This window comes from Ranitomeya variabilis, chromosome 3 (assembly GCF_051348905.1).
Source record: "Ranitomeya variabilis isolate aRanVar5 chromosome 3, aRanVar5.hap1, whole genome shotgun sequence".
Classification (NCBI taxonomy): Eukaryota; Metazoa; Chordata; class Amphibia; order Anura; family Dendrobatidae; genus Ranitomeya; species Ranitomeya variabilis.
This window is the reverse complement of record NC_135234.1, coordinates 89143110-89204057: the sequence shown is the minus strand read 5'-3', so window position 1 is coordinate 89204057 and position 60948 is coordinate 89143110. Positions and strand designations below refer to the sequence as shown.

General features: G+C 44.7%; 1 protein-coding gene across 1 annotated transcript; it reads right to left on the bottom strand.

Moving 5' to 3' along the window:
* Positions 1 to 10421: 10421 nt before the first annotated feature.
* On the bottom strand, positions 10422 to 39483 carry SLC46A1 (solute carrier family 46 member 1). The gene is made up of 5 exons (XM_077294371.1): positions 38866 to 39483; positions 22188 to 23040; positions 19100 to 19183; positions 17961 to 18117; positions 10422 to 11470 (listed from the first exon to the last, which is right to left on the bottom strand). The coding sequence occupies exons 1-5, from the start codon at positions 39112 to 39114 to the stop codon at positions 11413 to 11415; spliced, it is 1401 nt and encodes a 466-aa protein (XP_077150486.1). The 5' UTR covers positions 39115 to 39483; the 3' UTR covers positions 10422 to 11412.
* Between the last annotated feature and the right edge of the window lie 21465 nt (positions 39484 to 60948).

Sequence of the window (60948 nt, the reverse complement as noted above, 5' to 3'; positions counted from 1 at the left end):
CTTTAGATCGAAAAATAAAGTTCTGCATTCACAACATCAAACGGGCCCCATAATAAGTATTAGGCCCCCTCCCCGCACCCTCTTGCACAACTGATCACTTATTTAATTTAACTGGTCCTAAACCAGAAATAAACAATGTAATGTCCGAGCGTCCATGTGAACAGAGCCATAAACTCTCCAAATCTCAGCTTTCTGGGCACCAATGAGCATGACCTAAGGGGAAGCGCTTGGTTAATTGTTTTTGTAATTTCAGACTTTAAATGGAGTTTTTATGGGGCATTTCTAAAAAGAAACTTATTGAAAAAATGGCGAGTGCTGCCCCCATAGACAGCAGTGAGAATATTTCCACCTTGGTGTGTGACTCTCTCTGTAAATTTCCACCTTGACCACATTGATGAGGAGAGTGGAAATCATAATTGGCAGACACAGGCTTGGATTGCATTTCTTTTCCTGCAATCATGGCAAAAAATGCAGTTTAGAAAAAAAAAAAAAAAAAAATCGCAGAAAAATCATTGCAGAAATAATATAAAAAAAAACACAGCCCAGTGTGAACGCAGCCTTAGGCCGGAGTCACACTACAGTGAGATACGGCCGAGTCTCGCAGGTTAAAACCCAGCTCTGGCACCGGCACTCCAGAGCGGATCGTGCGGCTCCATGTATTGCTGTGCGGCTGCACGCTCCGCTCCGGAGTGCCGGTGCCAGAGCTTGGTTTTAACCTGCGAGACTCGGCCGTATCTCGCTGTGTGTGAGCCCGGCCTTACACAGGTTTAGATACAGTTGATGTTCTGATTCGTACATAGCATGCTGCTTGCAGGCTCGCTGTCATGAGTGCAGATGTGTAATTCATGCGTCCTGATAAATCTGCGTGGTGCAAGAAGACATAAGATGATGAGCGCTGATCATACCTGCCATGAATTGAGAAGCGCAGGTTCTCCTGATCCGCGGCTCTGTAATGGAGCGGCTGCCGACCATCAGTCTTCGCTCCGCTGAGCCTTTCATAGCTTTCAGTCTCCTTCAGTATAATTACATTGTACCAGTAAATCTACTATACCATTTTTATAGTTAAATAAAAATGAATGTACTTCTCAGAAAACGACAGAAATGGATTAAATATATTTCCCAAGATGTCTTCATTGTCATTATTTATCAGAACCCAGTTCTAGTTGGACCTTCACATTCCGGAGGATCCTTCGCTCCAGTACAAATATGATGGATACCGGATCGTCTCTGCCTTTCTGGCGGATCGGCTGCTTGTTCTGGGTTATATTGACTAGTCACCTACCTGTCCACAGATTTCCTCCTGAGCAGCCGATCCAAGGAGCAAGGTGGACAAAGCAGCCACACACCTGTATGAAATACACACCTGTATTTTGCCTTTTTTCTTTTCAGCAGCAAAACCTGCTCTCTTGGCAGTAAGGAAGCTGCAGAAGAAAAGCAGGTTTTGCATAGTTTTCCTTGGTTCTTCTTGTGTTTTTGTTATGGTACATTTGTCTCTTGTACATGCTGATAAAGTTTAGGGCCAAAAAAGTAAATCTGATTTTATTTCATCAGGTTTGGGCACAAAAAACACAGCAACACCTGATACCTGCATTTTTTCAGTGTTTTTTCACCACCATTACTTTCAATGGGTGAAAACCGCTGAAAGAAGTGACATGTTCTATTCTGCAAAAGCCAAGCAAAGGCACAAAATACTGAGGATAAAAAAAACAATATGTGTGCAGGAGATTTCTGAAATTTCATAGACTTTCCCGGTACTGTAAAACGCAGCTGAAAATTTGCATAAAAAAACGCTGCGTGTGGACATACCATTATTTATTTTTTTCAACCTTGCTGGAAGATGCCTATAGACATCATTTAGGGGTCCTAGAGCGCCTGTTCTTTAGTTTTTTACTATTTTCTTTCCTTTCTTTTCATAAAAGACAGAAATTTTCCAAAGCTTATTATAAAGTATATGAACCTGCTAAATCAATTATTTTTATGATTGGAAACCATGGGATTAAAGGGAACAGGGTCTTGTGTCCATAACAAGTGGGATACCTAAGCTCTGCATTAGTAGTTTTCTCATATAGAGATGGAAACCAATCTCAATTATGCAAGTTATCAAGGTAGAAAATATCCAGGAAAAGAACGGCACCGTACTTGTGGGTTGCAGGGCCGATGTTAGGGGCAGGCAGACCAGGCAGCTGCCTAGGGCCTCCGCTCCTCCAGGGGCCCCTCAGCCAGTGTCGTGCACACCAAGCGGCCGTTATGGGGCCCGTGAGTAAGAGTGTCCAGGCACCACCCCTCCCGCATTGCACTTTCAACTTATTGGCATCATAGATGCCGGATACAGTCGAAAGCAGTGATGGAGGAGAGAGAATCAGATGGCACAGTAAGTATTGTGTGTGTGGGGGGACTGCATTGTACTGTGTGTGGGGGGACTGCACTATATAGTGTATAGTGTATTTGGGGGCTGCATTGTACTGTGTGTGTGTGGACTGCACTATACTGTGTATGTGGGGGGCTGCATTATACTGTGTGCACGTGTGGGCTGCATTATACTGTGTGGGGAGCTGCATTACACTGTGTGGAGGGCTACATTATACTTTGTGTGGGGGGCTGCATTATACTGTGCGTGTGTGGGGGACTGCACTGTACCGTGTATGTGGGGGGCTGCATTATACTGTGTGTGTGGGGGGACTGCACTATAGTGTATTTGGGGGGCTGCATTATCCTGTGGGTGGGGACTGCACTATATTGTGTATGTGGGGGGTTGCACTATACCGTGTGTGTGCACGTGTGAGCTGCATTATACTGTGTGTGGGGGCTGCATGATTGTGTGTGGGGGGCTGCATAATACTGTGTGTGGGGAAGCTGCACTATACTGTGTGGGGGGTTGCATTATACTCTGAGGGGGCTGCAATGTACTTTATGAGGGAGCCTGCAGTAAACTCTGAGAGGCTACATTATACTCTATCAATGACCATGGTCAGTGCATTATACTACATGGGACTTACATTACACTGTATCGAGGACTGTCTTTCCCCATCATTCTTCCTCAGCTGGAGTAAAAAGGCCAGGAAACAATCATCGAACGACTTCAATATTGTCGATAAGGCTAGGTTCACATTGCGTTAGCGCAATCCGCTAGCGCTAAACGGATTGCCCTAACGCAATGTATTTGTAGGGGCCGCGCTAACGTCCCCGATCTGCGAGAGCGGGGAACGGACCTCGGGCGCGCCGCGGACGCTGCAAGCAGCGTCCGAGGCGCGCTTCAAAAGAACGGCACATCGCTAGCGCGAGCCGAAAAAGGCACGCGCTAGCGATGCACTGCAGGCGAAATTTACATTGCTGTCAATGGGTGCGCTAACGGACCCGTTGCACGGCGTTAATTGCGACATTTTCGCCGTGCAACGCTCTCCGTTAGCGACCACCCACTAACGCAATGTGAACCTAGCCTAACACTCGTTTAATGGCCTGAACTCAGCACATGTAAATAAAACAAATGTTTCTGTGTGATGGTGCAATATGTTAGCATTTAAGGTCCCACTTTAAACTTTTGCCCAGGCCCCACTTTGCCTAAAACTGGCCCTGGTGGGCTGAGCACCACCATATCTAGCTGACGGCTACAAGATTTTGCTATATTTCACACGTGCAGTAGCAGTTCCAGTGTTTCTGCTCTATTTTACGTATTGACTATGAATTATACCATTAATTTTACTTTTGTAAAGTAAGTTTACAATGAAAAAGAAATAAATAAATTTCCGCAATGCCCCATATAATCCCATACAATGTGCTTTCTTGTGCAAAATTGTAAAACTGGAATTTCCATTCATCGTAGCTTGTCCTTTGCTGCCACCTAGTGGTCACACTTATGAAGTTCATTTTAAATGAATTACGCCAGTACATTGAGTAAACCAAGTGTGAGTAAATTAGACAGGTCATGCGGCCTAGCCCATTAAGTGCAGTTGTTGAAGAAAAGGTTGTTTCGTACATCTGTTAGAAAACAAATGGAAATTCTTAGTATCCTGTAACAGGGTCGGTGCCACAAAATTGGAAGATGGCTGACTCGGTACCGATATTTATGGGTAAGCAGTTGGATCTGTGCAACTATCATTCGGTATATACTGTGACAACCAGAAAGGATTAATGAAAGATAAGGGCCTATGAGGAGGTAAGTGTATGCAGTCATGGCGGAAAGTGTTGGCACCCTTCATATTGTTCCAGAAAATGAAGTATTTCTCCCAGATAATTATTGCAATTACTCATGTTTTGTTATACACATTTATTTCTTTTGTGTGTATTGAAATAACACAAAAAACAGAGAAAAAAAGGAAAATTGGACATCATTTCACACAAAACCCCCAAAATGGTCCAGACAAAATTGTTGGTAGCCTCAACTTAATATTTGGTTGCCCACCCTTCGGAATAAAAAACTGCAATCAATCGCTTCCTATAACCATCAACAAGCTTATTACACATCACAACTGGAATTTTGGACCACTCTTCTGAAAACTGCTCCAGGTCTCATATTTCAAGGCACCTTCTCACAAAATGGGATTTAGATCTCTCCAGCGCTTTGTTTCCATCCATTTTTGGGTGCTTCATGAATCCAGCTTTCTGACACTGGGTACAACATTGCGGTGCAAAATTTTTCAGATCTTCAGATTTCATGATGCCTTGCACACAGTCAAAGCACCCAGGACCAGAGGCAGCAAAGTAAGCCCAATACATCTTTGAACCTCCACCATATTTGACTGTAGGTACTGTGTTCATTTCTTTATAGGCCTCATTCTATTTTTGGTAAACAGTAGAATGATGTACTGTACCAAAAAGTTCCATCTTGTTCTCATTTGTCCAATAGACGCTTTCTCAGAAGGATTTGGGCTCACTGACATACATTTGGGTAAACTGCAGTCAAGCTATTTTTTGTCTGTGTCAGCAGTGGGGTCCCTCCTGGGTCTCCTACCAAAGCTTTTCATTTCATTAAAATGTTGACTGATAATGTGCGCCGACACTGATGCACCCTGAGCCTGCAGGACAGCTTTAATTTCTTTGGAACTTGATTAGGGCTGCTTATCCATCATCCGGACTGTCCTTCTATGCAACCTTTCATCAATTTTTCTCTGCTGTTCAGGACCAAGACCATTAGCTACAGTGCCATGGGTTGTAAATAGGGATGAGCGAATAGGTTTCGATAAGTCCTTATCTGAATAGCTATAGCGCTTACCAAATAGCTGCATCTGGAGCGCTCCCGCTAATCAGCTGTTTGGTGCCGCAGCCGTCTGACAGTCACAGCACATGCATGGAGAGCCCAGCCAACAGGCTCTGCTCAATATGGGATGTGTACCATCCAACAAATAGAGAGAAGCGATAACTATAGAAAATTAAATATATTCACAAATAAAATTGATGAAAGGAACCACACTGGCTCATATGATGTTACACACAAGGTAAGTTTCAGCGCCACAAGACATCTCCCCGCCTCTGACGATTCAAGCTGTCCAGTAGTTCTGCTTCTCAGGTAAGAGACACACATGCACCCAGTTGTCTACATGATGTAAAAGAAAACGGTAATTAGTCTTACCGGTAATTGCATTTCCAGGAATCCATCCTGACAGCACCATGGAGGACGTCCTTCTTATCCATAGTGGGACAGGAAACCACAAGAGTTTAAAAGGACCCTCCCCCTTGCACCCTTCAGTGTTTTTCCTGTCCCACTGTGGATGGGAACGACGAGAGTTCCGTCTGTGCCGTGCAGAGAGTGAGGATCGGGGGGGCTCGGCCTCTTCCTTCCCACTACATGGACTCTGCGTAGCTGACACCCGAGTAATAGGGTCCCTCAGCAGCACCAGTGTAGCGCTGCTCCTGGTTGAAAGGGTCGCTTCCCCCTGGGGGGGCTCTCGACCCGGGATGAAGCCCCAGATGTACCTGCTTTTGTCCGCTCCTGCAAGGTGCTCCCTTCACAAGCAGATCCGGTGAGGTTGTGGCCGCAGGCATCACAGAACACTGACCGGGTGTATCCGGGGTCCGTGGAGCTCTGCGGCAAGTCACTTCTGGTTTGCCGCTGCCGCGCACGTCCCTTCCGGGTCGCGGCCCGCAGCATGGGGCTGCATCCTCTTCACTCCTACGATTGGAGCTCCGGGACAGGTGGCGCCGACAGCTCCGGGATAAAGAGGTATTTGATGATAGGCTTGTCTTAAGACTTGATCCAGGTTTCCTTCCCAAGGCGGTCTCGGTTTCAAATATAAATCAGGAGGTAGTGCTCCCATCATTTTGCCAGTTCCCTAGAAACCAAAAGGAGATGTTCTTCCATAACATAGACGTCAGGGAAACTGTACTTAAGTACTTGGACATGACTAGGGCCTGGAGGCAGGATAGTAATCTCTTTGTCCTTTACGGAGGTCCTAATAAGGGGAAAAAAGCATCGAAATCCACCATTGCGAGATGGATTAGATCCACTATTAGCCTAGCTTATCAGGCACAGGGAAAAGATCCCCCAGATAGCCTTAAAGCTCATTCATCTAGGGCTATGGCCGCTTCATGGGCAGAAAAAGGGGGGGCCTCGGTAGATCAGATCTGCAGAGCTGCATCTTGTTCTAGTTTTCGCACCTTTTCTGAACATTACAAACTAGATGTAGTCTCTTCTCAGCTAGCGTTTGGCAGAAAAGTACTTCAGGCAGTAGTTCCACCCTAGGACCAAAAAGTCTCCTTTGGTACTTCTCCATGGTGCTGTCAGGTGGTGACCTGGAAAACGATGATTAGTCTTACCGGTAATTGTATTTCCAGGAATCCATCCTGACAGCATTGTTAGTTCCCTCCCTAGTACAAAACGTGGTATACTTATGTGAAGTAACATTTGTATTAAGATTATGTTCAAAATTAAATTCTCTTTTTGCATCCATCCAGAGGTGTTACTTTGGAAAATCACTGAAGGGTGGAAGGGGGAGGGTCCTTTTAAACTCTCGTGGTTTCCTGTCCCACTATGGATAAGAAGGACGTCCTCCATGGTGCTGTCAGGTGGTGACCTGGAAAATAAGATTAATAGGACCAGGCCTCATCTTCCATAGCTCAATGTTTCAGTTCTGACTCCCATGTGTCCATCACAGGCCCTTTGGCTGTGGCCATGGATCAGCAGTAACTTTTTCCGCAGTCTTCTGTGTACTCAGAGCATGTAAACGCCTCCGCTTCCCAGGTGCGACAGAGCATCAATGAGTCTTTGGTGCTCACGACTATGTTCTTTCTTGAATCACTTCTGGTGTGTACTAACCACTGCATATTGGGGGTACCCCACAAGACCTGCAGATTTGGAAATGCTCCGACATAGCTTGAGTACTATCACAATGTGCCCCTCTATCACAGTTGCACAGAATCTATTCCTGCCCACCTTCCATCACATTGGTGGCTGACTGTTCACTTGCTACCCAACATATGCCCTACCCTTTGATACATGACATTTTAATGAGATTCACACTGCTGCAGGCGGGCATTTATTTGCTGATTAACTCTTCGTCTGTTGTAAGAATAAACTGTAGCTCTTCGATTCCTGTGCGTATCACTCCCGGCTGTGTCTACTGGTGTACCCTGCAGTCCTGGTCCTTGATCTTCCAAGTTTCAGGTTTTATTGTTATGGCTTATCAGTGTCCCCTATAGTGCAGTGTTCCCCAACTCCGGTCCTCAAGAGCCACCAACAGGTCATGTATTCAGGATTTCCTTAGTATTGCACAGGTGATAATTGCATCACCTGGGCAATACGATGGAAATCCTGAAAACATGACCTGTTGGTTGCTGTTGAGGACCGGCATTGGGGAAAACTGTTCTAGAGACTTGTCAGTCTTTATAGCTATATATACAGTCATGGCCGAAAGTGTTGGCACCCTTAATATTGTTCCAGAAAATGAAGTATTTCTCCAAGAAAATTATTGCAATTACACATTTTGTTATACACGTTTATTCCCTTTGTCTGCATTGGAACAGAAAAAAGGCAAACTGAACATAATTTCGCATAAAACCTCCAAAAAATGGGCAGGACAAAATTGTTGGCACCCTCATCTTAATATTTCATTACACACCCGTTGCAATCAATTGCTTTTTATAACCATCAATAAGCTTCTTACACCTCTGAACTAGAATTTTGGACCACTCTTGTTTTGTAAACTCTCATATTTGAAGGGCGCCTTCTTCCAACAGCAATTTTGAGATCTCTCCACAGATGTTCAATAGAATTTAGATCCTGACTCATTGCTGGCTACATCAGAAAGCTGTTTCCATCCATTTCTGGGGGCTCCCTGAAGTATGCTTGGGGTCATTGTCCTGCTAGAAGACCCATAACCTACGACCCCAAATCAGTGTTCTGGCACTGGGCACTACATTGCGAGCCAAAATCCTTTGGTAATTTTCAGATTACATAATGCCTTGCACAGTGTCAAGACATCCAGTGCCAGAGGCAGCAAAACAACCCCAAAGGAAGTTTGAACTTCCACCATATTTGACTGGACGTACTTTTTTTTGTAGACCCCAGTCCATTTTTGGTAAACCATAGAATGATGTGCTTTACCAAAAAGCTCTGTCTTGGTCTCATCCATCCACAAGACACTTTCCCAGAAGGATTTTAGCTTACTCACATACAATTTGGCAAACTTCAGTCCAGCTTTTTTTAGGTCTCGGTGCAAGCAGCGGAGTCCTATTGTGTCGCCTGCCATACAAGTTCGTGCTGACACTGATGCACCCTGAGCCTGAGATGCAGCTCGAATTTATTTGAACTGAATTGGTGCTGCTTATTCACCATTCAAACTATCCTACGTTGTAACCTTTCATCAATTTTTCTCTGCCGTCCACATCCAGCGAGATTAGCTACAGTGCCAGGGTTGTAAACTTCTTGATTATGTCACACACTGTGGATAATGGAACATCAAGGTCTTTGGCGATGGACTCCTAACCTTAAGATTGTTGATATTTTTGAATTTTGATTCTCCAGTCCTTAGACCGTTATCTTCGCTTTCTGTTCTCCATGCTTAGTATGGCACACAGAGACACAATGCAAAGATGGAGTACCCTTCTCCCCTTTTTATATGGTTTCATGTCTGAATTTGACATTGCCCACACCTGTTACTTGCCACAGGTGAGTTTGAACAACCATCCCATGCTTGAAACAAAGTTGTTTACTCAAAATTTTGGAAAGGTGCCAACAATGTTGTCAGGTCCATTTTTGGGGTTTTGTGTGAAATTAAGTCCACTTTGCCTTTTTCCTTTTGGTATATTGGAACAACACGAAAAATAAAAGTGTATAACAAAACACAACTGCAATAATTTTCAGGGGAAATACTTCATTTTCTGGAACAATTTCAAGGGTGCCAACACACTTGGCCATGACTGTGTATGGGCACATCAGTCCAATTATTTTAGTCCTCGTGGCCAAGTTTTGAATACACAAGTCTTAAAGGGTTGGTCGAGTAGCTAAAATACCCTAAATTATTAATCGTAACCACTTTTGTAATTTGCATTATTATACAATACCCTACACTGCTCCCTAATCTAATAAATCTCTAAATGCATTTGTTTTTTTTACTGCACCTATTCTGAGAATACTTTCAAAAAAGAAAATCACATGTGGCGTTATTAAAAAGCTTTGGCTGCACTCACTTCCCTGCAACTGGACGTCACTGGGGGGCTGTGCTGCAGTTGACCTCTGAAGAAGTCCTGGCTCATGGATGATAGACGCTGTGGGAAATTTGAGTGCAGTTCTGGTACTCTGCTTCTGTCAGTAAGGGCACGTGCATACATTGAGTATTTGAGTTTTTTTACCTGAGTATTTGTAAGCCAAAACCAGAAGTAGAACAATCAAATCAAAAGTATAATAGAAACACCTCCCCACTTCTGCATTTTTCACCCTCTCCTGGTTTTAGCTTACAAATACTGCAGTAAAAAAAAAAAAAAATCACCAAATACTCAATGTGTGCATGTGGCCTTAGAAGCAGCAAAGGAGATAGAAGCAGAGTGCCGGCGCTGCACTCACTTCTCCCATAGTGTCCATCACCCAAGATTCAGGATGTCTTCAGAGGGCGGTGATGCAAGAAACTGTAGTAAGTGCACCACTGCACCCGAATGATGTCCTGTTCCAGGGGGGGCCGATTGACGCTGAGGGTAGCGAGTGCAGTCCCAGCCTCCTGTGATGTCCTGTGTGAGACACCTCAAATAAGACGTTTAAATGTTTGTTTGTTTTTAAGGATTAGCTAGAGAGGGAGAAGTGTAGGATAATGTGTAATAAAGCTAATTAAAAAAGTGGTTAGGGTGTAAAGATAGATATGTAGAAAGGATATTTTGTGTGTCAGTTCACCCCTTTAACATTAGTAACTTGAAACATGTCGACCCCAAGAGAATAGGGTTTCCTTCCTAAAACACTACAAGTCACAAGCACCGTCCATCACTACAAAGAGTCCATGCATGCTTAGCAGATGATTTAATGGGAGTGTTTATCACATACAGCGAGAGATGCACATACATCAGATTAAACCATATCTGAATGATTTCACAGATACCTTCACATTTTATTGCAGAAATGTGTCACACCGTGCCACGAAGTGTCAGAGTCACACTGGATGAGGCCACGTGGGCAGTGTAAGTGGCCATGCAGGGTAGTGGACGTGTGTGATTAGATGTAGTAGATTAGACCGTAGCAATTTCATTTATTACCACTTTTAGGATTCTTTGTTTTTCACAGTAAATAACGTCGGAGATAACAATAATGTAGGACAAACATACAGAAATAAATGTATTAAAAACAAAATTGTGATCACTTTAAGACACACAGCATTTTGCACACCACCATCACACTACAATATTAATATATCATTTGTGGTTAAACCACTGCAAATATGCCAAGTGCGTGACCCTATTTTAGAGACTGAATGACAAACTGAGCTCAGCTACATCGGTAAGGCTGTCATACATGGAGCGTGTCATTTCCATTCAAGTACATAAAGTGTGTTAGCAGCAGAAGGGATTCATGCACTTGGGTTGTCTGCACATACGTAGGACACATACAACCATGGCGGTGCACCCAGTACCACGAGGCGGGGATGGCTTCACTTAGCTCAGTCAAGCAACTCATTTTAGTTGCATCCGCAATGCCCTTCAGTCAGGTGCCAGACACCGAAATATGACTGCACAGGTTCACGCAGCATTTAACCAAACCCAATGGTGACGCACCGTTCCGGACCATAGATCTGGGAGCGTAACTTGACTTCTTAAATTGACCATCTGGTCTGAAGATGATTAAGTCTTTACGCATAAGAACTACATATAAGTCTTACGTGCCATAAAGGTTATTAGTAATGTCTACATTTGTCAGTTTTGTAAGGTCTTCAATTGCCCGTCCTCGGTGAGGAGTCATGGGATTCATCATCTTCAATAGTGCAATGTTCAATAAGGCCGTCAAGAAATTTCAGCAAACTGGCTGTACAGGGGTTTCTGCCCGTAAATCTCGATCAATCTACAAAGAAATAAGTGGATATAATTGTTAGTGACCAAACCTGGCAATAGAAGGGTTAGTAAACGTATATACGCTGTGCTGGGGAAAAAAAAAAAAAAGTTTAGAAGCCATCGACAGTGGGAGAGGTCAGAGATGGAGAAAGCCTGAGGAGCAAATGTCTATCACTTGCGGATGTTCCATAACAAGGTTAACAATTGAAGGGTTTAATTTCCAGAAATGTTATGCTTGTTCTGTAGATATACCATTTACTCTGCCGCCCTGTGTGAGAGTGAGAGTGCTGCTGACAGTCACCAGATGTGCGGTGAGTATGGACATTATATCAGCCGCACACCGACACCAGACTAGGATCTGGTATGTAGTGAAAGACATTTAGTTAAATAAACACTTTAACATTTTTTAAAGATAGTATGCACTGAGACATATATTCCACAGTGCTTCACAGACATCTTCATCTCTGTCCCCATAGGGAATTTAGATTGCAATCCCCTATCAGTATTGTCTTGAATGTGGGAGGAAACCGGTGAACCCGGAGAGAGCACATAAACTCTTTTATCAGATGTTCTTGGTGGGATTTGAACCTAGGACCGCAGCGCGGTAAGGTTAGTGCTAACCACTGAGCCACCCTACCGCTCCTTATATCACAATTACATCATTTATAGTGGCATGTAAAAGTCTGGGCAAGCAAGTTGAAGATAAAATGATTTCTAAAAAGGCCAGAAGTTAAAGATGACACATTTCCTTTGTATTTTAGGAAAAAAAAACTATTTTTTTACATTTTGAAAATTACAAAAAGGAAAAATGGGCCCATGAGATTTGTGTGCTCAGATAACTGACCAAGACTTCAGACCTTAATTAGCCTGTAAAAGTTATGGCTTTTTCACCATCATCGCTAGGAAAGGCCAGGTGATTCAAACTTCCATGCTTTATAAAAACCCAGCCTCCTCTAACCTTGTGCCATAAAACAACAAGCATGGATTCTTCTAAGCAACTGTCCAGCACTCTGAAAATGATGGCAGCCCACAAAGCAGGAGAAGGCTATAAGAAGTTAGCAAAGAGTTTTCAAGTTTTCCTTTCCTCAGTTCAAAATGTAATTAAAAAAATGGCAGTTAACAGGAACAGTGGAGGAAAAGATAAGGTCATGGAAGACCAAGCAAAGTTTCAATGAGCTGCTTGCATGATTGCTAGAGTGGCAAATCAGAACATTCACTTAACTGAAAAAAAAACTTTAGAAATATTTAGCAGATTAAAGTTGTGGTACATTGTTGTACTGTTCAGAGACACCTGCACAAATATGGCCTTCATGGAAGAGTCGTCAGAAGAAAACCCCTCCTGCGTCCTCACCATAAAATTCAGGGTCAAAAGAAAATAATATCTAAACAAGCCTGATGCATTTTGGAAACAAGTCCTGTGGACCAATGAGATTAAAATAGAACTCTTTGGCCACAATGATCAAAAGGTATGTGGGGAGAAAAAAGGCACAGGATTTCAGGAAAGAACATCTCACCAACTAATAAGCATGGGGCTGGATCAATCAAGCATTGGGGTTATGTTGCAGTCAATAGCATGGGGAACATTTCACGCGTAGCGGGAAGAATGGGTTCAATGAAATTTAGACAAGTTCTTGATGCAAACACAACATCTGTAAAAAAGCTGAAGTTGAATAGAGGGTAATGGATAATGATACTAAACACATGTCAAAATCCACAATAGACAACTTCAAAAGGCGCAAGCTGATGGTTTTACAATGGCCATCACAGTCCCCTGATCTGAACATCATTGAAAATCTGTGGCTAGACCTCAAACTAGCAGTGCATGCAAGAGGACCCAGGAATCTCATTAAACTGGAGGAATTTTCCAAGGAAAAATTTATGAAAATCCCTCAAACAAAAATTGAAAGACTTCTCTGGCTACAAAAAGCTTTTACAAGCTGTGATACTTTCAAAAGGGGGTGCTACTAGGTACTAACCATGCAGGGTGCCCAAACTTTTACATCGTCCAATTATTCTTTTTGTAATTTTTAAAATGAAAAAAAGAAAAAAAAAAAATAAATTATATATATATATAGGTCATTCCATATCAAGTGATCCAAATATGAATATTTTTTTTACCTGACGTCTTTAGATTTTTTTTAGTTTTTGTTTTTATGAAGTACAACTTTAGTTAATTACAAATTAAAAGTTTAGAATTATTTTCTTCATCAGTTAATTTTTTACAGATTTTTAAAGTTTAAAAAAAGCGCAGATTTTGGCCTGGTATGGCTTTACATTTTTTATCATATCTCGGGCTAGATTTAAGATAAAGAGTTGGGAGAGGCATCATTTTTCTCAGAATGGTACCGGCTTTCATTTGATATGTCACAAGACTATGTTTCTTTATATTTTGTTTTGGTGAAACCAAAATAAACATTTTGAAGCGCAATTCTGAAAAAAACGTATGTTTTAAAATTGTGAAAACATGCATGTGTGTTACTTGTGTCCTTGTTTATATTTGTACAGAGATTCAACTTGGGACCTATCAAATTTGTATTTTTTTTTAAGCCTTGAATCATCTGATTTTATGTTTGTGTGAGTTTCTTCCCTTTTTCTTTTCAAATTACAACTTATTGCATTCAACATTTATATGTAACAATAAAGAAACGCAAAAAACAAATACCAAAGTACCAGAATAAATACATCTTAATCATCATAACATAACTTGCTCAGCATTTTCAACCTGAATTCATTGAACAAGCCAAAAGAAAAAACATGATCATATCCTCAAGCGTGATTCTCTAAATAGTCTGATCCTAATTATATGTTAAAAACAAGATTCAAAGAACCAATATTTTTACCACCTATTTATACATGGAACATTTTTTTTTCTACTATATCACTAAACATATATCCTACAGAGAAACTGGAGTAGATATTAACCCAACAGCATATTGAGCTAAAAAATGGTAATTTTATTATAAATATGAAATACACAGGTACATCAACATAAAAATACAAGGTGCGCATAAAGTTCACATACATAGGACATAATCCACTGCAAGTAACACCATGGGATTAATAACAGACCGAAAAGATCCCTATCAGTGTAGGTCTCAGTAAGCTACGGATGACTATATCTAAGGATGTAGTCGCATTAAGTATAACCCCTTTAAAGTGAGTAAATCAGGGAAAGAAGCGAATACATCAAGGTCTGTCTTACCCATATTGTCTTGGTGCCAGTGTCTGTCCCAACTGCCCCGACGCGCGTTTCGCGTTGGGCTTCTTCGCCCCCCGCAGCTTACTGAGACCTACACTGATAGGGATCTTTTCGGTCTGTTATTAATCCCATGGTGTTACTTGCAGTGGATTATGTCCTATGTATGTGAACTTTATGCGCACCTTGTATTTTTATGTTGATGTACCTGTGTATTTCATATTTATAATAAAATTACCATTTTTTAGCTCAATATGCTGTTGGGTTAATATCTACTCCAGTTTCTCTGTAGGATATATATTAGCGGTGGAGTTGTACCCTATGATCTATGTCCAATTTAAGGGTGTTTCCCTATGATATATTGCACCTGATATGTATCAGTGGTATCTATATTTATATCACTAAACATGTCATTTATGAAGTGTTTAAGAAGAATAATCCAGTAGTTAAATCCTCGTTCTATAAAATATGAACTAATCAAACAATAGTAGGTTGTTACACTGGCCTGTTATCATCAATGTGTCCCTTCTGGAGGATGAAATGTGATCTTGTCCATAAGCGCTCACTACAATGGCCATTTCCTTCTGTGTCAGAGTATGTACAGCCTGTCCTGGTGCCCGGCTCCACCTGAGTTATATCTGATTTTTGTTCACTTTTACAATGTCTGATTTTCTTGGATACACAATGGACGGCGCTGGACCAGAAGGTGCAGAAAAGTCACTTCTACGTCTTCATTTTCACAATCTTTGGAGAGTCCAGTGGCCGCCACCAGCGCCGATCATATTCACAGGTCACATAGCCAGTTGTGTCATCCATGGCCGATCTTGTGCCGCCTTCTACCACGTCATGGACGTCACTGTCTTTATTTCCACTACATGGGATGACAGTCCGGTATTGCTGAGTCCCTGTGATGGGTTCTGCTTCCTGTAACCGATGTTATAACAAACTCTCCTCCTCCCCGTAGTCCTGGTTCGTACAATACATGAACTGGATGTCAAGAGTATTTTTCTCCCCCAATTTGAACAGTTGCCTGGGTGATAAGATTTGGTGTGAATACGGCCTCTGGAGGCCCGAGCTGCCGGCCGGTCATCTGCTCTGCAGTCACCGTCTACCCCTGCTCATTCTCAACCCTAACAAAGCTTCTCCTCTGTCCTCTCCTGCTTCTAAGCTCTAACATAATAAAATAATACAGGAATATCTAACAATCATGGACTTTTTGGTAAATATGGACCCCACACTTCTACACCACAGGCTGAACAGACCTGAAATCAAGATTTTTGAACTGATACTGTAATATTTTTATTTTTAAAAATATGATCCCATCACGATCCCAGCTTGTGTTTTGGTACAGATGTGAATAGGAGCATAACAGGCATATGTGCAGTTTTTGAAATTTTTAAATTAAACGTTTTTTTCGGAAATGCGTTTTAAAGTTTTGCGCTTGCGTTCGCATAGGTAAATTATTATCAAAGATACTCTTGTGACATATCTGGTGAAAGCCTGTACAGCTCTGAGTAGAATGGTGTTTATTTTGTTTCTCTCTTTTCTAGCCTGAGTTATGGGGAGAAATGTAAAGGCAGGCAACACCGAAATTCGCACTTTTTCCGAACTTTGAAAATCAATAAAAAATAAAAAAATATCTAGAATTTTTTCTTCTTCACATTTTGCATTCTCTGACACACTATTACCAAATAACAAAATCTCAAAAGAATTAAAAATATAGTGGTAAAAATCACTGGTTCACTTGACATGGAATGACATATATATATATATATATTTATTCAAAGGCAATGTCATCTTTAACTTTAGGCCTTTTAGAGATCATTTCACCTTCAACTTGCTTAACTGTTCACAATAACAGTAATTTTGACCAGGGGTGCCCAAACTCTTACATGCCACTGTAAGAGCGGGGTCATTATTAAATAAAAGGGAAGAAGAAATGTAATCTCAATCCACCAGCAAATGCCTGCTGCTCCCTGTTGACAGATTATTATTCTGAATTTTCCAATGTTCCCTATTATATAATTGTACTTATTACAGATTAAGGAGACACAAGCAGGGCTGTGGAGTCAGTGTCCATTTTGGTGGAGTCGGAATAAAATGGACCGACTCCTAAAATATATAATACATTTCAGGCAATGGGACACTGTGATCTAATGTGGCATTGCCACAAATTGCCAAACAGTCCTATCCTATAACAAATAGAGATGAGTGAACCCGGACTTTAACGTTCAGGGTTAGTACCGGACACCTAGAGCCAGAGAGTGAAAGCGCGAATGAGAGAGAAAGGACCTATACTCACCTCCGCTGCCGACACTGTTCCAGCGGTGTCTGCAATCGCGTTCCTGTGATCCTTTGTGCAGTTGATATGACATGTGAGCTCAGCGCCCAATCAGCACTGGCGTCACTGTCCCCGCCTCCGGACAAAATCGAACATCAACAGGAAGTCGGGGCCGCGGCAGCTCTCACTTCCTCTTGATGTTAGATTTGTCTGAAGGCGGGACAGTGACGCCTGCTGTGATTGGGCGCCAGGCTCACTTGTCATAACAACCGCATGAGAGCACCGAGCCCGTGAGTGCCGACACTGCATTTGTATCGGCGCCAAACATTTAGATCAAGAAGGGGTTGTCCTAGTAGTGGGCAAATCCTTTACAATTGAGAAAAATAAAAGATTTTCGGGCCATGGAATATAGAAGTGGATGCCGCATTAGGGTCCTGTGAACTTCTATACTGGGTGCCACTTCTGATTAGTAGGTCTCACAAGATGTTATGACCATCATCTGAAGAGGCACCAAGGACGCCGGCATTGGAGCGCTAGACTAAGTTCACAGGACTGTAGTCCGGGCGCCACAGATGATCAGTCTAGGGTGCTGCAAATTTTGGGCAACACTAGTTGCTATGTACCGCTAGCCTGAAGATGGAGTCTCATTTTTGCACAAGATGATCCCAGTGTAGCCTGTAATATGAGTAGAAATCTTACGAGACACATTCATTTCAATGATATTGGCAGCACAAGTTCACACGTAATGACCTCTGGTTCATGTTCTGAAGTCAAATATAATAATTCTTAAGATAATTCTGTAATATTTGCACCATTGTCGCTGCTAAAGAAGTATTCCTATGTTAGACATTGCCCAATAAGTGACAGCTCCACTGTCGTGACCATCACTACAATGCAATAAGCAGTGGATCCGCGCTAGGTGGGCCATAAACGCTCCAGATGGCAATACCACTTTAACCTTGATCATTTATATCCTAAAAAAAAGGGAAATGCAGAAAGGGAAATGCAGTGCAATAACCTTACCCAATGATTCCAGCTGGGATCAGCAGGACAATGGCTCCAAACAAGAACGCGAACCCTCTCATGAAGTAGAGCGTAGCTGGGTAGACAGAATTAAAGATACTGGTGGCCAAGATGAAGGAGATGCCCTCCACACACGCAACGACGGAAAACAACGTCCCTGTGGATAAGACACAATCAGCATGGAAGCCGGGAGCATTATAATAAATGCACACTTCACACGTTACATACATAACACTGCATAATACTATGTGAAATGAGAACTAGAGGAGACTAGCTTTGTGAGCCAGAATATAAAGCAACTGAAAGAGCAGAGATTACCGGGAACGAAGAACCTTTGTCCTCGGAGATTTATTACACAGATGTGTGACGCCATTATCTGGTTTCACATACCGGTAAGTACAATCCCTGAAACTCAAAGCTCCGGCTCATTCTATCATTTGGCGTTTGTCAATGAACCCCACCGATTCCAATGATATCCACCGACATGGGAACAGCCATTATTTATTTATTTATTTTTGCTGTTAAAAAGAATTTGTCGTCATGTTTTTTTCCATGTAATCTGAGAGAAGCATGATATAGAAACAGAGAACCTGATTCCAGCGATGTGTCACTTACTGAGCTGCTTGGTGCAGTTTTGATACAATCAATGTTTTCCCCGCTGTAGATGTAGCAGAGCTCAGAATGCTGAGCTGTGTATAACTCCGCCCACATCCCTGATTGGCAGCTTCCTGTGTACACCGTACATAGTCAGCAAGCCACCAATCAGGGGTGGGGGCGGGTTTACACAAGTAAGGATGGGACTGCTTGGCATGTGACCTAGTCCAGCAGTGATAATCTCCTGATAAAACACTGATTGTACTGAAACTAGACCATAAGTGATACATCACCAGAATGAGGGTCTCAGCCCCTACATCAAGCAGCCCTAAGGTTAAATAGCAAAAACCTACTGACAGATTCCCTTTAAATACCAGTAGATTTCTCCTCCTTGTAGATAAGTGCTTATGAATTGCCTGGTGGCGGCTTACCACCATCACTGTTAGTCGAATGTACATTTTAGGTTATTGGTTATGCAGTTCATGTTTTGGACATCTTACACGTATGGACAGATGACACGAGACACTAACATTACATGTTCTTACCTTGCTCTCCCTCTTCCACCAGCTTGGACAGCTTGGATCTGATAATTGGAGTTGTGGCCATGGAGAAGAATCTTAAGCCATAGCCTAGGAGATAAGCAATGAAAACATATGGATCTGCCCATTTACACTTTGGTTACATCACAGACACCACTTCATTTTCTGCCTGGTTTTCTGAATTCACAGAAGTCCCAAACCCTGCTTCCCAATCACACAGCAAACAGTGGAAGGGTATGAAGCGCAGGATTTTAAATGTGTGTTAGAGGTAATCAGGCATCACAAAACATTTCGGCTGTCTGATAACACAACTAGGGAAATCCTAGATCTTACTACATACATATTTATTGCGTTGAGTGGGAGCGGAATAAATCTGAATGTAATAATGTCGCCCTAGTTCACACTATCTACATTCCTGCTGCACGCGTGCTGGATGTGGCTGCACATGATGCCCGATAATGTGAGCCAGTAGCCAGAACAGGCTGGACAGGTTGAGCCTCAATTTCAGCTCAGTCCTTTCATTTTTACGAGCCGCCTCATTTTAACACCATAGACCGCGAGCAGAGCGAGTCAGGAAAACCACATTGCGCAGTCAGCAGCTCTCAGTACAGCTGTGCTGCCGCCATCTCCGGAATATTACAGCCATCTGCAAATTCCGCACCAAAGTGTTTGTCAGCACATTATCCTGTGTGTCTGCACCCTGGACTGTCCTGAAATACTCAGAGGTTCTTATAGGGGTTGTCCGGACTCAAAAATGGTGACAATTTGCAGATTGCCAAGGGTCCAACTGCTGGAATCCCCACCGATCCCCCAAGAATGGGGCTCTGAAATGCCTTGGTAGAATGGAGGGGAAGCTGCACACAAGCCACTGCTCCATATATTGTCTATGGGACTGGCAGAGAGCCAAACATTGCGCTCAGTTACTGTATCTCCAGCGCCACTGCGGACAATGAATGGAGTAGCGGCATGTATGTGCATCTCCTCTCCATTCTAACCAGAGCCCTGTTTTTGGGAGGCTCCTGCGGTCTGCAGTCAATCACCTATTTAGTGGATGACAATCTTGCTGAGTTGGGACAACGTCTTTGAAGGATATTTACCTCCTTTACATGTCAATGTATGAGAATAAAGCAGGCCGCACACATTAGGTGGTAGTGACGGAGCGATGCTACTGTCCCTGCCAGCTCTCCCATACGCAGGAGCGCTCCCGTATTCTCTAGGAGGAAGTCGCCAACAGACATCTCTGCCCGCCGCTTACCTCTGGGAGAACTAAGTAATCTGCAGTCTGAACTTAGACATACCTGATCAACGTCTGCCCCGATCATCAGTTAGCCGCCACCCTCAGACATTAGCTTGTTGGCCGAACATCAGCTGACAATCCAATGTGTATGGGGGAATTAGGAGCGAGAAAACAGACTTGGGGGTGAAAGTGAGTTATTAGGAGGTTAATAAATTGCTAAAAGAGAGAAACAGAATATGCGACTAGTGGCGTCAAAGGGTCAGAATTGGGGCTTTTATTCTGGAGAAAGCTAACAGAATTAAACTGGAATATTTACAATCATAGTAAGCAGTGTAGAGTAATAAGGGATTACATTGTAAGTAAATGTAAGGTCACGCACTCCGAACAAGAGGACACATTTCCCGATTATGCAATGAATGGTATAATACTAGGCGACCCGTGCAAGAAAGCTGCTGCCGAGGCCACCGGGCCACATGTACAATGAGCATAGATTGACTCTTCTAGAAGTCATGTTGGATCACACTTTAATTGTACAGTGTTGATCATCTGTGTATAAGAAAGACATAGCAGTGATGTAGGGGGAGATGAAAGGACTTGAGGGCATAAGTCAAGTGAAATACCCAGGAAGATTACTAAAATTAAGAGTTTACTCTGGAGAATAAATGGCTTAGTGTTACCCAATTACCAAATGTAGGCGTATAATAGATCTCACGGATTGATATTTTACACAGCATTATAGGAAGCCACTGAAGACCTCACCTTCAGCACAGAAGGACCTTTCTACAGTAAGGGTACTGTCACACAGTGCAATTTTGATCGCTACGACGGCACGATTCGTGACGTTCTAGCGATATCGTTACGATATCGCTGTGTCTGACACGCTACTGCGATCAGACATCACGCTGAGAATCGTACGTCGTAGCAGATCATTTGGAACTTTCTTTCGTCGCTTGATCACCCGCTGACATCGCTGGATCGTTGTGTGTGACAGCGATCCAGCGATGTGTTCGCTTGTAACCAGGGTAAACATCGGGTAACTAAGCGCAGGGCCGCGCTTAGTAACCCGATGTTTACCCTGGTTACCAGCGTAAACGTTAAAAAAACAAACAGTACATACTTACATTCCGGTGTCTGTCCCCGGCGTCTCAGCTTCTCTGCACTGTGTGAGCGCCTGCCGGCCGGAAAGCGAGCACAGCGGTGACGTCTGACGTCACCGCTCTGCTTTCCGGCTATGGTGCTCACACAGTGCAGAGAAGCTGAGACGCCGGGGACAGACACCGGAATGTAAGTATGTACTGTTTGTTTTTTTAACGTTTACGCTGGTAACCAGGGTAAACATCGGGTTACTAAGCGCGGCCCTGCGCTTAGTAACCCGATGTTTACCCTGGTTACCCGGGGAGACTTCGGCATCGCTCCAGCGCCGTGATTGCAAAGTGTGACCGCAGTCTACGACGCTGGAGCGATAATCATACGACGCTGCGACGTCACGGATCGTGCCGTCGTAGCGACGAAAATTGCACTGTGTGACAGTACCCTAAGACTACAAGAGTACTAAGGATGAGAATCTGTCCGTCCAAGGACTTGTGACTGCTTCCAAACAAAGTTTTTATACATAACCTGTAAAACTACTTATGTATTAGTTCTCATCTTGTTTTGCCCCTATATTCAGCGTATGCACCGGGAAAGCTCCCGATGCCTGGGCTAAGCATATCCACAGGCCCCTAGTCACCTGCATATCCAAATCTTGGCATATGATGGGAGAACGAAACTGATCAATATACAACTTCAGGCATATAAAACATTAAAGTATTTAAGTAATGAATTCTGATTCTTGTAAGAAGAAACATGGTACGTCACCTGTAAAGAGGAGCGGAGTAGTTGTGGCCAAAGAGAAGACCACCAGGCCTGAGATGTTTGATAAGAATCCCATTTCTGCCACCCAGCTGTCTGCCAGGCATAGCTGGAAGAGTCGTAGCCCTGCCAGGCTGCTGAGGTACGTGAGGTGCTCCGCTGCTGAGCCATAACCGATCAGGTCCGAATCCCAGCACAGCGGAAAGCTGAGCTCATAGATCACCATCAAGTCCTTGACTCCCATGTGAACAGTCACCACCAGCAGGAAAGCCAAGCAGTATAGGAAAAGCTTGCTTCTTCGGCCATTCTCTCCAGGCAAAGTAAAGAGTTGAAAAATTGACTGATAATGTTTGACAGTAAACAATCGGGATGGCTTCCGGTCCTTCACAGATTCCCTGACACAAAAATAAACATAAAAGGCAGTAAAAACGTACAAGGCAAAAGCTAACCAAAAAGGGTTAATGTAGCCCTGCACTTTCCTCCAGTGTCCACCAACTATGCTGGCTATCATTCCCGCAATGCCAAGGCATGCCTCCAAGATGGCAACGCGGAAGGTCCGTGACGGTCGATCGGTCACATCTGCAATGTAGGCAAAACAGGCAGCGAGGATCATGTTAAAATCACCAGTGAGGCCACCAATTATGCGTCCGAGCAATAAAAAACCAACATGGAGCTCCTGGTACATGACCACAAGGTAGACGACAACTTGCAAGGTCAGTCCGATGAACGGAGCGATCAGTACGGAGCGACGTCCCACTTGGTCACTCCAGGGGCCGAGGAGCATCACAGAGGACAGGCCGACAAGTAAACCGCTCAGGTTCAAGTACAGACTCCAATGCGATGTGAGGGACTCCACCTCCTACAAACAGGAAAGAGGTCAAGATGTACCAGAATTAGAGAATATTGGAGAATATGGACACAAAGGCGAAGAGCTGGCATCGGGTCTAGCACAAGAACACGACTGTAGCCTAAATTCTAGAATAATGGAAGTGTAATGGTGGCAGAATGACAACAATAAGCACACAGGACAAGGACAGATCCAGACACCGATCAATTACAGGAATTATCACTACAACCTGGAATTGTAATCTAAGAGAAGGAATTTCCTAAATACCATTGACTGGAATAACGCCCAAGTACAGTACTGGTCACCCCCGAGCTTTAGTAACTCCACCTATGTCACCATAGGCGTTCCACAAGGGTAATCCTACTAAACGTTGAGTCTTTAGTCATCCTGACCACATAAGCATTAACACTGAGATTTATAAGCGCAGAACGTTTATATCCATTACTATGGCGCAATTTTGTCATCCACTTATGGCAATTCACACGTGTGAGATCAGCAGGATGATTAGACACAGTCAATGGGGATAATCCACTAATCGTCTATACTCCTCGGGCACTTTGCTGCAGAATCCACAGGAAAATGTATACTGCCTTTTACACACACAGATTTTATTTATTTTTTATATACCGGTATATATTTTTGCAAAATGGTCAAAAATCAGTAGAGGAATTTTCTGCAGCAAGTAAACATGTTATGGAAATCCCAATCACAGGTATGGATGCAAAATGTAAGTGGACTTTATGCAGATATTAACTTGTAGACTGACCCTAAGGGCTTGTGCTCATGGCCGGATTTTCAGTCCGATCCGACAAAATATTGGACCGATATTAGTCTCTGGGGCCGTTCACATGTCCGACTTTTTGATGACACAGCAAGGTCCATGAGATTGTCCTATATTTGGATCGTACTCAGCCATGCAAGCCAATGAGTCTGTGGAAAACATCAAACTGCACTCGGATGACATCCGAGTGCATCCGATTTTGACGGACTGACAGAATGTAGAAGAATTTTTTTTTCTCCATGTTCTCATCCGAAAGAATCGGATCACACTCTGATCGGAGTTTGATCAGAGTGCGATTTGCATAATTGACCTGATTCTCTCGTATGAGAGAACATACGCTCGTGTTACCATAGCCTAAGGCTATGTTCCCATGAAAAGGATTTACCGCAGACCTTCCTATACAGACGGTGCGTGGGAGCCGCTCAGTTCACCCTATATACTGACATCCACAGCACTCGGCAGTTTATGCCTTGGATACACTGCGCAGTTTGTGCAGGAGTTTTCTTATAATCCCATGTGCTATGCTAGAATGGACAGTGCAGCAGTTTCCGTAATGGGAAAATTTATATATATATATATATACATACATACATATACATACATATACATACATACATATACATACATATACATACATACATACACATATATATACACATATATACATACATACACATACACACACACACACACACACACACTGTATATTTCTTTACACACAATACAACATTTTAGAACTTTCTCATTTTATAATTAATGAAAGAATTAGCAGCCCAGTACTGTAAGACATTAAAAGGTGTCATCTTGGATTATTCCAGGAACGTCAGTCCCATGACAGCTGCAGCCAATCACCACGTCAGTCACATGACAGCTGCAGCCAATCACCGATGCCATGCATGCCAACCTCGATACTAAGAACAGTGGTCATGCGAATTACACACGTGATGTTATCACTACAGCACTGGCATGGAGCACCGGAGCGGCAACACTGGAGCCACAATCTATTTCATAGGCGAGTAATGGTTATTTGTTTTTTACCAGTTCCACTAAACTTTAACATTCCAAGAGACCACCTCTAAGTCTGAAGCATGTACATTTTATCAGTGCGGGCCATGGCTAAGGTTACCTTAGGGCAGAACAGATATTTTTCTTCCTTATTTAGCACATTACAAGCTCCCATCAGCATTTTCAGATGGTCACGGTGGATCACTTGATGAAACCCCAGTGTCTGGGGCACAGGGCAGTGGTAAGGACATATATATATATATATATATATACACAAAAGAAAATCATTTAGACTAAATTTGTAAATTCACCAGATCACAGTGTATGAGAGACAAGCTAATTTACCAATTGCTTAATATTCACTACTAGAGCCAATCACACACTTGGCAACGCAAGATACCCACTGCATCCTTGTAGCCACGGGTGGACCCCACTAGTATGCTTCTCTGTAGAGTATATATGTATATAGTGACCATTAGACCGATAAGCCAGGAAAAGCTGAAAGTCCCCTGATGGGAGGCCGACAGGGGCATCAGGCACCAATTGGACTAGATTCTTAAAAAAAAAAAAAAAAAAAAAAATGCTGCAAACCCCAAAATACTGCTAAATGGAATTCAAATTGGTTTATTAAAAGCCAAAGCCCATATTAACAGCATCATTCCAACATCCAGCCCACCACCTGTACTAATGACATGGACTGAAAAGAAGTCCTGTACCAGCTGGTTAGCCCCCTTAGATGCCACGAATACAAATACAACTTTGGCATATAAGTCGTTATACAGAGTTCATTCTTATGCTCATCGATGTCCATTAGGGGCCCAAAAAAAGCCATGTACAATTGGGACCCGAGAGCCTGCCTGTCATTGTAACGATCATGAGAAAGAGCTGCAGAATAAGACCCCTTAGTGACCACTGTACGAAAGGGGCATCATTCTTGTGCCCTCCACCATGGAGCCCATTGTGGAGTGGATGAGGGGCGCGAGTGGATGGCACATTGTTGTTGCAGACAAGTAAATCCAGACCATCGGGGGACACAGACGTGGAGGGGATGTAACTGGTGAGTAAAGGTTCTACTGTGGCCATTGTCAGAATCCTTTGGGATTTAGGAAATCCCCTTTAAGCAAGATATTTTCACTTTGATAGTAAGTAGAACATTTAACACTGTAATAAATGGGCGACTCTCGCTGAGTTTTCGGTAATAAATCCACATAAATTTATTATCCAGTTATAAAAGTTATGATAAAAATACACTGACTGGCAATTTATATACTTTATTACTGTACAAACTTCCAGCCCCGGAGTGCAGCCAGAGGGCACATTGGCACAACCCTATGAGCGGTCCTTTCTCCTAGTGTCTATATCCTGCAGGGCAGAAGCCAGGAATGTTGGTTTTCCTTTATGAGAAAACCTCATTTTACCTATTAATTCTCAATATTACACTCAGATTTTGTTATAAAATTTTTTGCAACAAATCTACCAGGTGTAAATTCACCCAACATGAGACCATATTAAAGGGGTTGTCTGGTCTAGAATGAAAAGTTTGCTGTCACTCTGTGTGACTGCAGGCTTGTGAATCCTCCCAGCGCACGTACTGCCAGGATTCGCCGGGAATGGCAGTCAAGTATATGACATGCATTCTCATGGGTAGAACCCATCTGTGGGTGCCACTCTGATCCATACACTTGCATTGAGCGTGGCTGTGCCTATTTAATCAGCACATGACCATATACTGTATATGAAAATCATATACCGTAATTGCAGGCATGCACCCAGAATCCTGGCAGTGACTGCAGACTTGTACCCTAAGGCCGGACAACCCCTTTAAAGGGAATCTGTCACCCCATTTTTGGCCTATAAGCTGTGGCCACCGCCATCAGGGGCTTATCTACAGCATTCTGATTTACTCAGATGCCCGGTTTGCTTTACAGCTAGTATGACGGCTGCCAAGGGCATGAACGTGGTGCTGAAGTCAGTGCGGAGCATCAGTGTCCACCTGTGTCCCTTCCAGCCCAACGTGCAGTTCACCAGAGAATTTTTGGAAGTTATCAACATCAAAAAAATCTGCATCACCAACACAAATTGTAAAATAGATGTTGATGTGGGACATAACAACTCCGAGCCTGTTGTAAGCATTCTGTAATGCTGCAGATAAGCCCCTGTTGTAACCTGAAAGATAAGAAAAACAAGTTAGATTATACCCATCCAGGGGCGGTCCAGATGCGGTCCGGTCCGATTGGGCATCGCGGTCTGGGTCCAGCGCCTCCCATCTTCATGCTATGCTGCCCTCCTGCTTGCTTCGTGCTGTGCTCCTGCGCAGGCGTACTGATTTGACCTGTTGAGGGCAGCGTAAAGTACTGCAGTGCGCAGGCGCTGGGCCTCTCTGACCTTTCCCGGCGTCTGCGCACTGCAGTACTTTGCTCTGCCCTCAACAGGACAGAGGAAGTACGCCTGCACCGGAGCCGCAGCAGGAAGACAAGAAGAGGACGTCATCGTAAGAAGACGGGAGGCACCGAACCGGACCGCGACGCCCATCGGACCCGGACCGAAATGGGACCGCCCCTGGGTGAGTATAATCTAACTTGTTTTTCTCATCTTTCAGGTTACATCGTGGGCTTGTCTACAGCATTCTGTAATGCTGTAGATAAGCTCCTGATGGCGGTGGCCGCAGCTTATAGGCCAAAAATGGGGTGACAGATTCCCTTTAACATTGTGGACAGGAGAAGCTTTGTCATTTACTTTTTCATATGTGAAAATCGCTGATGGTAAAAAACTGACACAAGGACCAGACTGATGAAGCTCGGACCGTTTTCTGTGTATGTGAGAAATCAGCGATGTGTCAATGAGGCCTAGGTCAACTGTCTGCAGATTCCAATACAGGGATGAGAGGCGGTCACTACTGTACATGGTTGTGGTGAGGATTGAGCCGTTTGTCATCTAAAATCCACACTGCCTGCAATATAATGGCTGATTACCGGACAAAGTACACTGCGTTGCTCGGACGTGCGGCTGCCGATGAATTGCATTAGGCCCTAGATGTGACCCAGCCGTTATGTCAGGGACACCACTATGGAGGTTTTATGCCGCTCTGGTGAAGAGCGGCTGGTAGTAATGTGCTCAGAAAGTTACTGAACCTGAAACTTTTGGTAATGCAGATAAGCCCTAAATGTCCGGGCATGAAGAAATATTTTAGATCGGTAATGAATGGATCCATGATGGTCACCATGATTAAGACGTTAGTCGAAACGCGTCGGAAGAACGCTGCCATGTGTGCATAATGCTGTAAGAAATTATAACTTATTTACAAGTGGTGTACCATAGGATACAACTCTTTCCTTTTTTTAACCCCTTAATGACAGCCAATACGTCTTTTAACTGACCTGAGATATAAGAGAATAGCCTCCCCATACAGGGGACAGTCCAGCAGCTGTCGGCTGTACACTGTAGCTGACAACTTGCTGTATCAGCCACAATCAGTGTTTGCACCGTAAAAATCTGTTTAACCCCTTAGATGCTGCTGTCAATAAAGACTACATCATTATAAATGGTTAACAGAGTGTGGGGGCTTCCTCTTTATCCCAATTGGTGCTCTCAGATCATGATTGTGCGGTCCTGATGCTTGCCATGGCTATTCATGACCAAATAGTGGCTTTAGAGTCTGACGGCTGTTGTAACCTGTTCAGAAGTTAGAGGCATTTAGGTGGTAAAAATGCACATTTTCATTTCTGTCATGCCATTTTGCATTAATTCCTTAAAAGCACCTGAACGGTTAATAAACAACCTGACAGCAGTTTTCGATATGTCAGGGGGTGCTGTTTTTTAAATGGTAACACTATTGGGGGTTTCCCAATATAGGAGACCCCTAAAGTCACTTCAAACATGGATAGGTCCCTAAAAAAAAAAAAATTTTGTACATTTCCTTGAAAAAATTAAAAATTACTGCTACATTTTTAAACCTCCTAAAATACTAACAAAATAAAAGAACACTTTACAAACAATGCAGATGTAAAGCCGATATGTGGGAAATGTTATTTATTAATGTTTTGCTGTGGTATGACTATCTGGATTAAAGGGATAATCATTCAAAGCTGGAAAATTGCTAATTTTTTAACATTTTTCTCAAATTTCTGATATTTTTTATAAATAAACACAAAACATATTGACCTAAATTTACCATTATCATAAAGTATAATGTGTCATGAAAAAAACAGTCTCAAAAATCACTGGGATATGTTGAATCGTTCCAGAGTTATTACCACATAAAGTGACATTGATCAGATTTCAAAAATTTGGCTCCGTCACTAAGGGGTTAAAAAAAAAAATGAAGAAATAAATGTAGTGATTTTACTACATTCCTGCTGGATTCATCGATTTTTCAGAAAGTTACTGAACCTGAAACTTTTGGTAATGCAGATAAGCCCTAAATGTCCGGGCATGAAGAAATATTTTAGATCGGTAATGAATGGATCCGTAACAGATCACTCTCAGATCGCTATCGGCCCAAACTGTACCCACCATTTTATATAGATTCTGCAAGAATATGTGAAAGGGAAATCAATGAGCACGTTCTAATGCATCAAGTATCAGGAAGGCATTCTCCAGCAGAAACCATAGGGATCAATGGGGAAAACGACCCTGCAGGGTCCGTGCACGTTGTCCTAGGAATGACAGATGTGCGGTAGATAGGATAGATTTTTCAGAAGAAAGCTGTGATCTGGACAGTGGAGGGAGTCGTGGCAATCAGATTACGTCTCGTAGGAAGGGTCCCCTCTCCTCATGTGCCAGCGTGTTACCCTGCATGGTGCCTTCATTTATAGGATTTGTTTTTTTTATGTACAACACCATGGAAGTTAATGGCCCTACATATGAAATGATTCCACCGCAACACCCCTGGCTCAGCGCACGGGCTGCACACACTGCCAACCATCCGGACAGTGGTGAGGAAGGGCACAATGCATGTCGGGGGATGTATAGGAAGGTACCTTTATTTTCATTTTTGCTAGAATTAAGAAAAGACTTTGTTCGGAAAACCCTTTAATTACCTGTGTACTTTAGACCTTCCTAATGAATAACAACAGACAGAGCAGCAAGGGGGAGGATAAAAAAAAGTATGGATCTAATGACTCAGAATACAGCAGGAGACCCAATTAAATAAATGAGCTTGGGCCCATACAGGGGGTCTTAAGGCCCCGTCTCACTTAGCGATTTACCAACGATCACGACCAGCGATATGACCTGGCCGTGATCGTTGGTAAGTCGCTGTGTGGTCGCTGGGGAGCTGTCACACAGACCGCTCTCCCCAGCGACCAACGATCAGGGGAACGAGTTCGGCATCGTTGAAACTGTCTTCAACGATGCCGAAGTCCCCCTGCAGCACCCGGGTAACCAGGGTAAACATCGGGTTACTAAGCGCAGGGCCGCGCTTAGTAACCCGATGTTTACCCTGGTTACAAAAAAAAACAAACAGTACATACTCGCCTTTCGGTGTCCAGGTCCCTTGCCGTCTGCTTCCTGCTCTGACTGAGATCCGGCCGTACAGTGAGAGCAGAGCGCAGCGGTGACGTCACTGCTGCGCTCTCACTTCTCACTGTACGGCCGGCAGTCAGTGAGAGCAGGAAGCAGACGGCAAGGGACCTGACGGACATCAGAAGGCGAGTATGTATTGTTTGTTTTTTTTTACATTTACGCTGGTAACCAGGGTAAACATCGGGTTACTAAGCGCGGCCCTGCGCTTAGTAACCCGATGTTTACCCTGGTTACCAGTGAAGACATCGCTGGATCGGTGTCACACACACCGATTCAGCAATGTCAGCGGGGCCTCAACGACCAAAAAAAGGTCCAGGCCATTCCGACACGACCAGCGATCTCGCAGCAGGGGCCTGATCGCTGGTACGTGTCACACATAGCGAGATCGCTATGGAGGTCGCTGTTGCGTCACAAAACTTGTGACTCAGCAGCGATCTCGCTAGCGATCTCGCTATGTGAGACGGGGCCTTTAGACAGAAGATGCCCCATCTATGATCAGTAATGTGTACAGGACTGATCTACGCCGGATCACAGCATTACATTACCATTCCACTGCCATCACGTGTCTGACTACAGGATGCTGACTAATATATTCAGTCATCTCAAGACGATTCATTAGAATATATTACTAGCTGTTTCCAGCCAGCTAACGCTTGGCATGCTCATTGCTATCTAATTAACGCTGCTAGTGATTAAACTGAAGTAAATAATGACAACATTCAATAGCGCTTAGGCAGGTGGTAAATTAACTTAAAATTAAGTTAATAACAATAATAATAATTAAAAATCGGAATAATACTAATACATTTTATTCACAGTGTAAAATCAAAAGCAAACTGGGTTCGTGTGGTAATGTGTGGGGACGCAGCCTCGTGTGGTAATGTGTGGGGACGGAGCCTCGTGTGGTAATGTGTGGGGACGGAGCCTCGTGTGGTAATGTGTGGGGACGCAGCCTCGTGTGGTAATGTGTGGGGACGGAGCCTCGTGTGGTAATGTGTGGGGACGGAGCCTCGTGTGGTAATGTGTGGGGACGGAGCCTCGTGTGGTAATGTGTGGGGACGGAGCCTCGTGTGGTAATGTGTGGGGACGCAGCCTCGTGTGGTAATGTGTGGGGACGGAGCCTCGTGTGGTAATGTGTGGGGACGCAGCCTCGTGTGGTAATGTGTGGGGACGCAGCCTCGTGTGGTAATGTGTGGGGACGCAGCCTCGTGTGGTAATGTGTGGGGACGCAGCCTCGTGGTAATGTGGGGGGGCGGGATTATGTGTGGTAATGTGGTGGGGGCGGGATTATGTGTGGTAATGCGGTGGGGGGCGGGATTGTGTGTGGTAATGCGGTGGGGGGGCGGGATTGTGTGGTAATGTGGTGGGGGCAGGACTGTGTGTGGTAATGTGGTGGGGGGCGGGATTGTGTGTGCTAATGTGGTGGGGGGCGGGATTGTGTGTGCTAATGTGGTGGGGGGCGGGATTGTGTGTGGTAATGTGGTGGTGGGTGGCAGGATTATGTGTGGTAATGTGGTGGGGGAGCGGGATTGTGTGTGGTAATGGGGTGGGGGGCGGAGCTACTGTGCAGGGGGCGGGATTAGCAAGTAATCACGATGCTATAGATATATAGATATATAGATATATATAGATTTCTATAGGTGAGAATCAATATTGATGGCGTCCGGCTGCTCTTAGGATGCTTTTCTGGAACAATTTTTAGAACTTATAAAAAGGATCCATCTACAGTAGAGTGCGAGTCTGAACCACTTATACAGGTCGGGGTGTAGTCCCTATAAATATCATACATGTAGCATAGATTTTACTGGTTTACTCGGAAAAAACAAAAAAATATATTAATTTAATATGCAAATGAGGGGTCTTCGGTGCAATGTTACAGCTCCACAATTTGCACACTGAGTACTTTACCATATCCTGCCTGACAGCATTGAGGTGAGCACAGCCACGCGCACAGTGTTATTACCGGGTCTCATCGCAGGCTCCTGTCTGCAGCACAGTACAGAGCGACAGCCGCAGACAGGAGCCGGTGAGGAGAGCCGGTAATGACACTACATAAGCGCAGCTGCAGACAGGAGCCGGTAATGACATTACGCAAGTGCAGCTGCAGACAGGAGCCAGTGATGAGAGCCAGTAATTACACTACGTAAGTGCAGCTGCAGACAGCAGCCGGTAATGACATTACATAAGTGCAGCTGCAGACAGGAGCCAGTAATGACACTATGAAAGCGCAGCTGCAGACAGGAGCCGGAGATGAGAGTCGGTAACGACACTATGTAAGCGCAGCTGCAGACAGGAGCCGGTGATGAGAGCCGGAAATGACACTACGTAAGCGCAGCTGCAGACAGGAGCCGGTAATGACATTACGCAAGTGCAGCTGCAGACAGGAGCCGGTGATGAGAGCCGGTAATGACACTACTTAAGCGCAGCTGCAGAGTTGTCGCTTGTCACATCTTGTATGCCATCATAGAATGAATGAATGAGCGGCACTCACCAGTTCTGCGGTTAAAAATTATTTAATCCAGGGAGCAAGACAATCAGAGCGGTAAGAACCTAACCACAGAACATGGCGAGTGCGGCTTCGCATTCATTCTACTTCTTTCACATGGCATGACTCAATATAAGAGGACAATTCACATAACTACAGGTTGGGTCTGGTGCCTGAACAGCTTCAGCCAATTCATATTTATTGCTTGTCAAATCTAGATTGACAGAACTGAAGTCAATCTGGATTGACAGCTCTCAAGGAAGCACTGCCTGATCTCTGCAGCCACCAGTCAGATCATGCTCAGTGAGTACCGCTGATGTCACTTAGGCTGCGCTGACTCCCCGCCTGACGTGGTGAACTTTGACAGCATAGGAAAATGTTCAGAAACTTTTCCACGCTACAGAGTTCATGTCCGGTCAGGCGGGGAGTCTGCGCAGGCAGCTTTTCATTCATTCCTCCGTGGTTTACAGCCCGGACAATCGCATTAGCACCGCTCCGGGTTGTAAACTAATTAACCCCTTGAGACGGACTGCTGCGTGGAACTTCACTGTACAGCAGACAGGTATGGGATATTGTTGCTTTTTTATTTTTATTTTTTTTTTTTTACAGAACGAGGGCTTCGCTTGGATTGAGCATGCAATAAAGATGTTTAATCAGTGTGTTTCATTAAGAGACTTTATTCTTAGTGTGTGTGTGTGTGTGTTTTTAACCCTTTCATACTATTGGATTAATAATGGATAGGTGTCTTATTAACAACTCTCCATTATTAACCAGGCTTAATGTAACCTTACAATAGCAAGGTGACATTAACCCCCAATTACCCCATATGCCACCACCACAGGGCAGTGGGAAGAGAGGAGAGGCCAAGTGCCGGAAAAGGGTGGCTGGTACCTTTTCTGGGGTGGCTGGGGGCAGATGTTTTTAGCCGGGGGGGGGGGGGGGGGGGGGCGCAATAACCATGGTCCCTCTCTAAGCTATTAATATCTGCCAACATTTCACACACACACACACACACACACACACACACACACACACACACACAACTAACATTATTAGTGAGAGATATGCATTGGTTTACTGTATGTAAGCCATGTCTCATATCCTGTCGGGTTCTGCAATGATTATGCAGAAGCCGAAAATGAATTACCGGCTATTCTGCTATCTCTCTATGAAATATATATATATATATATATATATATATATATATATATATATATATATATATATATATATATATATAACTATTCTATGTGTATATATCTATTCTATCCTAACATGTCAGTGTGATTTTACTGTACACCGCACATGAATTGCCGACTTTTCAAAGGACACGGGTGCGCATGGTGTGAGTGCTGTGCGATTTTTTTTTTCTCGCACACTGACTTGCATTGGCGAGTTTCGTCCGAGAATTACAGCAATACGCAGCATGCTGCGATTTTTTTTCTCAGTCCGATTTCGGTTGAGAAAAAACTCGCAAATTAGATGTCACCTATTGAATAACATTGGTCCGAGTGCAATCCGATTTTTTCATCCGTTTCTTGCACAAATGAGTATGACCCCTAAGGGTGAGTGTGACATGAAAAATGTATCACACAGTGCAAGCGACGATTTCTTTACACATGTAAAAATCTGGGCTGACACTCAATTACTTTGGTCCGTGTGACGGCCCTTCTGCACGGACAGCATGCACACCGACAATAGACACGACTGAAGGAGCGAAGTCACACAACAGCAGCGGAGGAAAGCTCAGTTTGTTATTTTAAACTTGTACAAGCCTTAACTGTTAGGAGTTTTCTTGGAAAGCCACAAACGTGACATCATCTGGGTTGTGAAATGAAGAGGAACGAAAACAAGAACACACACGCGCCTAAACAGAAACCAGAGATGGTTTCATGGAACTGCGATGAATGTAAAGGGCTCCGGGCAGCACGTTCTGCCTAATGTGCACACACAATGCGGGGGCCTCCGTCCAGCAGTGTTATCCCCCTCCACAAGGTGCACAATGATGGAGGAAGTGCAGATACAGCTACCGAGCCCCTCCAGGTGGTGTCCCACGTAGATCAGCACCACATTACTCACAAAAACAAGCCATTTTTTTTATCACATTTAAAGGGGTTTTCCACAAAAAAGCAGTCCTCAAATGACTGGATGTTTATAACAGAAAAACACAGAGCCTCCCCTCCTCCAGCACTGCTCGGGCCCCTGTGTTGTTGCTGCAGCTGGGATTTCATGACTACAGTGCACATCACCGCTGCAGTCAATCATTAAGCTGCTGAAGAAGATAAAACAAGCCACCAAGCTCAGTGATTGCCTGCAGCGGTGATATGCACTGTAATCACGTCACCTTTACAGCCAAAGAACGAAAACCAGAGTAGTGGGATCTGGTGCAGGACTGAGAGGGAAAGTATTACTTGTCTTTTTTTTTTTTTCCAATATATATCCAGTTGTTTGAGGAGCACTTTTTTGTATATGGAAAGTCCCTTTACAGTAAAGTCATCCGACAACAATGTGTATGGCGACTCCTGACGTCAGCAGTGTGATGGTAATGGCCACCACCAAAGCTGTCTGACAGTGACTTAGGCCGGCGTCACACTGGCGAGTTTTACGGACGTAAGAGCGCAGAAAATACGTCCGTAAAGCTCACCAAATAAACGGCACAATTATTCTCAATGGGGCTGCTCCTATTAGCCGTATATTACGGTTCAGTATTATACGGCTTTCTACGGCCGTACAAAATCGCAGCATGCTGCGTTTGTCAGCATATTGCGCAAAAAATTCGCCAATGAAAGTCTATGGGGGCGAGAAAAATACGGATTCCACACGGACCAGCAGTGTGACTTGCGAGAAATCCGCAGCCATGTTAGTGAAAAGTCGGTAATTCAATTGCCGGCTTTTCATTTCTCCTGCCTAAACCCGACAGGATATGAGACATGGTTTACATACAGTAAACCATCTCATATCCCCTTTTTTTTTGCATATTCCACACTACTAATGTTAGTAGTGTGTATGTGCAAAATTTCAGCGCTGTAGCTGCTAAAATAAAGGGTTAAATGGCGGAAAAAATTGGCGTGGGCTCCCGCGCAATTTTCTCCGCCAGAGCGGTAAAGCCAGTGACTGACGGCAGATATTAATAGCCAGGAGAGGGTCCATGGTTATTGGCCCCCCCGTGGCTAAAAACATCTGCCCCCAGCCACCCCAGAAAAGGCACATCTGGAAGATGCGCCTATTCTGGCACTTGGCCACTCTCTTCCCACTCCCTGTAGCGGTGGGATATGGGGTAATGAACCATGGACCCTCTCCTGGCTATTAATATCTGCCGTCAGTCACTGGCTTTACCGCTCTGGCGGAGAAAATTGCGCGGGAGGCAACGCCAATTTTTTCCGCCATTTAACCCTTTATTTTAGCAGCTACAGCGCTGAAATTTTGCACATACACACTACTAACATTAGAGGAATATGCAAAAAAAAAAAGGGGATATGAGATGGTTTACTGTATGTAAACCATGTCTCATATCATGTCGGGTTTGTGCAGGAGAAATGAAAAGCCGGCAATTGAATTACCGGCTTTTCACAGATATCGCGCTGAAGTAAATATAAATACAGAATATATACCGTATATATGTGTCTCAATGATATATAGATATATACACTCACCGGCCACTTTATTAGGTACACCATGCTAGTAACGGGTTGGACCCCCTTTTGCCTTCAGAACTGCCTCAATTCTTCGTGGCATAGATTCAACAAGGTGCTGGAAGCATTCCTCAGAGATTTTGGTCCATATTGACATGATGGCATCACACAGTTGCCGCAGATTTGTCGGCTGCACATCCCAAAGATGCTCCATACAAGGCAGGATGGATCCATGCTTTCATGTTGTTTACGCCAAATTCTGACCCTACCATCCGAATGTCGCAGCAGAAATCGAGACTCATCAGACCAAGCAACGTTTTTCCAATCTTCTACTGTCCAATTTCGATGAGCTTGTACAAATTGTAGCCTCAGTTTCCTGTTCTTAGCTGAAAGGAGTGGTACCCGGTGTGGTCTTCTGCTGCTGTAGCCCATCTGCCTCAAAGTTCAACGCACTGTGCGTTCAGAGATGCTCTTAGGCCTACCTTGGTTGTAACGGGTGGCGATTTGAGTCACTGTTGCCTTTCTATCAGCTCGAACCAGTCTGCCCATTCTCCTCTGACCTCTGGCATCAACAAGGCATTTCCGCCCACAGAACTGCCGCTCACTGGATTTTTTTTCTTTTTCGGACCATTCTCTGTAAACCCTAGAGATGGTTGTGCGTGAAAATCCCAGTAGATCAGCAGTTTCTGAAATACTCAGACCAGCCCTTCTGGCACCAACAACCATGCCACGTTCAAAGGCACTCAAATCACCTTTCTTCCCCATACTGATGCTCGGTTTGAACTGCAGGAGATTGTCTTGACCATGTCTACATGCCTAAATGCACTGAGTTGCCGCCATGTGATTGGCTGATTAGAAATTAAGTGTTAACAAGAAGTTGGACAGGTGTACCTAATAAAGTGGCCAGTGGGTGTAATATAAATATATATATAAATATATATACACTGTATATATGTTTTAACGGACATTTGAGCCCATAAATCCATTAGATGTCGGTTTTGCAAGCCTGCGAGAAAATCTCGCAGTACGGATGCCATACGGATTACATACGGAGGATGCCATGCGCAAAATACGCTGACACACCCTGACTACGGATCACTATTTTGGGAACATTTCTCCGAAAAAAAAATGAGCGTATTGTCTTACGCTGAGTGTGATGCCGGCCTTATGAGGAGGACTGTTTAATATTAATTCTAATTGAGCCCTGAATTTTACTGGCCAACTCATGGATCGAACACCTGTTGTGAATTTTGCCATTAAGCTCCTTGAGGACAGCAAGTTTGGAAAAAGTACTGAAACATTGAACAGTTGGACATGTGTATTCAAAAGTTCAAAGAAGAAGCTACGTATTTGGGGCAGGGTTGCCGACAGTTTAGTTTATTTCACCGTATTACGGCCGTAAAAAACGGACCGTATTGTCTTACGCTGAGTGTGACGCCGGCCTCACTGTGCTCGCCCTATTGAAAACACATGAACGATCAGCTGGGCCGAATGTTCATGTGTATAGGGAGTCATGAGAGATGGCGGACGGTCGGACGAGTGTATGGCTACCCGATGCTGTATGTATATGGACAGGTTTAGGGCCCTGCGCCCCAATCGAGGCCCTGCACCCCTGACCAACCCTGTGCCCAACCGAGGCCGACGGGGACCTTCACCCCTGACAGACCCTGCGCCCAACCGAGGCCGACGGGGACCTTCACCCATGACAGACCCTGCGCCCAACTGAGGCCGACGGGGACCTTCACCCCTGACAGACCCTGCGCCCAACCGAGGCCGACGGGGACCTTCACCCCTGACAGACCCTGTGCCCAACCGAGGCCGACGGGGACCTTCACCCCTGACAGACCCTGCGCCCAACGGGGCCCTTCACCCTTGACAGATCCTGCGCCCAAGCGAGGCCGACGGGGTCCTTAACCCCTGACAGACTCTGCGCCCAACTGAGCCCGACGGGGCCCTTCACCCCTGACAGACCCTGTGCCCAACTGAGCCTGACGGGGCCCTTCACCCCTGACGTACCCTGTGCCCAACTGAGGCTGACGGACCCTGCACCCCGGCCCACGGATATTCTGAGATGTTTAACACACTGTCACCAATTGTTTGTTACAGTCTATATCCTCAGGACATGCGTTCTGCTGGTCCGCTGCCATCTACACTCAGCGCCCATTATGCCCTGGCATCACCCCCAGTACAGGGTCTCCGCTGTCCCCTGTGATCAGTATCCTGCATATCACATGCATCAAAATTGGCGCAAAACGTAGCAACCAATCAGATTGCAGCTCCCACTTCTCAGCAGTCTTGTGGGGAATAAAAGCAGACATTTGATTGGTGGCTTCTTCTGCCCTTCCCTGCGCACAGTATATGGCAGTCTCTGTGTCCGGTGTGATGGCTGTATACACGGGGGGCAGTCTCACCTTCTCCAGCGGGTTGGTGCTGTTCGTGCAGCCCTCGATCTTGCTCCCATTGTAGCCGATGTCAGCGCTCAGCCGCTCCCACAGGTACTGAGTAGTGAGCGGGCCCTGGAGCGCCATAGAAAACATGGCCAAGAACAGCACCGGCTCCACCGTCACCCGGCCCGTATAGCAGCGCCGGAGCCTCGGCTTATCGCGCCTGTCAGCGCCCATATCCGGGCACACCACGTCGGGCAAGTCGTTGTCAGACATAGCGCTGAGGACAATACATCCGGAAACAGTCGCTCCGCACTGCGGCCGAGCCGGGACTGAGGCAGCTAGGGATAGCTCCGCCCAGAGATGAGGAGACCCCGCCCAGAACTGGGAGATGCCCCGCCTACAGATAGAGATGGCCCCGCCCAGAGCTGGAGATACGGCGCCTACAGAGGGAGATGACCCCGCCCAGTACTGGAGATACCACGCCTACAGCTGGATATGACCCTGCCCAGTACTGGAGATACCACGCCTACAGCTGGAGATGACCGCGCCCAGTACTGGAGATACCACGCCTACAGCTGGATATGACCCTGCCCAGTACTGGAGATACCACGCCTACAGCTGGAGATGACCCCGCCCAGTACTGGAGATACCACGCCTACAGCTGGAGATGACCGCGCCCAGAGCTGGATGGTTCCCGCCCAAAGCTCACCCCATGTCCTGCCCCAGTTCCCAGCCGTCCGCTGCGCTCATCGTTATGACCATTGTCTTCCCGTCATCATTCAGACACCTCATCGTCATCCGCTGTCAGTATAAGCGCCGCTCTACTTCCCAGCAGTGGATCAGGCACATTCCAGTACTATGATTACTCTTTGTTGCTCCCTGTTTGCAGCCATTTTCAAGCAAGGCCAATGGAAGGTTTATAAATCCCCAATAAAAAGTCAAGGGATTTTCAGAGGCGTGCATAGAAATCATGCCCCCCTCAGCCTAAAAAAAATATGCGATGGGGTCACAAAATAACACGTCCCACAGCTTTGCAGCCCTTACAAAGTATTGTTCCTTCTATTGAAGCCCCGCATTCCCCTCTTATTGCATCCATGAAGTAGGGTGCAAACAAAAGTGCCCCACAAACAGATCCCCCCAGGCCCCCACAGTGAATACTGTACCCTCCCTCCCCCTAACTGTGACCTTAATACACAGTATTAGAGACCCCATGTAACTATCCCTCCAAACAACCAGCCGTCCAAACAGCATAATGGCCTCCACACATCCCTTCAAACAGTATAATGGCCCCCACTCAGCATAATGGTCTCCACACAGCCCTCCAAACAGCATAATGGCCCCCACAGAACCCTGCAAACAGTAAAATGGCCCTCACATAAACCTGCAAACAGTATAATGGTCCCTGCATAGCCCTGAAAAAGGTATAATGGCCCCCACATAACCCTGCAAACATTATAATGACCCCCGCACAGCTCTCCATACAGTATAATCAGCCTCACATAGCGCTCAATATAGTATTAACCCACATATAGCCCTCCAAATATTATAATGGCACCCACATTGCTCTCCATGTAGTATAAGGCACCCCCATTGTCCTCTTGTCCTCCATATAGTATCAGGCACACCCATTGCACTTCATATAGTGTAATGCATCTCCAATAGTTTATAACGTGCTCCATTGCACTTTAGATAGTATAATGTGCCCTCATTGCATTTTATATAGTATAATGCCCCCATTGCATTTTATATGGTATAATGCCCCCATTGCATTTAATATAGTAGAATGCGCTCCCATTGCCCTCCATATAGAATAATGAATCCCATTGTACTTCATATACTATAATGCGCCCCACTGCACTCCATACTCCATATAGTATAATGCGCCATCATTGCACTTTATATAGTATAATACAACACACAATGTACTCATTGATTTAAAAAAAATCACAATAAATACTCCCCTCAGTCCCCCGCTGCTCTGGCCTCTTCCGCATGTCATCTGAAGTGCTGCACATATCCGTGCAATGGGCGCCATGTAATGACGTCATCATGCCTGCTACGCTGAGAGGTCACAATTCAGATACTGGTGGAGAATGATGGGGAAAGGAGATGACAGTTTCCCTCCTCCATCATTGCTCCATCCCCTATGATGCCGTTATAGTTGAAAGAGTGGGGCCCGGGGCCAGCTCTGGCACTGCCCCCCCCCCCCCCCGACTCATGGGCCTTACACCCTCCAAACACAGTAAGTGAAATCCACCACAGTACCCTCCGAATGCACTTAGCAAAGTATGGTGACCCCTTCACATTATGATTCCACAAGTGAGCCTCCACACAGTATAATGGGCACCATATAGTCCTCCATACAGTATAGTAGCCCCACATAATGCTCCATACAGTATAATGAGCACTGCATTGCCTTTCATACAGTATAACAGCCCCACACAGCCCTCAATACAGTATAATGGCCCCACATAAAAAAAATAATATTCACCTGTCCCCGTGATAACTCTCTGAGTACACATAATGTAGTAGATGTCACCTGCAGTCCTATGTAACACCAGAGATAGCAGTGATAATTCTCTGAGTACAGATAATTTAGTAGATGTCACCTGCAGTCCTATGTAACACCACAGATAGACATAGCGTTTCAGAGTAGGACTATGTTCACATGCAGCATTTTTTTCAGTAGCCAAAACCTTTTCTATTAGCAGTAAAAACGTTGCGTTCAAAACACCTGTTTCTCATCTTGTTTTGTGGTGTTCTTCACACTTTTTTCAGCTTTTTTTGGAGAGAGGATGTTTGCTTTGTCTACAGTATGTTTAAGACCACATTCATACGATCAGTATTTGGTCAGTATTTTACATCAGTATGTGTAAGCCAAAACCAGGAGGGTGAGAAATACAGAAGTGGTGACGTGTTTCTCAGGCTATGTGCACACGCTGCGGATCTGCAGCAGTTTTCCATGCGTTGTACAGCACCATGTAAGCCTATGGAAAACAAAATCCGCCATACACATGCTGCGGAAAATACCACGCAGAAACGCTGCTTTGTATTTTCTGCAGCATGTCAATTCTTTGTGCAGATTCCGCAGCGTTTTACACCTGCTCCATAATAGGAATCCGCAGGTGTAAAAACGTTGTTGAAAACCGCACAAAAAACGCGGTAATTCCGCCATAAATCTGCAGGTAAAACGCAGATCCACGGCAGATTCCGCAACGTGTGCACATAGCCTCATTGTTCCACTGCTGTTTCTGCATTACAAATACTGATGTGAAATACTGAACATGTGAACGAGACCTAATAGTTTAATTCACCAAAACCACTTAAAAATTGCAGTGAAAAATGCCGTTGCAATATCTGCAGCTTTTTTATTCTTTCATTGCTTTCTACGGGTGAAAACGCAGTGAAAGAAGTGACACGCTACAGATTTAAAAAGTGCTACAGTTCTGAAATTCAGTCAGGAAACAAACAAGCGCCTGCAGGAGATTTCGGAAATCTCCTATGTTTTGCTGGCACTTTATAAAGCAGCTTTTCGCCATGTTCATATGCAGAATTTTTGCAGCTTTTTCTTCTGCAAATAAGAAGTTTACAGCATTTTACAGCACAAGCAAAAGCTGAGATTTTCAGAAATCTCCTGCACACCCTTTTATTTTCTCCTAACTGAATTTCACAACTGCAGCCTTTTTTTAAATCTGCAGCGTGTCGCTTTCAGCAATTTTTTTTACCTGTAGAAAGCAATGAAAAAGATTAAAAAATGCTGCAAATGTTGCAACGTTGTTTTTCACTGCGTTTTTGGTGAATAAACCAAACTTTATTAAACATGTACTGTAGACAAAATGCATACTGTAAAAAACAAACAGCAAAAGCTCTAAGGGTGTGTGCACACAGTCAGTAAACGCTGTGGGGCAGCTGCTGTGTACTTGTGCAGCATCCAACCCGCAGCGGCCACATGTTACAGCATAGTGGATGGGACTTCAAGAAATTCCATCTCTACTATGGGTGCACTGACACCCGCACCTCACCCGCAGAGACGGACATGGGGCGCGTCTGTCCAGGCTGCAGCATGTCAATGTATATGGCGTAGACGCGAGTCTCCGCAAGAGAAATCTCACCCCTGCAATGTATAGGACGCAGGGATTCCGCATAGATCAATGAACACACGCGGAATCACCTGTGTTCAAAAGATGGCAGCACTTTGGACGCAGCACATGTCCGCTGCATCCAAAGGGCTGCCATTTCCGGATCCTCTGCACATACCCTAAAAAATGGGTGTTTTGAAAGCAGTGTTTTTACTGCCAAGAGAGCAGGTTTTGGCTGCAAAAAAATGCACCAAAAACGCTGATTCCTATGCACACCTGTACTATATGTGTATGGTTTACCCTTATTATTTCACATGGGAATTCATTTATTTCTATATAATAAATACCCTGATTCAGCAAATAATATTTATTCATCCAGACAGTAGTGACAGCATGTCACCCTGTCAGATTACCAGCAGTGATTCAGTGACTGGTCAGAGCCTATGCTGATGGCTGCTATATGTGACTGTGAAACCTGATCCTACAGCAAACAGCACAGCGCTCCGGACCACATGAGTAAATCACAGCACTGAGGGGGTCTCAGGGGGGGTTGGGAGAGAAGCTCTGGGACTGCTGCTTCACTGCTGTACACCCTCTGGGCACTTCATACAGGGGCTGCAGATGCAGGGGGCCCCCTTTGTAGGTGGGGGCCCCAGGCATCTGCCTGGTCTGCCTGTGCCAAACGCCAGCCCTGCATACAGGTGAAAGTGCGATGCCGGGCTTGGTGCCCGCCTGGCGTCGCAGACCAAAACACACCCCGGGGGCCAGAGTTGGCCCTCGGGCCAGAGTTTGACATGTCCGGCTTACACATGACGATGTTCTGCCAAGAACACATGAACCTGGCAGATAGGATAATGCTATTAACCTGCAGATATAGGTTTTATCTGCTGGTTAATAGCATTAGGAAGGTGCTAGGCCGCTGTACTGAAATTGTGGCACCTGGGAGAAAATTAACTTTAGTTTTCGCAGGAGCCGCAGGCTACTAGACAGGTGTGCTGATCGCAGCATAATGAGCGGTGGCTGTAAGCATGACTCAGTACGTTGACTGACAGCCGACTCTACAGTGCATCTGGGCAGAGAAGGAGAATATCTGAGGGTGGAATCTTAGCTAAAAGGTTGATTTTTGCAAAACAAGAAAGGAGGGTTTCTGATACAGCAATCTGCCTCCAGATAAGTTCTAATCCCTTTTCTCAAACATATAGGTTTATGTACATGTGAACTAGGGCAGAAGGCAGAAAGGGCCTAGTTGACACAAATACTGTGTAGCACAGAATGGGGTTAATATCATGAGGGCAAACATTCCCAAAGGAAGTGTGGAGCGTGACAGAGAGAATGAAAGATGCTAGATGTATTCAGAGGGTGTCAGGCCTGCCGATACAGTTACCTCATCGGTAGAGCAGAAAGACATGGTCTCCCTGCTCTACCATGCTCCGTTTTGTAGACCGCAGTTTGCTTTCTTAAGTTTGCAGCCTACAGAACTGCATGGTGATGCACTTGACAAGGTTGGGGGAGGAGAAGCGTGACAATGTCACTGTGCCTAGACTGTGATGACTTGTGTGTCCACCGGCACGATTACATCAATACTTTAACTGCCAGCTGACTTGTCGGGACCTGGGGTTAGGTGAGTGTATGATGTTTTATTTTATTTAGTACTCTTGGTGTACTTGTGTGTGTGTGTTACTGTGGGGGCATCATAAATATTGGGAGGCTCTCATGCAATGTGGAGCTACTGTAAAGGGCCTCATACTCTGTGGGGCTACTCTGAGGCCCTCATGAAGTGTGAGGGCATAATAAAGTGAGGGGGCCCTCATACAGTGTGAAGGCTACTGTGGAGGGCCTCATTAGGTGTGGGGGCATCATAAAGTGTTGGGGCCCTCATACAATGTGGCGGCATCATAAAGTGTGGGAGGCCTCATACAGTGCATTACTGTGGTTTTCCAAGTGTGGTCGTAAATGGCTGCACATCCAGTTGTCTCAAGTGGGGTACCACAGGGCTCTGTCTCAGGGCCCTGTATTGTTCAACATCTTTAGCAATGATTTAGATGAAGGAATTGAGGGTAAACTGATTAAATTTGCTGATGACACAAAGCTAGGAGGGATAGCTAATACTAGAGAAGAGAGAGAGGATTCAAAAATATATAAATTGGAGCAGTGGGCAGCAACTAACAGAATGGTTTTTGACAGGGAAAAATGCAAAGTACTACATCTGGGCATTAAAAATGAAAACAGCATATACAGAATGGGAGGAATAGGGCTAAGCAACAACACAGGTGAAAAAGACTTGGGTATACTAATAGATCACAGACTGAACATGAGTCAACAGTGTGATGCAGCAGCAAAAAGGCAAATACAATTCTGGGATATATTAACATAAGCATACAGTCTAGATCATGCAAAGTCGTTATTGCCCTCTACTCCTCTTTGCTTATCTAGAATACTGTGTCCAGTTTTGGGCACCACATTTTAAAAAAGACATCAACAAACTGGAGCAAGTTCAGAGAAGAGTGACCAGAATGGTGACCAGTCTGCAAACCATGTCCTATGAGGAACGTTTACAGGATTTGGGAATGTTTAACTTGCAAAAAAGAAGACAAAGAGGACACTTTATAGCTGTCTACAAATATCTCAAGGGCTGTCACATTGTAGAAGGATCATCTTTATTCTCATTTGCACAAGGAAAGACTAGAAGCAATGTGATAAAACTGAATGGGAGGAGACACAGATTAGATATTAAAAAAACCTTTTTGACAGGGTGATCAATGAGTGGAACAGGCTGCCACGAGAGGTGGTGAGTCCTCCTTCAATGGGAGCTTTCAAACAGAGGCTGGACAGACATCTGTCTTGGATGATTTAGTGAATCCTACTTTGAGCAGGGGGTTGGACCAGATTACCCAGAAGGTCCCTTCCAACTCTACCATTCTATGAATCTATGAAAGTGTGGGGGCATCATAAAATGTTGGAGCCCTCATACGTTGTGGAGGCATCATGAAGTGTTGGGGGTCCTCATACAGTGTGGGGGTATTATAAAGTCTGGGAGGCCCTCATACAGTGTGAGGGCTACTGTTGGGGCCCTCATAGACTATGGTGGCCACTGTGGGTGGCCTTCATACAGTGTTGGGACCAATATACATAAAATAAATTTCAATATATACATTTAATCAGTTTTGATGTTCATCCCTTTGGGAGTTCTAGTATCCAAATTAAAAATCCAGAGAGCTTCTGTAATGGCGGTGGTGGAACAATTGTGCCATGGTCCAAGGAGAGCCTGAAGGGGCGTGACTAGGTGAGCACCTGACTTTTCACTAGAACCCCTGTTGGTGGGGTTAGGCTTGGCTCCCGATGAACACCAGGTGCTACTCCAGGACAGACTTCGGATGCGTGGCAGCTGACCCTCAGAGAGCATGGAGCTGGAACAGCCCAGTAGGACAATGCAGCTGATACAGGCAGGCTCGGCAGGAACACAGGAACTATGGATGATGATGGGTAAGGCAGGAATACAGATAAGCACTAGCAGGTGTGGACTGGTCTGGCTGGTATACAGAAAGCACTGGCAGGTGCAGGCTTGTCTCACTGCTAAACAGATAAGCACTGGCAGGTGCAGGCTTGTCCGACTGCTAAACAGATAAGCACTGGCAGGTGCGGGCTGGTCCGCTTGGTATACAGATGAAACACATTTAAAATTACAAAACAAATGCATGTGTGAGTGTACCACAAAGGTGATTTAGTGCCAAAAGTGTGTGTGCATATAAGTCCAATTTTTATTATTTATTGCACTACCCTTATTGGCTCTAGCTGTAGAGGGAATTTCAGTATTACCATTCAAGGTGAGATTCACCCAGAGGCATCCCTGCACCCCAAGCTATAATGTCACTATCCTATACTAATATAGAACACGTCAATAGATCACTCTATCAATTTCTTTGTTTTAGTAGAGCTTATAGTCCACCTTTTGGGTTCCTCTATTTTAATATGTCCTGAAATATAACAGATTACTATTTTAGCGAACTCGGATCTATATTAAATCGCATTAAAGCTCACTGGCATTAGTGATACTGAATATAGATGATTTTATCACTAAGGAATCATAATCTATTCCGCAGTGCAATCTCATAGTCAGATCACTGCTGGAGGATCACGCATTCAGATTCTCCACTAGTATAAACTTGTAGGCATATATGATCAAGTCTGCAATGATCACAAAATTATATGACCACTAATGCTATGTTATTTTCACACAGCTCAATTCACAGCCAGGAGACGATATACAGGTGAATACCTTGTTGCCAGATCATAAAAGATCCGCAACTATTATGTCATTTAACTCAGCTGACGGAATAGTACGTCAGCTGGCAGAACCCCCGCTTTGAGGTGTGTTCCGGCAGTAAGCCCACCTCAAAGCCGCCACATGTCAGCTGTTCTGTACAGCTGACATGTGCGCGCAATGAGTGCGAGCGGAACCGCGATCCGCCCGCGCCCATTAACTAGTTAAATGCCGCCGTCAAACGCTGACAGCGGCATTTAACTAGCACTCCCGGACGCACGGCCGGATGTGCTCGCACCGCTGACCCCCGTCACATGATTGGGGGTCATCGGTGCATTGCCATACAACCAGAGGTCTCCTTGAGACCTCTATGGTTGTTGATGGCCGATTGCTTTGAGCGTGACCCTGTAGTCGGCGTTCAAAGCAACCCTGCATTTCTGCTACATAGAGGTGATCTGTGCTTCACCTCTATGTAGCAGAGCCGATCGAGTTGTGCATGCTTCTAGCCTCCTATGAAGGCTATTGAAGCATGCCAAAATAAAAAAAAAAGTGTTTAAAAATATAAAAAAATAAAAAATATATAAAAGTTCAAATCACCCCCCTTTCGCCCCAATCAAAATAAAACAATAAAAAAATCAAACCTACACATCTTTGGTACTGCCGCGTTCAGAATCGCCTGATCTATCAATAAAAACAAAGGATTAACCTGATCGCTAAATGGCGTAGCGAGAAAAAAATCAGAACGCCAAAATTGCATTTTTTTGGTCGCAGCGACATTGCATTAAAATGCAATAACGGGCGATCAAAAGAACGTATCTGCACCAAAATAGTATCATTAAAAACGTCAGCTCGGCACGCAAAAAATAAGCCCTTACCCGACCCCAGATGGTGAAAAATGGAGACGATCAACAATAGAACATGCTACCTTGAAGCAGAGGAAAGATATTTTATACAAACCTGCTGACAAAGGCGGCAATGTTGTTATATGGCCTTGCAAACTATATGAGGCAGAAGCTCTTCGTTTATTACATGACCGGTCCTAATCTAATAAATAAGGAAATTTTTGATATTTTAACTACCAAGGAGCCAGTTATACTGACAATGTATCTACTACCCAAGATTTATAAGAATGCCGTCACACCACCAGGTGCGCTTATCATTTCTGGAAATGAAGGTCTTACCGAAAATATTTGTCGTTACATTGACTCTCATCTCAAACTTCTGGTGGAGACCATCCCTTCATATATTCCGGACACTGCAGATCTGTTGCAAAAAATTGATTCCCTCATTATTGATAATGACATGATCCTCATGACATGTGATGTCGAATCACTGTACACGAATATCAAACATAAAGATGGCCTCTTTGCTACCCAATATCTGGGTCAGCAGCGCCATCTTGGAGCCCTTCCCCAGAGCTCACAGCTGCGTCCCCTGGAAGCGACGCAGACCCCAGAGCGCCCTGCCTTCCCTGCAGACTCAGAGCATGCGACCGTCGGTCATCACACCGACAAATGCGGACACCCCTGGCCACGCCACAGGGCCCACTCCAGGCTGCGTCATCAGGGCCTGCCCAGACATTCCACCAGGGCTCGCACTGGATGCATCACCAGGGCCCACCCCGGATGCGTCATCAGGGAACCCCCTAGCAGCGTCATCAGGGCTCGCTCTGACCGTGTCTGGCTGCACTCGCAGCACCGCCACGGACACACCATCGGGCACGCCACTGGGCCAGAGTACCACAGGACCCGCCGCACAACGTCAGGGCCGGGCGCTGCAGAGTGCACCACACAGGAGACATCGCAGCAAGCTCCAGGCATACTCGCCTGTCTTCAGGCGCCGACCATCTGGAGCTGGTAATCCTCCCCAGACACCGTTCCACCTGCTCCGCTCACTATCATGTGGTCTACCCTGGATCCACTGTGTCTCTTCCGGGGACCCCAAACTGGCTGAGGCAAAGGACCCACGCTGCCTGAACCGACTGGCCGGGCCTGGGAATTCGATTAATCTTCTACCGTCACAGGTATCTCTGAAAAGGTTCACGCATCAAGGACAGGAAATCAACTGATGCGTGGGAGAAGTGCCGCCCTTTTATAGGTTTCCTGTCCTTGAAGGGCGGATCCCCTCTGTCGTGGTGCTGTCTTGGGAGACCAAATAAAAAGCTCTTATTGACATGTGACTTTCAGAAAGATTATATGGAGCGGCCCCCAGACGCAGGACGGCGGGGTACTCGGTACCGGGTCTATCAGTTCAGAGGATGTCACGGTGGCCTGACCCGGTCCTTGACCCTGTTAAGGGGCATCCAATGAAAGGTGTGATGATGGTGCGTGGTGCAAGGTGCGATGAATAACGAGGACACAGAGTTGCAGTCTCTTTACCTCTTTACTGAAGGCTTCGGGATCCGCAATCCAGAGCACTGCTAACAGGGCTGGCTGAGACCGGCCAGTCCGAAGGCACATCCAGAGTTCCCTTTGCAGGTGGAAATCAGTGCCTACCCACTAGCGCCTGGGTGTTGTAGTACTTCCCTGCTGAGCCCACGGAATAGTCCTCACAACTGTCGTTGCTGTTCTGATGTTCTTCTCCGTCTCCCAGATGATATGGATAGAACGCACCCGTATGACGGGGTAGGCCTGGAGTTATTCTGGGACCCTAGAGACGCCCATCTCCCACAATTGCCTCCTATGTCTGCTTAGGTGTTTTAGGTGAGACAGCCAACCTAATCAACTGTCCTGCCGCTGTTTGAAGTAATGCTTGGAGCCCAATACTTCCTCGGCGTTCCGGCCACTGGCTACGAGCCTCAGTAGGATGTTGCCGATCTCGGGGCACAACTCCTACTGGTTCTATCGCCTTTTTGCTGTGATCTCGTTTCTCACTTCTCCACAATAAACCTCGCTTCTTGTCCTTTCTTAAGATACCGCCGCAATGAAGTGCAGGCGCAGTTCCGTAATGATCTGTCCTTTTCGCTAGGTCTCTGTCAGGATCCCACCCCTGACAGGGACCCCCCTGAATTTTCCCCGCAACACCCTCTGCCACAGGATGTTGCCTGGATCAAACCCAGTCAGCTTCTCCCTAACTTCCTATCCAGCCCCCAGTTTTACCTGATTGTGAGGAGTGGCCTAATACATAGAACCCTTTGCTCCCCCTGGTGGCCGGAGTGTGAAGTGTAATGTGTGACTGTGATACCTGGTCAGGTGAACTCCTTAAGTGCCATCAGACGTACCATCACTCCCCTTAGTGGCGGAGCGACAGTACTGCAACGACCAGGACTCTGGGGCGCTGCATATATATCACAGATAATGTGATATAGACAAAATGAAGCAACAAATGAAAATAAAAAATATAGGAGAGTAGTCAAGAATATAGGACTGAAAAGTATGGTTCCACACCACAAAATTAAATCATATAAAGAAAAGATGTGAATAACAAAATACACAAAATAATGAATTAAAAAGTAATTTTTATTAATTTTTAACTCAATAAAAAACTGTAAATAATATAAATATCATAGATAGCCATAGGATGGAGCCACCAGTGATTTCCAAACAAAGCAAATAGTCATGCATATGAATATAATACAACATAACTTAAACCCAAAATATGAAATGTGACAAGGAAACACAGGTAAGTAATGAACAGTGATATAAGATACAAATGTAGTAACCAAAAATCATACAGTGTGTCACAGAACACAGATGGGTAAGTGTAGATAGTAGTGGAATATTTACCAGAAATACACTGTGGCGCTTGGAGTCACTACGTATGTTTTGGTGTACAAGCCTTCTTCCAGGGGAATGTTTAACATGTAGGACCAGCATCATTATATATAAATCTATGGCCAATAAGAAAACATGAACAATCTGAGTTCATGACTGAGATGTGTGCCGCCAGTGTTGATTGGCACATGGGGACGCCCACTGCCCGCCTGATCACATGATTATTTCTTATAAACTTGGTAGACGACTTGTGGCTGGAAGAAGTTGTTATGTCATTATTATTATTATGTCAGGGCAGATTAAAAAGATGGGAAAAGTGAATGACACCAGAAAGAACATCAGCTGTAAGTCACCATCTATAACTGTATTGTAATATGTAATATGTTCTGCAGCACTGGTATCACCAAATGGTGGTAATATCAGTGTTGGTCTTTGTATAGAGATTTGTTTTCAGTAACAGCGCGGTCATCTGCAGATGAGTTGCCTTGCCAGGGCCGTGGAGTACCCGGTACCGGGTCCGGTGTTCACAGGGGGATGTGTCAGGACTCTGAACATTTTTAACCTTTAGTGCATTACTGCCCTTTTCCAAGATGGCGCCTTTGGTCTCATGTGCACTGTGTCTTCCTGCTATAAAACTCCACTCCAGCCTTCAGTCTGTGCCAGAGTATTCTGCCTTGCATCCAGCTCCTGATCTCTGATTACTCCCTGGCTATATACCTGCTCCTGTGAACCTGTGTGGTGATCCTGCTACTCTGCTCTGTGTTCCTGCTGCATACACAAGTTTCCAGTAATCCTCCTTCATCTGTTGTTCGTGTTTACTTCCATCTGCATTTGCTGGACATGTAAGCTGTTTCTGCTTTGCAATAACCTGAGACTATTAACCAGGCCTCCCTGGTTGAGCTAAGATATGATTTGAACTGCCTAATAAGCATATCTACCTGTGCCTGGATTAAGACAAGGATTTATTTGTGTCAAGTATCCTCAAGAATAATTGTGCTTCATAGACTTTCTGCGTGATTGCATTTTCCTCTGAAGTTTCCTATAGACTGCTAAGCTGCGTTTATTATTTGCACCAAGTGTTGTGGACTTGAGTTTCTCTCTGCACCTGTTTGAATCACCGTGTGATAATATAGACTTTACCACTTATAAAACTGTGTCCTGTAGTTGTCTTGTTCCACGCAAAGAGTCTCCTGAGTTATCCCCTATAATTATTACAGGATACTCTAGCCTAAAAAAAAAAAGGAGACTGCTGGAACAATGACTGCAGAAAGCAAATTAGAGCAGGTGTTTTCCATAGTTAGATCACTGCAGAAAGATGTGGAAGGTCTGCAAAAGAAGTTCGGAAGCTTTGAACACAATCAATAAGTGTTTGGACAAACTTTGCAGGACTTGAGCAACCGCATGGCAGCCTAGGAAAACAAACTTGCTGGCATAGAGTCCCAGTATGGACGGGCTTTTCAGGACATAAGCACGCAAATAGCTGCACAACTGACTTTACCCTCTGGGCAACCGCCACCAGCTGGCCCACCTAAGTTGCCCTCATTCAGATTTAATGGTGATCGCGACAAATTTCGTGGCTTTGTGAATCAATGTATGCTATATTTTGATGTGCATGCTGACCGTGTTGACTATCGAGAACTCAATAAGGTAACCGTACGAAAACGTTACCCTTTGCCTCTGATTCCCGAATTACTGGAAAGAGTCCGCCATGCTAAGGTGTTCTCTAAACTGGATCTTCGTGGGGCTTATAATTTGGTTCGTATTCGTCCAGGGGATGAGTGGAAGACAGCATTCAGATGCCGGTATGGACACTTTGAATCTCTTGTGATGCCCTTCGGGCTTTGTAACGCCCCTGCAACATTTCAACACCTTGCTAATGACATTTTCAGAGATTTGTTGGACCAGTTTGTAGTGATCTATTTGGACGATATACTAATCTTTTCTGACTCTCTACAGGAACATGAAGAACATGTCAAAACTGTTTTAAGACGTCTGAAAGAGAACCATCTGTATATTAAGCCGGAGAAATGCGAGTTCCATCGTTCTGAGATACAGTTCTTAGGTTATATCATCTCTCCCCAGGGGCTGAACATGGAATCTGGTAAGATTCAGGCTATCCTTGACTGGCCGGTACCCAAGAACGTTAAGGAGGTCCAACGTTTTATTGGTTTTGCAAATTTCTACAGACGCTTCATTCGAAATTTTTCTGATATTGTCCGTCCCATTACTTCCTTGACAAAGAAGGAAAAGCCCTTTAAGGGGTCATCACAGGCTCAAGAAGCTTTTGATCGGCTTAAGATCTGTTTCACATCAGCACCGCTGTTGATACACCCAGATCCAACACTTCCTTTCATTGTGGAGCTGCAAAACAGATCATAGTGCTAACTGACCAGCGCAATCTAGAGTTCCTTAGATCCGCTAGATGGCTTTCTCCTCGTCAGGCTCATTGGAACTTTTTTTTTTAAAACAAATTAACTTTGTTATCTCGTACTGTCCAGGTTCTCGTAATGGGAAGGCTGATGTTTTATCCCGAATCCATGCTGCGGATTCCGTACCTGGAGCCCTGTCCAAGACCATTCTATCTGATGCCAATTTCATCGGAGTTATCCACGATCAGGACTTGTGGAAGGAGTGCAGGGAGGCCTATGAAGGTGATGTATTTCTGGCCAACCCACCTGTGGATATTAATCTTGTCTTTAAGGGTGGCATGTGGTTCAGAGATCGACGCATCTACGTCCCGGAGGTCGTCCATCTGCAGATCCTCAAGTGTTATGATCCTGGTGGTTAGGAACACAAAACTGACCTGATGAGTAAACCAAAAATTAAGGACAAGCTCTGGGAATGTGGGAACTTTACTGACCGCAACCCTGATCCTATCACACACACTATAGGCAGCCGTGGAGCGTTTCCTAACTCTCCCTAGATGCCTCTTCACAGCCTGAGAAACTAGCTACCCCAAGAGAGAAACAAAGCCTCACTTGCCTCAGAGAAATTACCCCAAAGTTAGACAGCCCCCCACAAATAATAATGGTGAGTTAAGGGGAAAGCACAAACGTAGAAATGAAAACAGGTTTAGCAAATGAGGCCCGCTAACACTAAATAGTCCGAAGATAGCAAGGAATCTGTGCGGTCAGTAAAAAACCCTATCAAAATTATCCACGCAGAGAATACAAAAAACCCCCACACCGACTCACGATGTGAGGGGCGCAACTCTGCACCCCAGAGCTTCCAGCAAGCGAGAAAATCACATGTAAGCAAGCTGGACAGAACTTATAATATACTGAGAAACATTTTCAAGAAACAATGAGCTAAAAGAACTAGCAAGACTTAGCTTCTCCAGGAGGAGACAGGTCACAAGGGAAGTCCAAGAGAGATCTGAACCAGTACTGAATACAACGACAGCAGGCAACAAGTGAAGGTCCAGGTGGAGTTACATAGCAAGCCAGAATAGCAGAAAACGAGGCAGCTGGAGTCCAGATACAGACCAGCCGTATCACTAAAAGCCACCAGAGGGAGCCCAAGAACAGAACTCACACAGTACCACTCATGACCACAGGAGGGAGCCTGAGAACGGAATTCACAACACTCAAGTTGGTACATGACTCCAAGTTGGCTGGTCACAGGGGGGGTACAGAAGACACAAGAGTTCCTGAGCCAATTCTTCTGGTGGCCAACTTGCCTGAAGGATGCCAAGGACTGTGTTCTCTCTTGCAAGGTATGTGCCTGTCACAAGACTCCTCATGTGGCACCTACGGGTCTTCTACAACCATTACCTGTTCCGTCCCGCCCTTGGGGGTCTATATCAATGGAATTTATTGTGGAGCTGCCTACATCGGGGGGCATGAATACTATCATGGTGGTAGTTGATCGCCTGACTAAAGCTGCTAATTTTGTTCCGTGCACTGGCCTCCCCTCAGCTAAAGATACAGTGAACTTGGTTATACAGAATGTCTTTCGGTTGCACGGGGTTCCGGATGAGATCATCTCTGACCGTGGAGTACAGTTCACTTCAAGATTCTGGAAGGGGTTTTGCTCTGCACTCAATATTAATGTCTGTCTCTCTTCTGCTTACCATCCCCAGACAAATGGTCAGACTGAGCGTACCAACCAGATGCTGGAACAATATCTAAGATGTTATGTCAGCCATCTCCAGGATGATTGGTTGGAGTTGTTGCCGTTAGCCAAATTTTCATATAATAATTCTCAGAGCGCCTCCACTAAATTTACACCTTTCTTTGCCAATCTGGGTTATCATCCGTGTATTTTACCTAGGTCTCCAATTAATTCTCCGGTTCCGGCAGTGGAGGAAAGGCTGACTGCGATGAGACAGAATCTGGAGATTCTGAAGGAATCCCTGACCACAGCTCAAGAACGTTATAAGAGATCGGCTGATAGATTCCGTAAACCTGCACCCATGTTCAAGGTAGGAGATTCCGTGTGGTTAGCAACTAAGAATCTGAAGTTAAACGTTCCTTCACAAACACTTGGACATAAATTCATTGGCCCTTTCAAGATCAACGGTATTGTGAGCTCTGTGGCCTGCCGGCTGAAGCTGCCTAGGACAATGAAGGTACACCCAGTTTTTCATGTATCTTTACTAAAGCCTGTATCTCCTAATACCTTCCAGGGACATGTTGTGCCACCTCCGCAGCCTGTGGTGATTGATGGGCAAGAACAATTCGTGGTGGAGGAAATTATTGAATCCAGGATTCGCAGGAATCGGCTCCAATATCTGATAAGATGACAGGGATATCCCCCTGAGGAAGACTCTTGGGAACCTGTGGAAAATGTCAATGCCCAACAGAAGATTTCTCGTTGTCATCAGAGATTCCCTGAGAAACCAGGTCCAGGATCGTCCTGAGGCCGCTTCTAAGGAGGGAGTAATGTCAGGACTCTGAACATTTTTTACCTTTTGTGCATTACTGCCCTTTTCCAAGATGGCGTCTTTGGTCTCATGTGCACTGTGTCTTCCTGCTATAAAACTCCACCCCAGCCTTCAGTCTGTGCTAGAGTATTCTGCCTTGCATCCAGCTCCTGACCTCTGATTACTCCCTCACTATATACCTGCTCCTGTGAACCTGTGTGGTGATCCTGCTACTCTGCTCTGAGTTCCTGCTGCATACACAAGTTTCCAGTAATCCTCCTTCATCTGTTGTTCGTGTTTACTTCCATCTGCATTTGCTGGACATGTAAGCTGTTTCTGCTTTGCAATAACCTGAGACTATTAGACTTGGGGATCCTAGTTAATGATAAACTTACCTGGAGCTGCCAGTGCCAGGCAGCAGCTGCCAAGGCAAACAGGATCATGGGGTGCATTAAAAGAGGTCTGGATACACATGATGAGAGCATTATACTGCCTCTGTACAAATCCCTAGTTAGACCGCACATGGAGTACTGTGTCCAGTTTTGGGCACCGATGCTCAGGAAGGATATAATGGAACTAGAGAGAGTACAAAGGAGGGCAACAAAATTAATAAATGGGATGGGAGAACTACAATACCCAGATAGATTAGCGAAATTAGGATTATTTAGTCTAGAAAAAAAGACGACTGAGGGGCGATCTAATAACCATGTATAAGTATATAAGGTGACAATACAAATATCTCGCTGAGGATCTGTTTATACCAAGGAAGGTGACGGGCACAAGGGGGCATTATTTGCATCTGGAGGAGAGAAGGTTTTTCCACCAACATAGAAGAGGATTCTTTACTGTTGTGAGAATCCGGGCAGTGAGAATCAGGAATTGCTTGCCTGAGGAGGTGGTGATGGCGAACTCAGTCGAGGGGTTCAAGAGAGGCCTGGATGTCTTCCTGGAGCAGAACAATATTGTATCTTACAGTTATTAGGTTCTTTAGAAGGACGTAGATCTGGGGATTTATTATGATGGAATAAAGGCTGAACTGGATGGACAAATGTCTTTTTTCGGCCTTACTAACTATGTTACTATGTTATTAACCAGGCCTCCCTGGTTGAGCTAAGATATGATTTGAACTGCCTAATAAGCATATCTATCTGTGCCTGGACTAAGACAAGGATTTATTCGTGTCAAGTATCCTCAAGAATAACTGTGCTTCATAGACTTTCTGCTTGATTGCATTTTCCTCTGAAGATTCCTATAGACTGCTAAGCTGCGTTTATTATTTGCACCAAGTGTTGTGGACTTGAGTTTCTCTCTACACCTGTTTGAATCACCGTGTGATAATATAGACTTTACCACTTATAAAACTGTGTCCTGTAGTTGTCTTGTTCCACGCAAAGAGTCTCCTGAGTTATCCCCTATAATTATTACAGGATGTCACGGTGGTGACCCAGTCCGTGGCCCTGGGCGCCCATGTAAAAGGGAGAAATTGAATAAAGTTTATGTTCGTGACGCCACCTGTGGTATTCGGTCAGTGGGGACCGACGCTGCTTTAAGGGATCCTCTGGGGTGATGTTATGGCAGCTAGATGGTACAACTTCCCACAGGTGAAGTATATCCCCAGGGCTCCCAGTGTGTACATGGAAGATGGTGAATGGTGCAGTAAAGAACGAGGACACAGGTTTGCAGTCTCTTTACCTGGTTTACTGGAGACTTCAGGCAGCCACAGTCCAGGGTACCAGATCACAGGGCAGGCAGGGTCCAGCCGGCTTGGAAGCGAATCCAGAGTCCCCTTTACCAGGTGGAGTTAAATGCCTTCCTCTAGTGCGGTTGTTTTGTAGTCCTTTACTGCCTATGGCTTCAGATAATGTCCTCACAGTTCTTTTCTCTGCATGACAGGTAACTCAAGCCTTTTTACAGGATCTCTATTACGCCCTGGGCTCTATGTGTTACTGTGTCTTCAAGTGTGTGTGACGGACAGGTAACTTGCAGTTCAGCTGTCCGGTCTCTGCTGTAAGTCTTAGAGTCCCTTACAACCTCGGTGGTCCGGCTACCGGTTATCTGCGCATCAGAGGGAGGCAGCTTGCTCTTAGCTGGTCTCCCCCTGATATCACTCTCCTGTGCTTTGCTCTCCTGCACGTTCACTGAACAATGTCCTTTCCTTCTGTATGTCTCTTTCTTTAGAAGCTGTAGTACTTCAGACTACACGGCCCCTTCAGACCTTCTGACATTCCATGTCGGTCTGCTCTCTTCTGTCTCTCTGACAATCTGACCTCTCTTTCCCTCCGAACCACAATATATATAGGGAAGTCACCTAGGAATAGGATCAAAAGCTCCCCCTTGTGGCCTGGAGTGAACATATTGTGTGTATGGTGATTAGCTCATGAGAGTTATCCTTCATCGCTTCCAAATGTAACATCGCTCTCCGCGAGAGGAAAGCAATGCTACTGTGAGACCAGGACCCTGGGGCGCCACACTGAGGTTCCCCTATACCCACTATTAGGGTGCGCCACTACTTGGAATCAGAGTTACCCGGTTAGGGGCCTACTGAGATGCTGCAATTCCCTGAGCTGAACCCCTAGCTACACCTCCGCCATACTATACTGAGCTGGGAGAGATTGTTGCAGGGCAGAATAGGCAGGTAATTAGCAACAACTTGCGTGTAAGTTCTTAGCCCCATAGCAAAACCCCCCAGAATCTTGTATAACCCCTTTCACTTTCTGTCTGATGTTACTGAAATAGTTTTCCTTCCCCAAAATGTCATCTATTTTGTGAAGCGCACCAGTCCTTCCTTGGCTATTCCATCCCCATAACATGATACTGCCACCCTCGTGGTTCACGGTTGGGATTGGGTACTTTGGCTTGCAAGTCTCCTCCTTTTACCTTAATAAACAGCAATAGTCATTATGGCCAAACAGTTTAACATTGATGCAGGGAAAAAAGCGAGTCGGAGCATGACCGCAAGTGTATAAATTGCATAATTGTGGTCATTGGAAGACCTCTATATTGCACAATGTGAGGCTAGGGCCACACGACTGTATTTTCTCTCTTCCAAGAGAATGGGGCTGATTATGCAAATCACACTGTGAACAGTGTTTGGCCAGACTGTGATCATAGTGGGATCCAATATTCTTGGATGAGGAGAAGATGGATTTTAAAAAAATTCTCCATCTTCACCATTGTAACACTCATTGATTTGCATGGCCGAGTGTGATCCGAATATTGGATGCAAATTGGGCATGCTGCAGTTTTCCCCCAGATCAGCCGTCCGAGGTAAAAACACGTGCATGGCCTCGTAGAATAATATTTGTTGGATCACACTCGGACCTATATGATGGTTGTCTGCACAAGCCCTTGGGTTCAGTAGGCTATAGTGCTTTGGAGCTGGATAAGTCTTTTATTAGTGTTTCCTTGCAAATAAACTGGAAAGTAAATGGTTCATTAGAAATGCTGAAACATCATGATGGAAAAATCAATGCTGCAAAATGGAAACAAATCCAAGGTGTGGTAAATGATGGCGAGTTTATTTTCCTATTAGTAATAATTACTACTGCTTGTTCTCACAGTCTGGTTCTGAGAAGACTATTAGCGCCATTACTATAACAGTAATTAAGGCTGTGACCTGTCTAATGGGGCCTAGAGTTATTATAACGGTGAGATCATCCATGATGAACGTGTTACTAAAGATATAATGATAGAATGTGGTTCATACAGGTGACGGGAACCTTCAGCTCTGCATTTTGAAATCCATGACTATTTTTTTTTTTTACTACAACAGCTTTTTTCCAACATAATAACCCGCATTTATGTCAATCATTAAAGGATATACTATTAAGGGTCACTAATATTTTTCAGTTCACTTTTTATTATTTTTATGCAGTTTACAGCACGATAAATAACAAATGTAAATTCATACAAAAATCCCCTTTACCTTCCTCCTAAAGTCTACTATTGTCATGTGAAGAAAAGAAACAACTTCTCCTTTCGTTTTCTTCTTTTAGGCTGAAGGAGAGGAAGTATCTCACACCTTCAAGACATTCTGGTTCTCTACCAATCTACTTGTCAAATGTAATATATTGACTTTCCAAAATATTTCCTTCTTTTCCGTCGTCCAATAAAATAGTATTTCTCAAATTTCTTAAATCCAAATATCAAAAGTCAGACTGAGATCTAAAATTTCAAGATTACTTTCCTAGCTGCACATATGGATTTATTATTCCCCAGTTTCATATATTTTGTCAATCTTGTCAATTGGGCCATTTTTCAGTTTATTTGCCCTTTTTTTCCCTAAATTAATTTTTCCATCAACATGGTCATATGACGATTTGTTTTTTTTTTGCAGAGTTTTATTTTTTAAAGACACCATTCTATAACAGATCACACAGTGCGCATAGGCTGCCATTGTTCTCCACAGAGATGCACCGCTGAGAAGGGAGATCTTTTATCTGGCGTAAAAGATCATTTCCCTCGTTTTGCTCATTCATTGGGTGATCAGTAGCTTGTTTACATGGCAAGATAATCATGAAGCAACAACGTTTTTAACATCGATTGTTCACAATTATCTTGCATTGTATGGAGCCATTAAAGGGGTTGTGCCATCTAAAATGACAAGTCTGCAGTCACTTTATGTGACTGTAGATTTGTGTATCATCCCAGTACATGCACTGTGCACTGTGAGGATTCTGTGGTGTTAGCGCTGGGAATGGCGGATACGTGACCCCAAGTATGCCATATGTATACTCCCGGCCACAACCCGACTAGACTGTTTCCGACTTTGTGCAATACACTGGCATTGAGTGTGCCAGAAACTGTGAATATAGCAAATGAAGCCCACCTAAAGAGCTGATCACAGCGAGAACTGTTAATGGTTTAAAAAAAAGTTTAGATCATTTCTGTAAATGTACACGATGCTTCTGAATATTCATCATATTTAATGGATGCTTGGGATCAGAAGGCAGATTAGTTCATGCGTTATATATGTTTTTCTTTCTTTTTTGTTTTCCTCTAAATTAATAGGTGGGAGGAAATTTCTAACATTTTACCTTTACTCCTACCTTTTATACATTTTCTCTTTGATCTGTAGGTTGAACGTGTCATTTTTCCACCATATAATATAAATAAGTAGCTATGTAAGTTCCAAATAGCATCCACTACAGGGACCATCACGTTTACTGCTTATTATTAGTGACATTGATC

Excerpts from the sequence above, each read along its gene's own strand:
- SLC46A1 (XM_077294371.1), bottom strand. The coding sequence starts at position 39,114 with ATGTCTGACAACGACTTGCCCGACGTGGTGTGCCCGGATATGGGCGCT. Across the intron at positions 18,118-19,099 it reads GGTGGAAGAGGGAGAGCAAG|GGACGTTGTTTTCCGTCGTT; the intron begins GTAAGAACATGT and ends TCTTATCCACAG. Across the intron at positions 11,471-17,960 it reads ATCCCAGCTGGAATCATTGG|ATTGATCGAGATTTACGGGC; the intron begins GTAAGGTTATTG and ends ATTTCTTTGTAG.